The sequence below is a fragment of the Zea mays genome, chromosome 10, assembly GCF_902167145.1.
Source record: "Zea mays cultivar B73 chromosome 10, Zm-B73-REFERENCE-NAM-5.0, whole genome shotgun sequence".
Taxonomy (NCBI): domain Eukaryota; kingdom Viridiplantae; phylum Streptophyta; class Magnoliopsida; order Poales; family Poaceae; genus Zea; species Zea mays.
The window spans coordinates 145,952,520-146,024,608 of NC_050105.1; the positions used below are offsets into that span (position 1 = coordinate 145,952,520).

The 72,089-nt window shown below is 47.8% G+C and overlaps 1 protein-coding gene and 1 long non-coding RNA gene across 2 annotated transcripts; one reads left to right on the forward strand and one right to left on the reverse strand.

The window, feature by feature from the left end:
• Positions 1-6,443: 6,443 nt before the first annotated feature.
• On the reverse strand, positions 6,444-8,178 carry LOC118473615 (uncharacterized). The gene is made up of 2 exons (XR_004853429.1): positions 7,780-8,178; positions 6,444-7,451 (listed from the first exon to the last, which is right to left on the reverse strand). It is a non-coding gene; the product is annotated as an uncharacterized lncRNA (long non-coding RNA).
• A 21,593-nt stretch (positions 8,179-29,771) lies between these two features.
• Positions 29,772-30,972, forward strand: LOC100304388 (uncharacterized). Its single transcript, NM_001165824.1, has 3 exons — positions 29,772-29,922; positions 30,079-30,276; positions 30,446-30,972. The coding sequence occupies exons 2-3, from the start codon at positions 30,121-30,123 to the stop codon at positions 30,725-30,727; spliced, it is 438 nt and encodes a 145-aa protein (NP_001159296.1). The 5' UTR covers positions 29,772-29,922; positions 30,079-30,120; the 3' UTR covers positions 30,728-30,972.
• The last annotated feature ends 41,117 nt before the right edge of the window (positions 30,973-72,089 follow it).

A 72,089-nucleotide genomic window follows, 5' to 3' on the forward strand; every position in this document is an offset into this window, starting at 1 on the left:
TTTGCTGCCAGTCTCAAAACAGGATTCCCCCCCCCCCCCAAACACATGACCTATGACTAAAATACTATGATTAAACAAACATTGTGTCATTACTTTAAGATAAATAAGATATTTCAATGAAATGGTAGCGTCATAGAGCTAGTAGATGTGCACAAAGATCAAAACCTTCCTCAAGCAACTTCATCGTGAAACTGCTAACATAGTTCTCCCAATTTGGTAGAAAAAACAACACAGATAGTAATTCTCCTCATTTAGTCTTCTTGAATTTGTTGGGATATTTGTAGAGAACTACTTGAGCTGGTTTAAATCTTCTAGCCCCCACAATGCCTCAATTCCATGCAGTTTCAAATCTTCAATTGTATTGTGTTTATGTTTCTAATCAGTGCTTATATATGTCAAAGAAAGTTCAAGCAAAAAATATAAATGTCAATTGAACCAGATCTGTTGGATGCAAAAAGATTCATTCAAGAAGGTGCTTGCAAAGTGCAGAACACTCAAAATTTTATGTCGGATAATCCAATAAATATTGGAATGAAAAAGAGAGCTCAATATCAATTCTCAAACGCTCCAAGGTAACATCTTCATTTTGACGCAAGGTTCGATAAAGCTAAAAATTGTAGAGGAAAGAGAACAGGTACTCAATGAGAAAGTGAAATAACTTATCTTGGACAAATTAGATTTAGCATAACAGCGAGTTGTTGTGTTAGATAAAATTCACAGTACAATAGTACAATCAATTTTACTCTAGAAAATAATATATTATCCAAAAATAAAATGTCTACATAATAACTGCAGGGATATTAAACGCAGAAAAGAATAACAAGTTAAAACCATAGTCACCTCACTGCACATCACACACACCTATAAAACACCATTGCAAAATAAATGATGGGTACACAATTTCTTTTGAATAGATATTGCACAGCTGATTATAATACCATGTTTGGAATCAGATGGTATCTCAAAACCAGCATTCTCACAAAACTAAGCTGATAATCCAGTAATCCACACTACCAAACACCATATGTCTAGAATTATAAGGGCTTGCAGACAATTGATAATAGTTAAACTGACAACAATATAGCTTAACAAACATCCAAAAGAATATGTGAAAACATCCGAATGCATCCGGACATCAACAATTCTGCTCTTCATCATTCCTTAAACTATAAGGAATCATAGAAATATGTAGTTAAGCTTGTAAGCCTCAAAACTAAATCTACTCAAACAAGACCCTCCTTCCTGAGGTAACCTGATCCACGCCAAAAACTTATCACAAGAATGCTGGTGGTATTCCAAGACTTTGTATAGATCGACTGCTTAGATCTAAGCACATTCATGAAATCACCAACCAAAGCCCTAAAGCATCCAACTGTATTTACTGAACAAACCGCAAAAAAGTTTATCAAAACACAACCATGCATACCACAATCTTAGAGCATACCAAAGCAGTAAAATCATAGGGAAACGTCGGTGAGTACCGTGATCCAGGGTTCGATCGCCGCGCGGAGCGAAGGCAGGGAGCCAGGGATATCCGATGCTAATATAACAATGCCTCCTACTTGATCTTGGAGAACTCCTTGAGAGTTCAAATGGGCTCATTGGCAGCACGTACATTGTTGTAGGAAACCAAGTCTTCACCATGGATTACCTGATACGAATATAGATTAAGAAAAATGCATAGCAAAATAAAATGCAATTGAAGGGAAATGCTTATTACCGACAAGGGAACAAACTCTAGCCCTGAAGTTGAAGGGAAATGCTTATTACATGCATTCGTCATCATTATGTGTTTCTTCCCGCGTTGTATAGTTAAACATATTCATACACACCTAACTAAACATATTCATATAGTTAAACATAGAATAGGACAGTGAGTACCGCAATCCGAGGTTCGATCGCCGCGCGGAGCGAAGGCAGGGAGCCGGGGACATCCGATGCTAATATAACAATGCCTCCTACTTGATCTTGGAGAACTCCTTGAGAGTTCAGATGGGCTCATTGGCAGCACGTACATTGTTGTAGGAAACCCAGTCTTCACCATGGATTACCTGATACGAATATAGATTAAGAAAAATGCATAGCAAAATAAAATGCAATTGAAGGGAAATGCTTATTACCGACAAGGGAACAAACTCTAGCCCTGAAGTTGAAGGGAAATGCTTATTACATGCATTCGTCATCATTATGTGTTTCTTGCCGCATTGTATAGTTAAACATATTCATACACACCTAACTAAACATATTCATATAGTTAAACATAGAATAGTTTCTTAGCATTTTTCATACACCTAACAGCCATACTATCCTCATTCACAACAATAGTCAGCATGCACCTGATTTATGTAGAGAAAGATATTGCTGAAAATAAGGCATGGTGACAATGTCTATTGATAAATGAGCTCTGTCAATATCTAATATTAAAAAAAGGCAACCTTACAATTCACATGCAACCATAAATAAGCTATGTAAAATCACTTGAGCTATGCAACCATAAATGAGCTATGTAATCTTTAATAACCATTTAGTTTGAAGTATAGAACTCACTACGTTGAAGCGATTGAAGAGAACGGCGATCGTCACGAGCAGCGAACACGATGATGATTGTGGATGGGGTGTCGGCCTCGATTTGAATGTATTATTTAACCATGAGCTGCTCTACAATCTGAAAAACAACAAGAAAAAGTATTAAAACCAAAAAGATTAGATTGTTTTATTACAAAATCTTAGCTTAACGTTAATCTAACCATGAGCCTCCTCTACTACTCTATAAACTTGATTTCAGATAAGACGACTGCGAAAAAGTGGAGCAGAATGATAGTCTATGGGTAAGTGTAAAAGCGTCGAGACAAGGAACATCAAGTAATTCCCCTACCAGACTACCTCATATGATCAAATTAAAAGAGAAAGCAAGAAGTTTATACTTTATTCCTTATGTACACATCCAATGTATCTTTTAGTAGGCTGCCATTTTTTTCCAAACAAAAGTATGTACACATCCAATGTTTCTAGTAGAAAACAAGTTATTTAGCGAGAGGCTCTAATATACTACAATAAAAAAACATGGGTCAATCATTTGGTCCTAACAGATGGGGCAATTATTTGGTCCTAACGCACGAGCAAAAATCAGTGTAATTTCACAACAGATTGTTGTTAGGGACTCCAAACACCTTATGGGGGGAGAGTAGTAGGGATTTCTGTGTTCCAAGGTGACAAACACAGACAGAGCTGCTCTACAATCTGATACTGAAAAAGAACAATAACAATTCTGATCAGTATGACTGCAAGCTGAAAAAAATGGTACAGTAAATGAGTATGATGTTGAGCAATGCAAAGGAAAGCAAAGATCAATATGATTCTATCTGTGGTATCGTAGGTTTTCACACCCCTAATATTTCTCGACCAAAACAGCAATGCACAACCAAGGAAAACAGAAAAGAAGCTCACAATGGTTTATAATTGAAGAACATGCAAACATAGTCGGTGAAACATTTTTTCAGGATTTGTAAACTGCAATCCGAACGCAGGCTTGATATATGTACTAAATGTCAACTAAATCACAATTAGTCTAACATGTTTCGTTCACTACTTACAAGCCTACTAAACTACAAATTAGACATTACACATCAATTTCCTAACATTCTCACTCATGTATGCAGTACCCTGTAAACTTTGCCATCTGTTCTCAACTGTTCATGCAAATTCCTACAAACCGCATCCTTCATAAGTCTCAGTACAGTTTCCCTTAGAAATGCAAAAACTACTTTGTAGCCCGCAGTTGGCAACAGGTGCAAAAACTAAATCAGAAGTTCAATTAGTATAGCCTCAATACAGTATTGGGACCCTACTCCCCAAATTATTTCAGCTATGGTGGATGCTGAAATGTAGTTAGAAAGCAGAAAACCTAGCTAAAGGGTTGAAAATTGAAATAGAAAATCGAATATTAACAGCATGGATTTCACAACAGATTGTTGTTAGGTACTCCACACACCTTATGGGGAGAGAGTAACATAGATATAGCATGTGCACCATCGACCAAAAATAGGATTTTAATCTACAGTAGTTAATTTGCAATACATAACTACTACACCTAAAACTGCAAGTTGGAACCCAATGTCTTCATCAGCCAAGCAGTGAGCCAGTGACTATCACAGAACTTTTGCACGGGTTTGATCAGTCTCATCCAAGTTTACTATCTATGTTTATTGGTTAAATTGAACTAAAATTTCCACACATGTTATGTACAGATTCACGGATCAATCACATGAAGGGAAAATGCGCTAGAAAGATATGCACGTTTCCCGTTAACAAAGCCACCCCCAAACTAAACAGAGATAGTAAACTTGACTCAATGCTCAACTATTCTATAATCTAATTTTTTACTCAGTTATATCCCCACCAAAAAAGAATTCAGCTGTTGAATCATCAAAACCAATCTTCTATATATGCATCAGAGAATCAGAGATCTCAAGGTATAATTCAAAGAATCAGAGATCACACTGGATACTTAGTTTCTATCTATATAAAAGTGGTAGTTGGTGTTAGACACTTCCCTGCCGATGCGGAAGAGCTCGATGAGGTTGTAGAACTGGTCGTGGATGTCGCCACACATAGTGATGGGGCAACGCACGAGCTATACGTTCCACTCCTCGATGAGGATCGCCTTTGCCTGCTCGCATAGTGCCTTGACCTCCACCGCCGGCATGAACTTGCAATCCAACAGCTGCGATATCTAGTGGTCCAGATCCGTGTGTGAAGGCGTCACCGCTACGGTTCTGCTCTACCTCATACATCTCCTTCCCTTCCCTTCCCTCCCCTTACCTAGTTCCTGCCGCCGCCACCTCAGCAGGCACAACCGAGGAGGAGTAGGACCCAGCAAGGCCGCCGGTGTGGAGGGGTGCTAGGGGTATTTGTTTTGCGGGGAAACACGGGCAGGATGGCGGGTGGATCCGTCGAGATCCTTGGTTCCCTTGCAACGGAAGCGGATGGCGGGTGACACAATAGGCGAGAGGTAGAGTGGGCAGGGAAACACGAAGGGCGAGATGGCAGGTGGGGAAACGTGGAGCTCGACGCGAGAGGGGCGGGTTCGCAGAGCTCGGATGGCCGAGATCCTCGCATGTCGGCGAGGAGAGCGGGCTGGAGGTTGGCAAGGCTCACGGCGAGGAGATCGAGCTGGTGGTTGCCTGGTTGGTGAGGAGCTCGGCCGACCGAGATCGTTGCGATGAGGAGGGTGGAGGTTGCCGAGCGCATCGGGGACGCCGTGGATCCTGGAGCGCACGAACCGGCGGTAGAACCCCTCGAGGTCCTCCTCCTCCGACACGGAGACGCCATCGAGGGTGAAGTCGCGACACCCGTTGGCGTCGCCGCGCACGCGCACGGCCGTTCCGCCCCACGCGAACTCCAGCGCGGACAAGACACCCGAGGCGAGGTTCCGGATGCAGCCGATCACCTCGATCGGGTGCTCTGTGGCGCCGCCATCCTCGTCGGCCCTCCTCCACCGCCCCGTCTTCGCCCTAGCCAGGGCTGCGATGGGAAGAGAGAGAGACTGGGGAGGGGACGGGAGGCAGGGCGGCGGTTGCGGGTGGAAGCTAGCAAGCGGCGGCCAGGACGATGGAGGCCGTGGGTCGGGTGGTAGCTGGCAAGCGACGGGGGCGCTGGAGACCGCGGGGTGTTGAAAATTAGGGTTTCCATTTGTCGTATGTCATGGGCCGCGGTGCGCGGGATCGGATGACGGGATCGGACGACTGAGATTGTTTACACGATAGAATGGACGGCTGAGATCGCAGAACGGCAGGCTACCCTTACCGTCTTAATAAGTAGTAGAGATTTGATTGGGATGTTTTCTTATCTGGATTCTAATTTATATAAATTATTTTATACATTGTTTTCTCTTTACAATAAAAATGTAAAATATCTATATCTGGATTCTAATTTTATATGTATTATTTTAGAACATATATAATAAATTTAATATTTATTTTTGCATATTAGATTTTTTATCATATTTAACCGTAAACAAAGGAAAAGATCAGAAGGTTAATATCTTAATAAGTATCCGTTTTTATTTCAGGCTGACACGGCGTGCTTCTAGCAGAAGCAAACTTTTGGAGACCTCGCTCCCCTCGTTGACACGTGTGTATTTAATCTCAAAGGAAGGACGCACCACTTTCTTTTACGCCCCGTTTGGATGCCTAGAAATGAAACCTTTTACAAGAAATAAATTCCAAGAAATGAATTATATAGAATTCAATCGACTAGAAAGTGATTCAATTCCATTATTTTTGTTTGGTTGTACAAGCAATTGAATTCTTAGAATTAAATTCTAGATGTTGTTTGGATACTTTGCACACGGAATTTGAATTTGAATACAAACAATGATCTCTTGACTTTGCATCTGCTTAAAAATAAGCATGAACAATTTACAACTATCAGAAACTATTAAGTTCACAAATAACAATTCCACAAAGGCAAGTCACACATAACAGTTTTACAAAGTCATCAAATTCGCACATAAAAGTTCTACAAAGACATCAAATCTTCACATAGTAGTTTCATAGAGCCATCAAGTTCGCACACAACAGTTTCACATAGCCATCAAGTTCACACACAAAAGTTTCACAAAGACAAGTTCACACAATCAGTTCAACAAAGAGATCTAAGTTCACATATAAGTTGTTTCACTTCCTTAGCTGCATCATAAGCCACCTCTTCCTCCTTTCCATTGGGAGTGCTATCATCGACTCAAACTTGCGTGCATTAGAGGTGAGGATGTCCTAAAGCTCAAGTTCTGTGTCTTCATCAAGTCCCTCAACCTCTTGTAATGCGGCGAGAAATTCGGCGGAAGAGGGTAGCTTTGGACCGTCATCTTTCAATGCAGATGTAAGCATGTCGAACTTATCACACCATATAGAGTTAAATGAATCATCTGATCTTTGTCTTTTTAAACTACTCGAGGAAGATACAGAATATGGAGCATCCTTGCCTCCGGTATCATTCTCTTTTGTCATTTCCTTTGAACTTTCAGCTGCTGTTTTAGCACCCTCTCCATTTGCTTGGTCTTTATTGTACACTAGGCTGAGTAGATCCCAAAACTTTATAACCGTATGTCTATATCCTTTTGCTTCCTTATTCCTCTATAAAAAAATTGTTACAAAGATACATCAACAAATAAACTTGGAATTGAAACATAAACTAAGCTGCAAAAAATGGAATAAACTACTAGGCAACAGTAGCATGTATGACCAATTTGCAGGTCTAACTTCCTTGGCACAAGATTTTTAATTTATGATACACAACCCCCCTATAATGATACAATTTGGCAGAATTCATTCCGCAGCACGGCTTCCTTCTCGCAGTCGTTCCGTAGCACTGCCTCATTCTCCAAGTCCATCATGGACTCATCCATGGACTCATCAATTTCCGGCCAGCAATGTCTTCGGTACGATGCAAATCTGTTTCAGCAATGGGTTGCCCAGACAGACTATTTCAGTATAATATGGAGAAATTAAGTTATACAGTAATATAGTTTCATATGACTTTATATTTATGTACCCCTGATTTTTCAAAAGAACAAAGTACTGAAAATTCTAGCCTTTTTCATGCAAGTGTTCATAAATGGAATGAGCACTAACAACAAATTAGATAATTTACTTAATTTCAGGGTTCACATGATGAATTATCACCTATTCAATATTCTAGAAGAATTGAAAATCAAGACGTATGAAGTTCATAAAAACATTAAATCTCATGATAAACAAGTTTGAATTGAAAAAAAATTACCAAGTCATCATATTCTTCAGTCCTGTCCCGTTTTTTGCTTGGTTTCTAGCAAGAGCTGTTCTTTGTATACTTCAAGCCAAGCACGTCTCTGTTTTGCAAAAGGTAAATTGATTTAACATATTTTTTATCATGTAGTAGAAGTTTTGCTTTAGCAGTTACTGTCAAAGAAATAATAATTCAGTGGGGGAAGAAAATAGGATCATTGTTGGTAGATACAACAAAATAATCGATTTACTTATACGAAGCATTCATCTAAGTATCTAACGTTGTAACTTGTAACGATGGCAGACGGACCAAATTTATTTTTAAGGTAAAACAGTTCTGCTAATTCATTGTAAACAACGACATCGCTTCTCTGACATCGCTGGCAGCAGCGCTCGCTTCACGGGCGTTCCTGGTAGCAGCGTGTTGGACACCAAATGTGTCTCGCGGACGGTCCGGCCCTGGGGCCGGACGGTCCGCGGTCCGGACTGTCCGCGGTGGTGGCGCGGACGGTCCGCGCGTGCGCAGAATCAGTTAGGGTTCCTAGTTTCTCGCGGGATTGGTTACCTAAAACCACGGGATTAACTCGGAAATCAGTTGGAAGCGGATCCAGACCTCCCCCTTTATATAGATGAAGGGCTACGGCCGATTGAACCCCCCATCAATCGAACAAATCAAGTCTATTTCTCGTTTTTACCTTACGCATTAGGAATAGTTCTAGTCTAGTTCTAGTTTAGCCTCTCAATCTCCAAATTCTCCGCCTCTCTTCGACTCTACGTCGATTAGAGGAGTCTAGGTCGGCCTGCCGAGCCTAGACAACACCTAGGATCTCTCCTCCCCGACGGGGTCCCTCCCGGGAGCGAGATCCAGGCGCCGCCGGCGACCTTCGCCACCCCCTGCGCACGCGCGGACCGTCCGGCCTGTAGGCGCGGACCGTCCGGCCGTCAGGCAGGGAACCTTTGCCCCTGCTCCAGGTCGCGGACCGTCCGGTCCCTGGTCGCGGACCGTCCGCGCCTGTGCAGAGAGCACCGCCGCCGGTTCTTGTTGAGTGTTTGGCACCCGAAAAAGGTGTCAACATACTTTTGGCGACTCCGCTGGGGAAGGTGTTTAGATCTACTAAAAGTCAGGCCCTCAAATGGCCGGTTCTAAAGATCACACCGATATCTCCCCGGACAATATCCTGAAGCCGGCTGTTGAAAGTCTGACGGCCGATGAGCAACAGCAATACGAGGACTACATGCGTCAAGCGAGGGAGAAATTCTTATCACAATACACGGTGGATCGCCACCAGAAAGTTGTCAAACATGGAGAGACCGACGTCGCATCTCTTCTATCTTCGCTTCAAATCCCCAACGTAAGTAAACCCGACGACATCCAATTTATTAAACAGTATGTAGATCAGCAGCAGGATCAAATGAAACAACAGATTGTAGGGTTAGAAGAGTCAATTAGAAAATTAACGCGTACGTTGGAGAAGTCTGTTGCTCCTAGTTTTCCATCATATGAGACTAGTAACAGGATATCTATGACATCGGCAACAAATGGGGATTTGCAGCCCCAGCCATTATATGGTATGCCGATGAACTCATATACAGGACAAGTACCACCACCGCCATCCATGCTTGGTAGATCGGCACCCATGAACACGGTCGGACCGTCCGAGCTTTTGCCCGGACCGTCCGGCCCATATGCAGACCGTCCGGCTTGCTCTGCCGGACAGTCTGGGGCCGCCCTAGGACCACCGCCGTCCCTGCTTGGCAGACCGGTGACCCTGGACGCGGTCGGACCGTCCGAGCTTCTGCCCGGACCGTCCGGCCCTTACGCGGACCGTCCGGCTTTCCCTGCCGGACAGTCCGGGCCTGCACCAGGACTACCACATGGCGTCCCGATAATGGCGAACGCAACCGGTCAGTTCGGATTTACCACCGGGCAAGCTGGATATGCATACGCAGAACCTGTTGTTGCACACCATGCACCAAATTATTACACACCACAGCAGCAGTATGTTTCGCCCTCTACATATTTAAACCATAACGTACCATACAACCACAGACCGATCAACACTATCGATCGGTCACGGCAAGAAGGTCGGTGTACTAATACCCGACCAAATGAGCCCCACAGCCCAGGATCCGGTGGTCTGCCACCGGGTGCAATGGAAAAAATTAGGGAAGAGATGACTGAACTATTTCGAGATAAGTTCGGAGTTAGTGTAGCCAGAGTAGGGCAATCATACCAAAAGCCGTATAATCACCGGTTTGACACTGTCCCATATCCACAAGGGGCAAGGATACCAGAATTTTCTAAGTTTTCTGGTGAGAATGGGAGGAGCACACACGAACACATAGGCCAGTTCCTAGCACACCTAGGTGAATTGGCCGATGGAGAAGCATTTCGTGTTCGGTTATTTTCTTTATCCCTTACTGGTACCGCTTTTGCATGGTACGCTGCCCTGCCTCCTAATTCCATTAATTCCTGGAATGAGTTAGAAAGTAAATTTCATGAACATTTCTTTGCCGGGGAATATGAATTAGGACTAGCTGACTTAGCTTCAGTTCGACAAGGACGCGAAGAATCGGTTAATGATTATATCCGGAGGTTCCGGGACACTAGAAACCGATGCTTTCGGATCCATGTCGCAGACAAAGAGCTAGCAGGGTTAGCTTTTAATGGGTTGCTATCCTACTTAAGAGACAAATTAGATGGGACCCAGTTCTTTTCGATAGCCCAGCTACATCAGCGGGCTTTAGCCTGTGAAAGCCGATTTAAAGAGACATCAAAATCGGCCGCCCGTACTATACATCTAATAGAGCGTGATAGTTCAGATGATGAATCCGCAGATGTATATACCGCTGAGTTTATTTGGCCAACAAAGGCCAAATCTTCAGCATGTTCTTCCTTACAGCCGGTTCAAAAGAATCGGCAAGAAGAGATTAAATTTACCTTTAATGTTGCCAAATGCGATAAGATATTTGATGAGCTACTTAAAAATGGCAATATTAAATTAACTCATACTATCCCTCCTATAGATGAATTAAAGAGACGTGCTTATTGTAAGTGGCATAATTCTTTTTCTCATGCCACCAATGACTGTAATGTTTTTCGTCGACAGGTACAATCGGCCATAAATGAGGGCCGATTGGCTTTTCAGGAAATGCAAGTGGACACACAACCATTTCCTGTTAATACAATAGATATCACATGCAAAAAGATCTTAGTTCGGCCCGAAATGGCCGATAAAGGCAAAAGCAAAGACATCATCATTGGTAGTCCTCGCACGTCGAATATATCACAAAAGGAGATTGTTCGAAAGGCTCTGGATGATAAGGCTAAAAAGTCCGGAGGCACCGGGGGGCAGGCACAATTAATGAGTCAAGCACGACAGCCTGTCCTAAGCATCACGGACAATCTGGCACCTACGTGCGGACGGTCCGGTGTTCAGATAGACGGTTCGGCTAACTCTGCCGGACAGTCCGCCTATGCCCAAAGGTGTCAGCCTCCACACAAAACCTTAAAAGGGAAGGAGACACAACGGCGAAGCACAAATGGTCGGCTGATCAAAGCTGACTCTACTGTTGATCAGTTGCTCTCCAAGAATACTAGCGAGAAGACCGTTCTACGTGATCGGTCAACGAAGAAACCTCGGTCACCTACTAAAACGAAACGGGTAAACAAAACGGCCCGAAAGGCGACACAACAAGCATCGCCTATTCATCCTATGAGACCAGGGTACTTTCCACCCGTTTACTCATCGTCAGTATATTATCCTGTTCAAACATGGAATGGTACGATGATGAATCCATGGTACATGTATAGTCCCTTTGTCTATCCACACTGGGGGGCACCTCCATTCTATTCCTTTTGATTCAGTGATCAAACGGTCATGGCCGAGAAAGATAAAATCTGAAACGGCCGTTATACATTGATGCTTTATTAAATGATCTCAATATTGAAAAGCCGGTGACTTACATCAGGTTTAGTTCATATGCTTTTGGTTCGTCAACTTTCACCAAAAGGCAGGGGGGCATATGTTGGACACCAAATGTGTCTCGCGGACGGTCCGGCCCTGGGGCCGGACGGTCCGCGGTCCGGACTGTCCGCGGTGGTGGCGCGGACGGTCCGCGCGTGCGCAGAATCAGTTAGGGTTCCTAGTTTCTCGCGGGATTGGTTACCTAAAACCACGGGATTAACTCGGAAATCAGTTGGAAGCGGATCCAGACCTCCCCCTTTATATAGATGAAGGGCTACGGCCGATTGAACCCCCCATCAATCGAACAAATCAAGTCTATTTCTCGTTTTTACCTTACGCATTAGGAATAGTTCTAGTCTAGTTCTAGTTTAGCCTCTCAATCTCCAAATTCTCCGCCTCTCTTCGACTCTACGTCGATTAGAGGAGTCTAGGTCGGCCTGCCGAGCCTAGACAACACCTAGGATCTCTCCTCCCCGACGGGGTCCCTCCCGGGAGCGAGATCCAGGCGCCGCCGGCGACCTTCGCCACCCCCTGCGCACGCGCGGACCGTTCGGCCTGTAGGCGCGGACCGTCCGGCCGTCAGGCAGGGAACCTTTGCCCCTGCTCCAGGTCGCGGACCGTCCGGTCCCTGGTCGCGGACCGTCCGCGCCTGTGCAGAGAGCACCGCCGCCGGTTCTTGTTGAGTGTTTGGCACCCGAAAAAGGTGTCAACACAGCGCTCGCTTCACGGGCGTTCCTGGTAGCAGCACTCGCTTCTCGGGCATTGCTGGCGTCAGATTGGACAACGACGAGGAGGAGAGTGAAACCAAGGAGAGGCCACTGGTGCTTCGACTTCAACCACGCGAGGTCCAGAGCGGCGCTGGACCTTCAGGCCTCGTCCCGTCCGGCTGCAGATCCTACCGCTACTTCCCCGACGCCCGCGCGCTCCTGAGCTGCAGATCCTACGCGATCCTGGGAATCCCCTTGATAGACACACCTCTAGATCGCGACCTCCAGATCGTCGGGATGAGCAGAGGAAGAGGGTGAGGAAGACACGAGATGGATGAGAGCGAGGTAGATGACTCACCTGAGCTGCTTTTTCCGACGAGCGCGAGGTAGACGGGGGAGACGGATGAGGGCGGCGGTCCTGGGTGGAGATGGTCCTTTCTAGCCTTTTCTGATGGTGGAGAGTCTGAATTGAGAGGAGGCCATATTTGCAGGGATTAGAATTAGGTAGAAATGATCAATTCAATTCCACAGACAGCCAAACAGACCAATTTTTGGAAAGTGATTCAATTCAAACCAATTCTTGGGAGCCAAACAGCCCCTTAATCAATTTCGTTATATGGGAATTTCAGAAGGATATGAATACTGTAGACTATTTCGTACTTTTTCCTATAGAAAAGCGAGAGACAGACTATCACGAACCTTAGGCTATTTGCAACCGTTACCTCTAAATTTTCCCCTTATATCATTTCCCCCCCCCTATTTTCCCCCCTATTTTTTCCCGCAGCGTTTCCCCTAAATACTTCCCCTATACCCTACTATAACTATAAAATATTATTTTCCATACCTATTCAGTATTCATTATCACTTTTTTCTCAACTAATAAATACTGGCATGTACAGATTCTGATGGAAGGGGGCTAGCACAGTATTCATTTGATCTAGCTCCAGTATCCATTTGATCTGATGTGAGAGAGAAGAGGGACACATGGTAGGGTGCAAGGTAGGAAGCAGCGGTGCGGCCAAATTTTTTGCATTTTGGTCATTCATCGGAAAAAATTTCACGTTTGGACCCTAGAAAATTTTAATGTCATTTTTGGACCCTTTACTCGGCGCCGTAGCCTATGGCGCCGAGGTAACACAGCTCGGCGCCATAGGCTATGGCGCCGAGGTACGTGCTGCGTTGGCACAAACGGATGTCGTGGAGCCGACGTGGTACCGAGCTCGGCGCCATAGATCTTGGCGCCGAGCTCCATTGTGTACAGAAAACTTGTCTAGCTCAATTGTTAAAATACAAGGCTCTTAACCTTGTGGTCGTGGGTTCGAGCCCCACAGTGGGCTTTTTTTAATACTTTTTGTTTTTGTCACTTATTTTTTTTTGTTGTCCATATTTTTCGTTTATGTCGCTGATTTGTCCGTCCTGATTTATTTCTTATCCAGTTTTATTTTTGTGACTGATTTGTTTATTCGTTCAAATTTTTTTTATCCGACGAGCACATCAGCTGTATATGCAATAAATTCTAAAATATATCATCTATGAGACAAGTATATAATGGAGTATACTTTTATTTAGTGCAGAAGAAAAAAAGATGAATATGTGTGCTTCTTTTTACTGGGAATATGTTATTATGTATTTAAAATTTATGTTCAAAAGAAATCAATGAAAATATAATATTTTTATTTGATCACGATTGAAGTAAGAGTGTTCTCATTTGATTTTTATTTGTGGTTAGCTGAGCAAACAAGGGGAGAAGTTGACGGCTTGTGAGCACTGTGGCACACAGCTGCTGTGCTTGCCGGATAAAAAAATCTGGACGAATAAACAAATCAGTCACAAAAATAAAACTGGATGAGAAATAAATCAGGACATACAAATCAGCGACATAAACGAAAAATATAGACAAAAAAACAAATAAGTGACAAAGACAAAAAGTATTAATAAAAAACACCCATCGTGGGGCTCGAACCCACGACCACAAGGTTAAGAGCCTTGTATTTTACCAACTAAGCTAGACAAGTTTTCTGTACACAATGGAGCTCGGCGCCAAGATCTATGGCGCCGAGCTCGGTACCACGTCTGTGGGAGATAGATATCCCCCGGGTCCACTAAAAGAGTAAAGGACCTCACGAAAGGCCCAAAGGCCCAATAAATCGTAAGGTCATTCTTTCGTGGGCCTGGGGAGAAACAACCGGCGAAACAGAGCGGCATGAGGCTGGATTGGTGCAAACCCGGACGGCCCACAGCGTCGAGCGAATGGCTGCAACAGAGATCCGACTTTCCTGCGCTGGAGTCTCCATGCAACGAAGCCATGCGAGGATAAGTCGGCGGGGGTTACGTAGGGATAATCTCAAGAGGTTCACTATCTTTTAGCTACTTGTTGTTATCTTACCCACGTGTACTGCCCCAAGGTCGAGTATATAAGGCCTAGGGGGCACCCCTTCAGAACGACCGACCCTATCTTACTTAGCCACCTACGTAAACTCTCTGTGCCTTCAACCCAGAGAGTCCTCTTGTAACCACATCCGAATTCTCATCAGGACGTAGGGTGTTACGCATCTCTAAGCGGCCCGAACCTGTAAATCTTGTCCACTGTCTCTCGTGCAATCGGCACGAACCATTTTGCTACAGTCGTTGACACCGTCCTACTCCTAAAAAACACCTTGAGGGGCAACCCCGGGTGTGCGGTCGGACCCAAAACACCGACAGCTGGCGCGCCAGGTAGGGGGTGTGTCGACGATCCAAGCTAGCTCAATGGCCGTCACCTTCCACAGCAAAATCGCCATGCGTCCCGGATCTGTATTCTGCTTCGGGACAATCTCGTCCGTAGCAGATGAAGAAGGAATTCTACACCGCCTCGCAGATCTGCCGGAACAGAAGTCTCCTCCAACAAACTCCGAAAATGCTGGAAAGACGCTACTTCCGGCTCTTCGGAAAAAGATCGTCTCCGGGGAAGCTGGAGCCAGAAGCTCGCTGACCCGGAAGAGTCCGCTGTCTACTTCCCCGACGAAAGAATGGACACGGGTCGTGAAAAAGAAGGAGACCAGGGAGAGGCAAATTGTTCTTCCCGTTCCTCCGACCTCAAAGGAGAACGAAAAGAAAGTCGTCGCGGCAGCAATACCGTTCTACCCCAACGTCCTCTTCATCGGGAGAGCAGAGTCGCTCGCCGTCTCCGACGATGAACCGACCGCGCCCGGAGAAGAACCGCCTCAGCGAGAATCCCGCCGACGAAGGAACCGACGCAGGAACGTTCGACGACATCATGCGGCTGGAGAGCGGGATCCGGAGCAGCCTGTCTCGCGAGACGAGGTCTCGGAGGTAGGAGAAACTCCGGAAGAACACGTCTTCAGGGAACGAAGGAACTCCCGACGACGTGATCGCCGACGGATTCAGGAGCAAGCCGAGCAAGATGCAAGGCAACGCCGGGAGAATCCGTTCTTCGGGCGCAACTTGAACCCCGACTTCGCTCGAGCTATGAACACGCCGAGCGAAGTCGGAGGCGTTCTAGCTCGGATAGCTGACGGACTTCCTCGGACTCCCGACGCCGAGGGATACCGACGCCTGTTTACTCAGGCGGCCAACCATCTTCTACCGCTCGCTCACCCGCCGAACGATTTGCGACACACCATCAACAGTCGCCGAGACGCGCGAAGCTCCATCAATGCTTCGCGCGAACGGCGGCATGAGAACGAAATTCGCCGTCGGGAGGAGTATGACCGAGATCATGGCTTCCCGACTCAAAGCCAGGCCACCAGGACTGAGTCGGCAACAGCTTCAACTGGCGGTACCACCCGGGGACGGTCGAGGAACCGCCACCACCACTCCCCTCCCCGGGACAGACGACATCCCCGACGACAGGAGGACACGTGCGGAGTATCTGCACTTACTCCGCGCCTTAGGGCCATCCAATGGCCTCCCAATTTCAAGGTATCCAATGTCGACAAATATGAACCTAAGCAGGATCCAGGGGGTTGGTTAGCCGTCTACACCACTGCCGCTCGAGCTGCCGGAGCATCTGAAGACGTCATGACCGCATATCTGCCCATTGTCCTTGGGCAAGATGCGCTGCAGTGGCTGCGACATCTACCCCGACACTGCATCGACGACTGGGGAGACTTCAGTCGACGTTTCATCGCCAACTTCCAGTCCCTCTCCGACAAGCCGGCGCAACCATGGGACCTCAAATCCATCAAGCGCCGGGGGGATGAGACTCTCCGGTCATACCTTAAAAGGTTCCAGACCATGAGAAACCGCATCCCCGAGGTCACGGAGGCGGCCGTGATCGAGGACTTCTACAGAGGATCCAATGACTCGGTTTTCGTCCGAGCCATACTACAAAAGGCGCCGACTACCTCCGAGGAGCTGTTCCGGGAAGCCGACCTCTACATCACCGCCGACGAGCGGGCCCAGGATCTCATCGGAGGAGCAAAGCCTGCACCGGCAGCGCCACGACGTGACGCGAACCAGCCGTCCGACAAACGCTGGGAGAAGAGGCCTCGAGAAGAAGTACACGCTGCCGGACCACCCGCCTCTCGCGCCCGAGGAGGACCTCGTGGAGGCGAGCGCACGCTGGACGACATCCTCGACGCCCAGTGCCCGTACCACAAGGACATGCGCCACACCCTTCGAAACTGCCGGGACTTCAAGCACTCCGTCGGGCACGGCCGACCCTTCCAACCTCTACCGCCTCCTCCGCCGAGGGGAGGACCAGATGAACCACGACAGCCCCATCGGCAGGAGGAGGGGGGAGGAGGAGCTTTCCCGCGCGTTGACAGGGAGGTCAACGTCATCTTCGGTGGACATGGGTCGCAGGAGAACAAAAGACAACAAAAGCTCAACGACCGCCAGATACTGGTGGCGACCACCGGTCCTCCCGCCCCATACCGGTGGTCGGAGCACCCGATCACTTTCACCCGGGAGGATCAGTGGCTCAACTTCGACCATCCAGGCAAATACCCGCTCCTCGTCGATCCGGTGATCCGGGAGAGCCGGGTAAAGAAGGTGCTAGTGGACGGGGGGAGCAGCATCAACGTCACCTTCCCCCGTACACTCCAAGGCTTGGGAGTTCACCTCAAAGAGCTCCACGAGTCGGACACTCCTTTCTTCGGCATCGTGCCGACGGAAGGGGAATACCCGTTGGGCCACATCTACATGCCGGTCACCTTCGGAACTCCGGAGAACTACAGAACCGAGTTCCTGAGGTTCGAGGTGGCGAACTTCGACTGCGGGTACAACGCCATCATCGGGAGGCCGGGACTGGCCAAATTCATGGCCATTCCGCACTATACATACATGATACTGAAGATGCCGGGACCACGAGGAATCATAACTGTGCGTGCCGACTTCCAAGGTGCTGCAGAGTGTTTCCGAGTGGCCATTCAGGCAGCCCTCACCACCAAGCCGTCGGCGGTTCCTTCTACATCGGCGAACTCTAAGCCTGAGGAAGGCCTAACGGTACCGGCGAATGAAACTCAGGCCGCGACCTCTATGCGGCCGACTGAAGAAACCAAAAGAATCAACCTGGGGTTCGCTGACGAGCGCAAGACGGCTGTCATCAGCTCCAGTTTGAACAACAAATAGGAAAGCGCGCTCGTCCAGTTTCTGCAAGATAACCGGGACGTATTTGCATGGCAACCTGCGGATATGCCGGGAGTCCCAAGAGAACTGGCCGAGCACAAATTGAAGGTCTATCCTCAAGCGAGGCCGATTCGGCAAAAGTTACGTCGTTTCACGCCCGACAAGAGAGAGGCCATTCGTGCCGAGTTAGCTCGTTTGGTCGCGGCTGGATTTATTAGAGAAGTGTTACATCCCGAGTGGTTAGCCAACCCTGTTCTTGTACTCAAAAAGAATAAAGTGGATTGGCGCATGTGCGTCGACTACACTGATCTCAACAAACACTGTCCGAAGGATCCCTTCGGGCTCCCAAGGATAGATCAAGTAGTGGATTCCACCGCTGGATGTTCTGTGCTGTCTTTCTTAGATTGCTATTCCGGGTATCATCAGATCATTTTGGCAAAAGAAGACGAGGAAAAAACGGCGTTCATCACCCCGTTTGGTGCTTTCTGTTATACCTCCATGCCGTTCGGCCTCAAAAACGCTGGAGCGACTTATCAGAGAGCCATTCAAACATGCCTAGCCGATCACTGGGGCAAGCGTGTGGAGGCTTACGTTGATGACGTGGTGATCAAAACAGAGAATTCGGAAAACTTCATCGAAGATTTACAGCTGGTTTTCAACAGCCTGAGGAGATATAGATGGAAGCTCAATCCTGAAAAATGTGTTTTCGGGGTACCAGCAGGAAAGCTGCTCGGATTTATTGTCAGCCACCGAGGAATTGAGGCTAATCCAGAAAAAATTGAAGCTATCATGAAGATGGAAGCTCCTCGGTCACAAAAGAAGGTTCAGCGACTCACTGGATGTATGGCAGCTCTGAGCAGGTTTATATCCAGACTGGGAGAGAAAGGTTTACCATTTTACAAACTACTCAAGAAGGTGGACAAGTTTCAGTGGACTTCAGAGGCACAAGAAGCTTTAGATGCACTGAAGAAATTCTTGACAACACCACCAGTATTGAAACCGCCCCGGCGAGCTACGCCGACTCAACCGGCTGAAGATTTGTTGTTGTATATCTCTTGCACGACTCACGTGGTAAGCACTGCGTTGGTAGTCGAGGGAGTGGAAGAAGGGCATGCCTACCCGGTACAACATCCTGTTTACTTCATCAGTGAAGTTCTAGGTCCCTCGAAGAAAAAATATCCTCAGGTTCAGAAGCTATTATATGCAGTACTTCTAACTGCCCGCAAGCTGCGTCACTACTTTGACGACCACAAAGTCATAGTAGTTACTGGTTTTCCAATAGGAGATATTCTTCACAACAAGGAAGCCATTGGCCGAATAGCCAAGTGGGCTTGCGAGTTGGGATCCCACGATATCGAGTTCCGACCTCACACTGCCATCAAAACTCAGGCATTGGTTGATTTCGTATCAGAGTGGACAGAACAGCAAGTTCCAGACAATCCAGAGACAACAGAAGTATGGCGAATGTATTTTGATGGCTCGCTGAAGCTACAGGGAGCAGGAGCAGGGATTCTCTTCACTGCACCGGGAGGCGAACACCTCAAGTATGCTCTCCAGTTGCTATTCCCAGCCTCAAACAATGCAGCCGAGTATGAAGCCTTGATACACGGATTAAACATCGCCATATCACTGGGCGTCAAGAGATTAATGGTATATGGAGATTCTCTGGTAGTCATCAGCCAGATAAACAAAGAATGGGATTGTTCAAGTGATTCAATGGGAAAATATTGCACTGCCGTCCGAAAGCTGGAAGATAAATTCGAGGGTCTGGAATTTCACCATGTAGAAAGAGATCGGAACACAGCAGCCGATATACTATCCAAACTCGGATCCGGTCGAACTCAGGTCCCACCCGGAGTCTTCGTGCAAGAAATCCTGCAGCCGAGTATCTCGATGAATCAAGCAGAAGAGTGCAACGTCATGGATCAACCCGAGTCAGACTCTGATGACTGGAGGCAGCCGATTATTAAGTATATAAAGAATGAGGAAGAACCAGATGACAAGAACTCGGCAGAGCGTATTGCCAGACAATCGGCTCACTATACTCTCATTGGGGAGGTATTATACAGGAGGGGCGCGTCAGGCGTCCTCATGAAATGCATTCTCCCGTCCACCGGGAAGCAACTTCTGGAGGAAATCCATGCAGGGCAGTGTGGAGTACACGCAGCATCCAGAACACTAGTCGGGAAGGTTTTCAGGTCAGGATTCTATTGGCCGACGGCGAAGAACGATGCAGCCGAGTTAGTTCAGAGATGCGAAGCTTGCCAATACCTGTCAAAGCAACAACACATGCCAGCGCAGCAGCTGCAGACCATACCAGTAACTTGGCCTTTCGCATGCTGGGGACTGGATATGATTGGACCTTTCAAGAAAGCTCAAGGAGGATATACCCATGTGTTAGTGGCAATTGATAAATTCACTAAATGGATAGAGTTTCAGCCTATTGCTTCTTTAACCTCTGCTAAAGCCGTGGAATTCATACAAAGCATAATATTTAGATTCGGGATACCAAACAGTATCATCACTGACTTGGGATCCAACTTCACCAGTTCAGAATTCTTTGACTTCTGCGAGCAAAAGAGCATTCAGATCAAGTATGCATCTGTAGCACATCCAAGAGCCAACGGGCAGGTTGAGCGAGCCAATGGAATGATATTAGAGGCACTCAGGAAAAGGGTCTTCGATAAGAATGAAAAATTCGCTGGAAAATGGATAAGAGAGCTGTCTTATGTTGTTTGGAGCCTGAGAACCCAACCCAGCCGAGCCCTACATGGAAATACTCCTTTTTTCATGGTCTATGGGTCGGAGGCAGTGCTACCTGCTGATCTCAAGTTTGGGGCGCCAAGATTGATCTTCGAAAGCATAGCAGAAGCCGAGGCCACCAGGCTGGAGGATATTGATATACTTGAGGAAGAACGACTAAATGCAGTGATCCAATCAGCACGGTACCAGCAAACTCTAAGGCGTTATCATGACAAGGCTGTACGACAACGCTTCTTTTCGATGGGAGACCTCGTCCTCCGCCGAATTCTAACAGGGGAGGGACGGCACAAGTTATCACCCTTATGGGAAGGGCCTTTCATAGTAGCAGAGGTTACTCGGCCCGGATCGTATCGCCTCACCCAGATGGATGGCACAGAAGTTGGGAACTCTTGGAACATAGAGCACCTCAGAAAGTTTTACCCCTAGCTGTATTTCAAAACAGCTCGGGCGACCATGTACTCTGTAAAGTGGAAATATGTCATCAATAAAGATAGATTTCAAAGATACTCGGTTCGTTTATGATCGACTTGCATTCTTACTTAACTCGGGGTGACCACTATGCCCTACAAACGGAGCAATCGACTTAAGTCGGCAATGACTTAAGGCGGTGCAACATGCTCACGCTTACTTAACTCAGGGTGACCACTATGCCCTACAAACGGAGCAATCGACTTAAGTCGGCAATGACTTAAGGCGGTGCAACATGCTCACGCTTACTTAACTCGGGGTGACCACTATGCCCTACAAACGGAGCAATCGACTTAAGTCGGCAACGACTTAAGGCGGTGCAACATGCTCACGCTTACTTAACTCAGGGTGACCACTATGCCCTACAAACGGAGCAATCGACTTAAGTCGGCAACGACTTAAGGCGGTGCAACATGCTCACGCTTACTTAACTTAGGGTGACCACTAAGCCCTAAAAACGGAGCAATCGACTTAAGTCAGGAACGACTTAAGCCGGTGCAACCTGCTCACGCCTACTCAAACCCAGGGCGACCACTATGCCCTACCAACGGAGTTATTGGCTAAAGTCATTAATGGTTTAAGCCAGAATAGCATACTCGCGCTTATGCAATTCAGGGGATGACTTCCATATCCCACAAACAAACTTCATAATTATCGTGTAGCATTACCACAAATTTGCAAACTAATAAATTCTGATACAATAAGGGAGTAATCGTATCATTCGAATGATAAGCTGATGTCTTCTAACGAATACTTGATCATGCTAACCGCGCGCTCAGAGCACGCAAAATGTTTCCCTATTTTCCAATGTTTTTCTCAGGAACGACCGACGAAGAAGGGCGATTCGAGGAATCGGGGGTAGCATTCACATCAGCTTTTATATCTTCAGGAACTACCACTCCGGGTCTCCTCATCAAGATTCGCCCCGCTCGAATAGCCTTGTCCATGGCTTTATCGCGCTGGGCTTTGAGAGTAGCAGCAGTATCTTCGGCGGTTTTAGCGGCCAGTTGAGCAGTTTCTAACTCCTGGGCAATGGTTTTCTTGGAAGCTCGGAGTTCCTTGATGGTGGCATCTTTCGCTGATATCAATTGCTTAAGGCGGGTCACTTCGTCCACAGATTCTTGCAGCCTACAACGCTGATGGTCCAGTTCCTCCATTGTGAAGCGGTGGCTCCTCTCCAAGATGGTTAGCGAGTTGCTAGAATCTCGATACAATCTGTCCAGATTGTCGCGAGAAGCGGCAAGGATGCGTTTTTCTTCCTACAAGAAAAAAACAACTCATTCGGAATCCAAGCATGTAATAAGGCGAAGCATGGTTTCGTAAGTTACCTTTTCGGAGTCAAGCCGAGCATGAAGAGAAGAACTCAGAGCGTTGGCATCATCCAAAGCAGCAGAAACCTGATTCAGTTCAGTCTGGCTCTGAAGATACTTATCCTCGAAGTCAGCACACCGTTGAGCCATTTCAGCTTGATCTCGAGAATGTTTTTCCTCAAGGACTGCGATCTGCCGAGTCATTCCTATCAAGAAATAATCAAATGAAGTGAGGTCAGAAGGTAAAACAATCCACGAGCAAAGGTAAGGAAGAAGAAGAAAGGGCACTAACCAGCATTAGTTGCCTCCAACTCGGATACACGACGATGAAGCAACACTGGATTCCAACGCTCGAGAGATGAAGCCACTTCCAGGGTGGAAGCACCCTGTGATTTCAGTTGACTGGCCAATCCATTCACCAAAGCCTGATGAGAAGAACAGATGAGCATAATGACAGCAATTCATGCAACATAAAGATCAAACTAAAGCACAGCACAGCACCTGGAGGTTGGAAAAGAACGAAGGGATCCCCAAGTCAGGAGAAATCAGCTGATAATCAAGTGCCAGACCACCACCCGAAGCAGCTTGCAGCAGACCAGCAGGAACGAGCTCAGTACATTCAGCGGAGCCTAACGCCGGACCAGTGGGGATGCTGCCCTCTAAAGCGACCCCCTGATCTGGAGTTTGAGCCACCACCATGCCGCCAGAGTGTGGAGGTGAACCCGCGTGAACGTCCATAGAAGTGCAGGAAGGAGACCCTGCTTGGGCACCCTCGGGGGCTGGGTCACAGTCGGCGCTGCCCACCTGAGCCGGATCATCCCCGGCAACACCCTCGGGGGCTGGGCAGTGGCCTACACTCTTCGCCCGAGCTAAGTCACTCCCGATGACATCCTCGGGGGCTGGGCATATATCAGCGCCATTCTTGGGACCCAGGCTCTCTGCCGTGACCACCTCCAAGGTTGACGGGCCTTCAGCTACTTCCATGGGATCAGAACGATCCAGGTCAGCATCCCGACCCTCGAGATCATGCTCTAAGGTCGACGAGGCACGGGATGACCTCAACCCAGCATCTGGCACGGCTGCACAAGTTTCTGTCGCATCAGCATCTGCAGGCTCCGATAGCAAGTCTTCTGGGACCATATCCTCTAGAGTTTTATCAAAGTCGGCCATAGACAGTTCTTGCAAGCCAATAAGGGCAGACAAAGCAGGAGAAGGAACTCCACTACTTCCACCGCTAGCAATGAATTGCTGACTGTTTTTCCGAGTTAAAGGAATTTCATCTTCTTCCTCTTCATCCTCTACAGCGGCAACACAAGCAGCACTCCCACTGGGATCACCAACAGTTTGGGCACACCCACTGGGATCACCAACAGTTTGGGCACACCCATTGGGATCAACAACAGTTTGGGCACACCCATTGGGATCAACAACAGTTTGGGCACACCCATTGGGATCAGTATCAGTAAGACCGATTACAGGCACTTCTTCAGCAGCAGGAGCTAAAATGCCGGCGTCCTCATCAAAACTGGATACTCGCCGGAGGCGTCTTCTCTTCTTTTTCTGCTCATCAGCAGAAGGCTCGGGCCGACTGGTTCGGCTAGGGCGCCTCGGACGAGTACTGATAGGCTTTGGGACATCCAATGTCGCATCAACCTCTGGAAGGGGTACCACTGCCAATGTACCATCAGGAGCAACATCAGATGAATCCTCAGCTAGCAGATCGAGCATATCATTTATGTCAGCATCACTGGGGTTCAGAGGCACTTCGAAATAAACCTGCCGTTCATCATCAGGAATTGCCCCGAGCGAAGCAACCAAGGCATTGACTTCCTCGGCAGAAGGTCGCACTCTAAGACCCAAATTGCTATCAGTCACGGGTGGATTGGACACAAAAAGGGTGAAATCTTTGGGAGGAGGCAGGTTCCAAGCCGAGTATGCCACTGGAGCACCAACATTCGAAACTTTACCTCTGAGGATCATTTCAAGTCGGCTTACCAAATCAACAGAAGGAATTCTCCTATTGGTAACTCGGGTTGAGTCGGCCAGCCCTCGGTAAAGATATGCCGGATAGGCCCTGTCTTTCAGCGGCTGAATGTTTTTGAAAACGAAATATGTGACCACAGCTTCGGCAGTCAGACCTCTCTCTTTCAGTAATCCGACTTCAGTAAGCAACACGCCTGCCTCGGCCACTTCTTGATCCGTGGGAGACTCAGTCCAACTCGGAGTACGAACGTCTGGCTGTCTTCCTGAGCGGGGAGGGAGAGAATTTCCATAATTGTCAACTATAAACCACTCCAGACGCCACCCTTTAATGCTATCTTTGAGGGGAATCTCAAGATACTCAGTTTTCCGTCCACGGCGCATTTCCAAACTAGCACCTCCAACCAGCTGATGTTGCCCCCCGGCCATCCCAGGGCGACAATGGTACAGATACTTCCACAAACCAAAATGCGGCAGCACACCGAGGTAGGCTTCGCATAGGTGGACGAAGATGGAGATTTGGAGAATAGAATTAGGGTTCAAATGGGTCAAGTTGATATGATAAAAGTCAAGAAGGCCACGGAAAAAAGGAGAGATTGGGAGGCCGAGGCCGCGGAGAAGGAAAGGAGCGTAAACTACTGATTCGTGAGTATCCTCGGTTGGGACAGTAGTCCCGTGGCAAACTCGCCAAGAACAGAGTTCCCGCGGAGGGAGAACCCCGATGGAGACAAGACGGAGAAGCTCATCTTCGGAAATTACAGACATGTGGTTACCTGCGAAAGGTAACTGACTGTTGGGGTCGATTGGGGGGATCACCGCAGCAGACGAGCTCGCAGTTTTCCTCTTGGGCGCCATCTTGCTTCTCACTGGCGAAACAGAGTAGGAGGCAAGTGGCAGAGAAGATTCAGATGCGAAAATGCAAGAACTAGGGCACGGAAAGCAAAGGCGGCTAAAAGCGCGACTCTTAAGGGATATTCTTGAGCCAGATACCCTTTTAAAAAGTGCCCAGTCATCACCCGGCGGTCATCTCCGAAATTTCAGCATGCCACGTGGATATCTGACAGTTATTTCCAAGAGAGCCGACGTGCCACCTCATCACTCGGTTATTTTCCTCAAAATAACTTGTAAAGCTGGCTATCATTCGGCATTACCTCTAAAACGTCGACAACGTGTTCAATCGCTCGGCATTACTTCTAAAATGCCGATGCCGACCTTCAATCACTCGGCGTTACCTCTAAAATGCCGACCACGTGATCAATCGCTCGGCATTACTTCTAAAATGCCGATGCCGACTTTCAATCGCTCGGCATTACTTCTAAAATGCCGATGCCGACCTTCAATCACTCGGCGTTACCTCTAAAATGCCGACCACGTGTTCAATCGCTCGGCATTACTTCTAAAATGCCGATGCCGACCTTCAATCGCTCGGCATTACTTCTAAAATGCCGATGCCGACCTTCAATCACTCGGCGTTACCTCTAAAACGCCGACCACGTGTTCAATCGCTCGGCATTACTTCTAAAATGCCGATGCTGACCTTCACTCACTCGGCGTTGCCTCTAAAACGCCGACCACGTGTTCCATCGCTCGGCATTACTTCTAAAATACCGACGCCGACCTTCAATCACTCGGCATTGTTTCTAAAACGCCGACCCTGTATTCTGTCGCTCGGCATTACTTCTAAAATGCCGATGCCGACTTTCTATCATTCGGCATTGCCTCTGAAACGCGGATCTTGTGTTCGATTGCTTGGTGTTACTTCTAAAACGCTGATGACAACCTACACATCGCTCGGCGTTGTTTCTACTACATTAAAAGAATCGGTTCAACATTCAGAAAAAGCAACGACAAGTCATCGAAAAGGGGGGAACAACGATAGTTCTTCATTAAAGGGAAGTTAACGAGTTTACAAACCAACTCTTCACGAGTTGGTACTTCCCTACTTCTACTCTACATTAATACTACTACTACTAAACTACACTAATTACTACTACATTATTCTAACTATACTAAACTATACTAACATCTAAGAAGACCAGTGGCGTCTAGCCACTGGCCCTGCCCCTGCCGCCGCCGCCGCCCTTGGTGCTGCCCTTGCTGCCGCCACCCTTGGTGCTGTCCCTGCTGCCGTCGTCGCCGCCCCTGCCACTGCCGCTGCCGTCACCGTCGCCGTCGTCGTCGTCGTCGTCATCGTCGTCGTCGCCTTCACCCTCGTCGCCACCGTCCGAGTCCTCCTCATCCGAGGAGTACTCCGACTCATCCGAGCCTTCGAGCCCGGAGCGCTCGACGGCCCGGATATACGTCCAGACCTCCGCGGCTATCCCCTGGGAGTCGTCCGAGTCATCGGACGACGCCGGGGGAGAGACGGGGGCCGGGGATCCCTCGGACTCAGAGGATAACTCCTCCTCTGAGTATTCCGAGTCACCGAACTCGTCCGACGGAGGAGTCGGCTCGCGCTTGCGCTTGGTGCCCTTGCCCATGGTGGAAGCAGACAGAAGGGAGGAGAAGAAGGCAGTAAGTAACAGCGAAGAGATGTGAAAAAACCAGAGAAGCAAAGGCGTTATTTATAGAGGGGAAAGCAACTGCTCACTTCCAACCGCGGTCACTGAACAGTCGCAAAGCATTCAATAAGCACTCCCACCCATCTGAAGACACGTCAGACGGCAGACGCCGTTTCATGCAACACTACACCCATTGGGACTCCAGTCAACAGCGCAAAGGATATGATTACACTAGTCGTCCCATCACATTACTACTCAGAGGCAACCGGCTAAAACACTCAGCGTACCAAGCCGTCCCTTGCCCACACCCATTGGGGGGGACGCCCAGGAATTATCAGTATATTTTTCAAAACGGTCACATCCGCGCAGGGCACACAGTGAATACCTCAAGACAAAAATGAGATATCAACAAGAGTTAGAGGGAAGCCAAATATAGCCAGTAGAGTGCAACATATGGTCGACAGAAATGACTTGAAGACTGGACAGAGAACGTCCATCAAATGTCCAATCAGTCACAGAGCAAATAAATTACACTACCTAGCGAGATATGGATGGATTGCGAACTCGGCTGCAAAAGACAAAATACATGCTGACCTCTGAAGCATAATATTGATGACATAGCGCGGATGACGTCATGCCAATTTTTTACAAGCAGAAAGGATAATTTTCAGCAAAAGGACACAGAAGGAAGACCTTCGAGTGGACTATCCTAAAAAATCCACTTGAAGGTCGGGGGCTACACCCATTGGGTGCACCTTCGGTGCACCCCATGGATTATCATTTTAAATCAATATAGTGCCGACCTCTAAGGCGTGGAACAAGATTGGAAAGATCAATCCTCAACTGAGATGCAGGAGCGCGAATGGAGAAAATCTTTGGAGAAGACCTTTGAGTAGATTATCTTCTAAAATCTACTCAAAGGTCGGGGGCTACACCCATTGGGTGCACCTCCGGTGCACCCAATGAAGTCCAGAATCTTACAATCCAAAATGCTGATTTCTAAGGCACAGGCACAAAACTAAACTTTGGTCGAACAAGTGATCAGAGCAAGAGAAAACAGCAGGGAGTCATTTTTGGACCTTGGATCTTTGAGTTGATTACCTCCAAATCAACCCAAAGATCGGGGGCTTGTGGGAGATAGATATCCCCCGGGTCCACTAAAAGAGTAAAGGACCTCACGAAAGGCCCAAAGGCCCAATAAATCATAAGGTCATTCTTTCGTGGGCCTGGGGAGAAACAACCGGCGAAACAGAGCGGCATGAGGCTGGATTGGTGCAAACCCGGACGGCCCACAGCGTCGAGCGAATGGCTGCAACAGAGATCCGACTTTCCTGCGCTGGAGTCTCCATGCAACGAAGCCATGCGAGGATAAGTCGGCGGGGGTTACGTAGGGATAATCTCAAGAGGTTCACTATCTTTTAGCTACTTGTTGTTATCTTACCCACGTGTACTGCCCCAAGGTCGAGTATATAAGGCCTAGGGGGCACCCCTTCAGAACGACCGACCCTATCTTACTTAGCCACCTACGTAAACTCTCTGTGCCTTCAACCCAGAGAGTCCTCTTGTAACCACATCCGAATTCTCATCAGGACGTAGGGTGTTACGCATCTCTAAGCGGCCCGAACCTGTAAATCTTGTCCACTGTCTCTCGTGCAATCGGCACGAACCATTTTGCTACAGTCGTTGACACCGTTCTACTCCTAAAAAACACCTTGAGGGGCAACCCCGGGTGTGCGGTCGGACCCAAAACACCGACAACGTCGGCTCCACGACATCCGTTTGTGCCAACGCAACACGTACCTCGGCGCCATAGCCTCTGGCGCCGAGCTGTGTTACCTCGGCGACACAGGCTACGGCGCCGAGTAAAAGGTCCAAAAACGACATTAAAATTTTCTAAGGTCCAAACGTGAATTTTTTTCTGATGAAGGACCAAAATATAAAAAATCCGGGCAGTGCGGGTGGAAGCGTAGTTACTGCAGCCGCTACGACGTAAGGAGTGGGGAGAGGATGGAAGGCTGGTGGGCTGCACATAGCAAGCACCGCGAGTAAAGACCTGGAAGAACGCTTGCACTGCGAGTCAGACCTGGCGCGGTCGCACGACGCGCCGCCGTGTGAACCGGCTGGATGGAAGCCTGGTGGGCTGCACATAGCAAGCACCGCGAGTAAGACCTGGAAGAACGCTTGCACTGCGAGTCAAACATGCGCGGTCGCACGACGCGCCGCCAGGTGAACCGGCTGTTTACTCAGTCACGCAAATCGAGACGTTGATTTTATTGAGGTTTTTTTGTTATATCTTGTAATTAAAAGATTTAAATATCGAACCGATTTTATATCTGTGTTTCTGTTATTTTTATGAAAGAAAGTAAACCACACATGCTATGTATATTTTAAATAAAAAAATACGTGATTAAGATTAGTATATAATTAGTGTTATTAACATATAGTAAGCGTCTATTAAATAATTTTAACATATAATTATTGTCTACTAATACAATTTTCATTTATTTAATAACATTTTTAACTCATACAACAAATTTTATACGGCGTGCTTCTAGACTATTTTTATCTACTGTAGAGTATTTCGTAATTTTTTTCCTGTATATAAAAGCTGCCTGCCAAAGGGTCGCTTTTGTAGACGGCAATGGATCGGAAGACGAGGACAGAGCGTTCTGCACGCCTTCCTCCTACGTAAGTATATATACACTCCTCCGACTTGCCGTTCCATTCATCCAGTGCCAGTCTTCCATCGCAAGACGGGGAAAAGTGAGCACATTCTTGCACGAAGCTTGCCGCCGCCGAGCTGGGGAGGAGATCTTGCCTAGGTCTAGCGAGGAGGAGGTCGATCGATCGATTGGCTAGGACTCTAGGAGGAGGAGCTGGTTCATAAGCAGGTCAGTGCGCCCCTTTCTACTATCGCTCTATCTATTACTCGATCTCCCTCGACTGCACATTCCTGACAAGATCCTAGAAGGTGGGAAGGTTTCTCCGAGGATGTTTTTTAGGGAACCCGCCGTTTCAATTCGATTCGTGCGTGTGTCTTCTTGTAGACCTACCGACCCACCCATCGACTGTACTTGTTCGAGGAAGGGATGGCCGATCTGCTGAGCTTCCTGAAGACGATCTTGGAGGCCGGGTTCAGTATAATGAGCGCGCTGGAGAAGGCTGGCCACAACGCGGACGACTGCCGCAGGATCGGTCAGCTCCTGCAAACACTGAGTGCCATCGCTAACGCCAAGTACCTGGAGGTAGGGTGGTAATGGACTTCAAATTTTACACTACAAATTTTACAAGGATGGGATGGTATCTGGATCCTGCTTTATTTCTATTTATTTTTAAACTAAAATTAATTAAGAGCTCAATCAAATTACGAAGAAATATTTGGATCGTGATCCATTAGCACCTCTGCCTCTGCAGGACAACACGACCAAAGGTCTGAAGGAGACCCTCCAGCGCGCGTCCGAGATCGTCAAGACGTGCAACCGCAAGACCTTGGTGAGCCGTGCCTTCAAGGCCAATCAAATCGCCGACGAGCTGCGCGGGGTTTGCATTGACATATTGCTGAACCTGAATACGGTGCTCCTTGCCAACGTGGCCGACATTAAGAAAACTGTTACCCACACTAACTCAATGTTGGCCCAAATTTTGGAAATATGTGCTGCTAATCCCGATGTTCGTCTGCTACGGCAAAAGGTATAGTTGTTTTTGTTGTCTGTAATCCTGATGATTGAATAACCGGCCAATTAGTTGTGGCTGAACGAGTCTAGTGCCTGACGCATGCCAGTTCATGCGGGGCGAGTTCGAGTCTCAGGGGAGTGCGCGAGTGCTTGCAGATCGTGGGATGGCACGGCCAGTAAACGCGGCATGGAGTGCATGTAAACGAGTCGAGTCTGTTTATTAATTCAGAGCAATACAACAGAAAAGGCTGTGAGTAATACAGCACCAAAAATCACCCTGTCTCTAATTCTTCAGTCGCTTGAACTCGCCGGAATTCCTGGCAGCTGAACTCGCCGGATTTTCCAACAATTGGTATCAGAGGGGGTTAAAGTAGAAATCACCTCCACGACGATCGCCGCCGCGCCGACCGCGAACACGCGATGCACGCCGCTCGCCGTCGCGCGGTCCACGCCATCAGTGGGAGGTCGTAGTCGAGCGCGTCATCAGAGAGACGGGCGGCTCTGGCAACTGGCCACAGCTTACGAAGACGAACTACGACACCTGGTCGCTGCTGATGTAACTGAAGCTGCAGGCGCGTCACCTCTGGGACATCGTCGAGTTCGGCTCCTCGGGAGTTCCCCAAGAGATGGTGCCCACCCTCGCGACCAAACCGACGGCCAAGGATGCTTGGGAGGCGATCAAGGTCATGCGCGTTGGCGATGAGCGCGTGCGGAAATCGACGGCGCAGAGTGTTCGAGCCGAATATGAGCAGATCGTACTTCGGGAGAACGAGCAGATCGAAGATTTCGCCCTTCGACTGACAAACCTCGTGCAACGTCTCGCCATCCTGGGCGACCCGGAGCCTCAAGACAGGGTGGTGGCCAAGTACCTGCAAGTCGCGCGTTCGAGGTACAAGCAGCTCGTCATCTCTATTGAAACTCTGCTCGACATCAGCACACTGTCCATCGAAGAGGTGACGGGGCGACTCAAGGCTGCGACGGACGATGAGCCGGCGGTGCCATCTCAGTCCTTGACTGGGAAACTACTGCTCACGGAGGAGCAGTGGTTGGAGAGGTACAAGAAGACAGAGACTGCCCGCGGTGGCTCCAATTCAGGCGCGCGCGGCAGACATCGAGGCAAGCCACGAGGTCGTGGTGGAGCAAGCGGTTCTGTAGGCAGAGGGAATGCAAACCCCAAGAAAGCAGGCGTCAACGACATCTGTAATCGATGTGGGAAGAAGGGACACTGCGCCAGAGATTACCCGTATAAGTCCAACAAGGGTAAGGCCTAGACTAAGGCCCATGTCGCGCAGGCCGAAGAGGAGGAGGAGGGGACTCTGCTCCTCGCACGGGTCTCCTCCGTCCAGCTCCGCCCGCTCGACGGGTATCATTTTAGCAAAAGGTAGTAAGAGAAAATGGAACCACTGGATAGTAGTCCATACGCGTATCACGATTCCTCGGTATGCTACTTCGGTCTAAGCGCTTGGAACGATATATACGCGACACAATTTTCAAACAAACAAGAGGATTGACGCAATATACGGGGACGTGACCGTGAAAAAGGATAACAGTAGGGGTGGTCACTTTTCTATGTACCGATATATCGTTTTCTTAGTTCAGTTTAATTTTCAAACAAACAAGAGGATTGACACAATTTTGGTCACTTTTCTATGTACCGATATATCGTTTTCTATGTACCGATATAAATTATTTTATACATGGTTTTCTCTCTACAATAAAAATGTAAATATATCTATATCTGTATCCAAATTTTATATTTATCATTTTAGAAGATATATGATAAATTTGATGTTTATTGTTTTATAAATCTCTATAACTTCAATACTAAATTTGCATAGTAGTTTTTTCATCATCTTTATCCGTAATCAAAGGAAAAGATAGAAAAATTAATAACTAAATAAAATAAGTATCCGTTTTTTAGTCTAAGAGGGCATGCTTCTAGCGGAAGCAAACTTTTGGAGACCTCGCTCCCCTCGTTGACACGTGTGTATTTAATCTCAAAGGAAGGACGCACCACTTTCTTTTAATCAATTTTGTTATAGGAATTTCATAACAAATCAACCAAGAATCAAGCAAGTGGACACGATGATTTATTTTACCGAGGTTCGGTTGCAAAGAACCTAGTCCCCATTGAGGAGGTCACAAAGACCGGATCTATTTCGGCCATTTCTCTCTCACAAACGGTCACTTAGACTGAGTGAGCCTTTTCCTTAATCTCTCTAGTCACTTAGACCCCGCAAGGACCACCACACACTTAGGTGTCTCTTGCTTTGATTACAAATCACTTGAGAAGAGAAAGGAGAAAGGAAAAAGGCAATCCAAGCAACAAGAGCGCAAATGAACACAAAATCTCTCTCACAAGTCACTGAGTGTTTGAGATGAATTTGGGACTTGGAGAGGATTTGATCTATTGAATTGTGTCTTAGAGTGAATGCTAGAGCTCTTGTATTGAATGTGATATTTAGAAAACTTGGATAACAAAGGTTGTGGTGGTTGGGGGGTATTTATAGTCCCCAACTACCAAGTAGTCATTGGTCAAGGCTGCTGGCGATGGGCGCACCAGACAGTCCGGTGCGCCATCGGACACGCAGTGTTCAGTGTCTGGTGCTCCGCCACATCACCCAACCGTTAGGGTCTAGAGCTGGTCGACTGTTGGAGGCTTTGTCCTCATGCGGCACCGAACAGTCCGGTGCCACACCGGACAGTCTGGTGCCCCTCTGACTTCGCTGCTCTAACTTCTGCGCGACACTATTCACCACTGCAGCTCTTTGCAGAGTCGACCGTTGGCGCAGATAGTCATTGCTTCGCTGGCTCACCGGACAGTTCGGTGGCACACCAGACAGTCTGGTGAATTATAGCGGAACGCGCGCTTGAATTTCCGAGAGTGGCTGGTTGATCTCTGTACGGTCCTGGTGCACCGGACACTATCCGGTGCGCCATCCTTCAGCACACTCAAGTCATTTGCTCCTTGTTTTACAAATGAATTTTTGGGTAGTACCTGCTATTGCTTTATGTGGTTTTGGGTATAGAGATATATATTATTCATGATCACATTTTTATTATCAGTTTATTATTTACTGTTCATGACAAGATCATTATGTTAATTAGAACATGGAGAACCACCCGAGAAAACAGTGCTACCACAAGGGTGGTATGGGGTGCCCTTAGCTGACTAACTAGGAAAGCTAGTGGAGGACTACCTTACCCGATAGAGGCAAGGACAGTAGGGGAGTGGTCAGTGTGGGGAGGCCTTTGGTTTGATTTTGCTGCGATGGCGGTCAGACGAGGGGTCCCTGCATTGGAGCTTCCTAGAAACTGTAGCGGTTTTCTGAAGCTAGTACAACTTTGTAAAGGTCTCGTAGTGGTGCCCTGCCTCGCTTCCTTGGTAGAGGTGTTGAAAGGGAAATGTGCCCTTGGACCATTTCTAAGTATTTTGGTGATTAAGTGCCAACACAAGTGCTTTTGTGCTAATCTATGTAAAGTGGTGGACAAAGTGCAAATCATGTCTGTTGGGGTCGTGCTTCGGTGCGCCGAAGGTCTCACACGAAGAAGCAGCTTCGGCTGAAGTCGTCTCCAAGAGATGGCCGAAGGTCCCTTTTCATGGAGCTTCGGCGCTTTAAACCGACATAGAGATAGAATGACCTTTTTATACATATAGGTCTGAGTCAATGCTGTAAACTTTCGCAAGGGGCATAATTGTAATTTGTCACAGGCTGCGACCTGTGCCTATAAATAGATGAACAGTACCTCTGTACTGTTCACGTGAACCTGTCATTTGCTTTCACATCACGCTTGTACTTTTGCCTTCCGCAGGACCGAAGGTACATTTGTAAATCAAAGTCATTTATATTCATTAATACAAGTAGAGATAATTCTATGGCAATATTTAAATGTTTATTTCATATTCTATGATTTATGTGAATGCTTCATTCTTCGTTGTTATGCTTACGAAGGTATGTCCTTCGTAACCTTCGTCCTAGTTGACACAGGCAGTGCAGCTGACATTATATTTGCCAAAGCCTTCAGACAGATGCAAGAGCCTGAAGACAAGATTCATGATGCTACGCACCCTCTTTGTGGCTTCGGAGGGCGGCAGATTGTGGCACTCGGGAAGATTACCATGCCGGTAACCTTCGGATTTGTTAATAACACAAGGACTGAGCAAATTGTGTTTGATATTGTTGACATGGAATACCCCTACAACGCCATCATTGGTCGTGGTACCCTAAATGCTTTTGAAGCAATTCTTCACCCAGCTTATCTCTGCATGAAGATACCTTCGGACCAAGGGCCTATTGCTATTCATGGGAGTCAGGAAGCTGCCAGAAGGGCCGAAGGAAGCTGGACTGATTCCAAGGCAATCCATAATATAGATGGAGTTGAAGCTTGTGAACAGTACAAGTTCAGGAGGGAAAAAGCAGCTTCGGCTGATCAGCCGAAGCCCATGCTGCTGTGTGAGGATATAGCAGAGCAGAAGGTGCTATTGGGCTCGCAATTATCTGAAGATCAAGAGAAAACCTTGATAAGGTTTTTATTCAACAATAAAGATGTTTTTGCATGGTCAGCCAATGATCTTTGTGGAGTGAATCGGGATGTTATTGAACATTCGCTCAATATTGACCCATCCTTCAGACCCCGCAAGCAGAGGCTTCGGAAAATGTCTGATGACAAGGCCGAAGGGGCTCGCAACGAAGTAAAAAGACTCCTAAGTGCAGGAGTTATCAGAGAAGTGAAGTATCCAGAATGGCTAGCTAACACTGTTATGGTGAAGAAGGCCAATGGAAAGTGGAGAATGTGTATTGATTTCACAGATCTCAACAAGGCTTGTCCGAAGGATGAGTTCCCGCTGCCAAGGATAGACTCTTTAGTTGATGCAGCAGCTTCTTCGGAACTCATGAGTCTCCTGGATTGTTACTCAGGCTATCATCAAATCTGGATGAAAAAGGAGGATGAGCCGAAGACTAGTTTCATAACCCCAAGTGGTACATATTGCTATCTTCGGATGCCTGAGGGGCTTAAGAATGCTGGAGGGAGTTTCAGCAGGATGACTGCGAAGGTTCTCCAATCTCAGATAGGCAGAAATGTGTTGACCTATGTTGATGACATTATTGTAAAAAGCACGAAGCAAGAAGACCATATTGCTGATCTGCAGGAGACCTTCGCCAGCTTCAGACAAGCTGGTCTGAAGCTGAATCCAGAAAAATGCGTCTTCGGAGTAAAGAAGGGTAAGTTCCTTGGATGCTTGGTTTCAACAAAGGGAATTGAAGCTAATCCAAACAAAATCGAAGCTATACTTCGAATGGAGCCACCAACCACAAGAAAGGGGGCCCAAAGATTGACAGGAAGACTGGCATCTCTTAACAGATTTATATCCAGATCAGCGGAAAGAAATCTACCCTTCTTCGAGGTGCTAAAATCAGCTGAAGTCTTTCAATGGGGCCCAGCTCAACAAAAAGCTTTCGAAGAACTCAAGCAATACCTGATAGATCTAACAACATTAACTCCACCAATGCCAGGGGCTCCTCTGTTGTTGTATGTGGCAGCTTCGCACTCAGCAGTAAGTGCGGCACTTGTGCAGGAGAAGTTTGATGGACAAATCAAGAAGCAGGTCCCAGTATATTTTGTATCTGAGGTCCTTAGTGTCTCAAAGAAAAATTATACAGAACTGGAGAAGGTGTTGTATGCCGTTCTAATGGCATCCAGGAAGCTTCGGCATTATTTTCAGGCATATAATATTATTGTTCCTTCTTCGCAGCCGTTGAAAGATATCATGAGAAATAAAGAAGCTACTGGCCGAATTGGAAAATGGGCTGCGGAGCTTAATGAATTTTACATTGATTATGTGCACAGATCCTCGATCCAGTCTCAAGCATTGGCAGATTTTATTGCCGACTGGACGCCAGGGGCTCAGGGCGAAGAAGCGAATAAAGATGCCGAAGCATGGACAGTGTTTTGTGATGGCTCCTGGGGAACCTTCGGAGCAGGAGCAGCTGCTGTTTTGGTTTCACCGTCCAAGGTTAAAACTTGCTATGCAGCAAAACTGGACTTCAGCTGCACAAATAATATTGCTGAGTACGAAGCCTTGCTCCTGGGTCTTCGGAAACTAAAGGCGATGGGGATCAGGAGGGTGATCCTTAAAACTGATTCTCAGATTGTTTCGGGTCATATTGACAAAAGTTGCAAGGCTAAAGACCCGAAGCTTGAAAAATACCTAGACACAGTCCGAAGGATCGAAGCTTCTTTCGAAGGATTTTCTGTTAAGAACATCCCTCGAGGGCAAAATGAACATGCTGATTTGTTAGCCAGGTCTGCAGCACAGGGGCTGCCGCTACCTTCGGATGTATTCTTCGAAACAATAAAGGCACCTTCAGTGGAGTTACTTGAAAGAGCAGTTCTTACTATTTCTCCTGTGTACAGTGAAGATTGGAGAACTGAGATAATTTCTTACCTTCAGGGCAACTTCCTATCAGATGACGAAGCTTATAATAAAAGAATAGAGGCAAGAGCTCGTCCGTATATCATTATAGAAGGGGAGTTATACAAGCATGGAGTTTGTGCCCCGCTGCTCAAGTGCTTGTCTAGAGCCGAAGGTATAGAGTTGATGAAGGAGATACATGCAGGCCTTTGTGGATCCCACATCGGATCCAGGCCGTTACTTGGAAAAGTGTTCCGTCAAGGATTTTATTGGCCGAAGGCAGCTTCGGATGCAGCTGAGTTAGTTCAAAAGTGCGAAGGTTGTCAGAAATGTGCAAGAGATCAAAAACAACCTTCGTCTTTGACACAGCTAATACAACCCATCTGGCCATTGCAAAGGTGGGGCCTCGATTTGCTGGGCCCATTACCACCGGCTCAAGGCAATCTGAAATATGTTGTAGTTGCTGTGGAATATTTTTCCAAGTGGATTGAGGCGAAGCCATTAGCTACAATAACTTCGGCCACTGTCCAAAAATTTTTCTGGCAGAATATTGTCTGTCGCTTCGGAGTGCCGAAGGCTATAACTGTAGATAATGGAACACAATTTGTCTCCGAAGAATTCAGAAATTTTTGTGATCAAATTGGCACGAAGATCCACTTTGCGTCAGTCAGGCACCCGGAGTCGAATGGGCTTGTTGAAAGGGCCAACGGCATCATAATGACAGGAATAATGAAGTTAATCTTTAATCAACCAAGGGGAAAGTGGCCAGATCAGCTTACCAAAGTGGTATGGAGCCATAACACAACAACATCAAGATCTACAGGCTTTACCCCATTTAAGTTGTTATTTGGTGACGAAGCAATAACCCCGGAAGAAGCCAAAGCTGGATCAATAAGAGTGGTAGCTTCGGCAGAATCAGGTCCCGAAGATACTTGTCTCGTGGAAAAAGATGCCTTAGAAGGGATCAGGCTTCAGGCCGTGGAGAATATCAATAAGTACCAGGCTGAAACAGTTAAATGGCGAGATAGAAAGGTCCGGCTAAAAAATATTGAGCCAGGACACTTGGTGCTTCGGAGAGTGGCCAATCCGGATACAGTGGGCAAATTGCAACTGAAATGGGAAGGGCCTTTCTTAGTAGCATCTTCGTCAAGGCCTGGTTCGTACAGACTGAAGGACATGGATGGCAATGAAATTCCAAGATCTTGGAATGCGGATGAGCTTCGGCGGTTTTATGTATAATTCGATGTAATTTTGACTTTTCTTTTCTTTTTCATGGCACCCTTTTCCTTTCTAAAGGGGGAGAAAGGTTTTTAATGGGGCCATCTTATGTAATTTCCTTTTTAGTTTTATAAGAGCAAAATCCCCCAAAGAATGTAAATGTAAAAGCTGAGAGCGCACCATCGAGTGCCGAAACTAAAAAAGAGAAGAAGCTCCAAAGACGTCCTTAAGGGGATGCAGAGCTTACAGCGAAAAGTCAACGCTGATTCCGCCGAAAGTAAAAGGCGAAGAAGCTCCAAAGTCGTTCCTAAGGGAATGCAGAGCTTATACCGTCTAAGTAAAAGACGAAGAAGCTCCAAAGACGTCCCTAGGGGGATGCAGAGCTTACAGCGAAAAGTCAACGCTGATACTGCCTAAGTAAAAGGCAAAGATGCTCCAAAGTCGTTCCTAAGGGAATGCAGAGCTGACGTGTGTTTGCTCCTAAGAAAATGATGGATGAGTGTGGCTTCGGACATACGCTTCGGACATTCATTTGCACATTACATCATGGCATTTGCATGCATAAGCATTCATTCATAGCATTTGTGTTCCTGAATGGTTGCTTCGGCACAGAGAAAAGTTTCGGATAAATGGTTTGTTATGATTCGTTATGTAAAAGAAAGGCTTCGAAGAAGTGGTTTTTTATGAATCGTTGTGTATAAGAGTAGCAGTCTTTTATGTTTTGTCATGTAAATAAAAGCTTCGGCAGTTAAGAGTAGCAGTCTTTTATGTTTTGTCATGTAAATAAAAGCTTCGGCAGATAAGAGTAGCAGTCTTTTATGTTTTGTCATGTAAATAAAAGCTTCGGCAGATAAGAGTAGCAGTCTTTTATGTTTTGTTATGTAAGGAAAGGCTTCGGCAAAAAGAGGAAGCGGCCTTTTATGCTTCGTTGTGTACGAAAAGAAGGGAAGGTGTTTTTTCGCCTTCGGCTCAAAAAACTGATTTCGTCCACATCAAAGCACCTCAACCGAAGGGTAAGAATATATTACAAGGTATGTACAAAGTTCCTTGAAGAACAGTTTAATTCTATTTACAAGAGTTGTTACAAAATTATCCTGAGTTTTTCTAAAGCACACTTCTGCTAGTCTTCATTAAGCTTCAGCTTCGACGACAACTTCGGCGACATATCCTAGGCATCATCTTCACCTTCGTCATCCTACATGAGTCAAGGAATCATAAGAATCAAGCCCAAAGGAAAAGGTAAGCACGAAATGTCATTTCTTACTGGTTTAAGATGACTTCGGGCTTCGTCTCCAGCTTTCTCTCGCCCGCCCTTCGTCCATACCATTTTTATAAATCTATTGGAGATACTTCGGGCGAGGTCGGGCATATCATCCAGGATTGATGAAGATAAGGTGAAGTTGGGCCTGTTGACAACCTTTCCATGTTCGCAGCCGGCCTTCAGAAATGCAGCAGCTGTACCCCGAGAAGCTACCCAGGCACAGAAGTCGCCGTGCCCAGCTATAACTTCGTCAAGCTCTTCGATTTCAGCTTCAATATGATCGAAGGCCTGGGGTAAATTTTCCGCCGAAGGGATAAATTTCCCACTGCTGGCTCCAACAGAGTAAAATATCTTCTTTAATCGTCCAATACAATTATTGCCAAAGTTCAAGCATTTGTCTTGAAGGCTTGTTAATGCTTTCTTCAATTCTGAGCTGGTCTGGACTTCGGCTTTAAGCTTCGAATTCAGTTCTAGCTTCTCCTGATCAAATTGTTTTGATTGATTGATAAGCTTCGAATTTAACTCTAATATTTTAGCCTCAGTTTCAGCCAGCAAGCCTTCGGTCGATTGGAGCTCGAAGTCTTTCTTTTCAATGATGGCAGTTTGCTCTTTTATTTTGCTTTCCAAGTTTTCAATTATAGCTTCGTGTTTTTTGTCCTCCAAGTCTTGTTGCATCTTCAGAGCTTTGCTCAGTAGCATGCTCTGAACAGAAACAACTTATGTTAAGCAATATTTTCATTGTTAACGGCAATAAAAAACCAGAGAAAAAGGTTGTTTACCTTGAAGTTAGAATAAAACAAGCTGCCGACGATATGTTGTCGTCGGTAGCGGCTGATGTCTGTCTCTAGCTTCGGAAAACCGATACTCTTCGATAGAGTACCGATTACCTTAGCTCCAGTCTGGTCTCGAATACAGCCTAGTTTTTCATCATCTACACCCCCAAATAGGAGGGCACCTGACTTGTAGCCGCAAGACTTGGCGTAGTCTTTAAGTTCTTCTATTTCGTCCTTCGTCAGTTTTTGCCCAACTAAGTGCTGGAAAGAGTAGGCTTCGTCGTCCGAAGGGTCTTCGGCTATTTCTTTTCCTTTCTCAGGCACTGTGGCCATGGTTTTTTCAGTAGTAGCACCAGCTTCTTCCGCAGTCATGTCTTCCAAAATCTTGTTGATATTCTCAATCGTGGATTTTAAGTTTGTATCTTCGGCTGTAGCGGCTTCGGTAGCCGCGACCCCCGAAGCTACGCCTTCGACGATTGCTGTACCTTCGGCAGCTGCCGTTTTTTGGATTGACGCCCTTGGCGGCGTCTTATCGATAACTTCAGTTACCGCAATGATTCTTTGCCGCTTGGGTTTGCTTGTCTTCGTCTGATCCGGCTCGTCCACCTTTCGAAAAAGCTTCGTCAGTTGGAGCCCTAGTGGACTTAGCTTCGTGGGCATGGGTTCAGTCATTACCTTTAAAATTTCATCCACGTCGCTGGTAGAAGGCGGTGTGGGGGACCCCTCTTCTTCGGCTGATTTGCGCTTCGGAGCAGATATTTTTCCTTTTTTGAGAATTTTCTTCTCCTTTGCTGGTCTTTCTTCATCCGTGATCGGAGTTTCGGCTATTCTTTTTCTTTTAAGGCCCTCGGCACCCTTGTTCAATTGTTCATAGTCTGGGTATTCGAAGCCTAGGGCGTCAAGCACTCGGTTCAACCTTCGTTTCGGTCGGGCACCGAAGGCTGCCGTCATTAGTTGATCCTCTTTTTTGGAGTAGTTCCCCAGGATTTCGTTGCACATCACTTCAACAGTCTCTAACCATTCTTTGCAGGGTTTTTTGAAGAATTTCTTGAACTTGAAATAATAGGGAAGCCGGACAAGCTCCCCCTCCTTCTTCTCTCCCTCCAGCTTCGGCATTTCCCACTCTTTTAGAGTAGGGAAAACTCTGAATGCCAAGAATTCCTGAACCAGATCCCTGGTGCCAATATGTTTTGAGATAATTTCAAATTCACCCAGAGCAGCCCAGGTGGGACCTTTTAGGTCGCCAATGTGGCATCGTGGCCTTGTCTCTCCGAAGATTAACTCTAAAGGGCTTTGTACCAGTTTTTCTTTGTCTTCGTCAACTTTTACATAAAACCACTCTGATTTCCAACCTGCTGGCCATTTGCTCCGGTAGCTGATGACAGGACATTTTGTTGTCTTCCGGTAGGCAAAATTATAACAGCCGAAATTATCATGTAGCCCATCTTGTCTGGCCTTCGTTTGGTAATGTAATTCGTGAACTCGGCAGAAGCTGTCGGCAAATGGTTCCATAGCCTGGCTTCGGAGAGCCCAGATATAAACATTGAGCCTAACGATGGCGTTAGGAGTCAATTGATGAAAATAGATGCCAAACTTCTTCAGTATCTCTGCAATAATACCGTGGAGAGGGAATCTAAGCCCAGCTTTTAAAAAACTCTTGAAAATAACAATCTCATCCTTCCTTGGCTTCGGGGTGGTTTCTTCTTCCCCGAAGCGGAGTAGCTTCTTCTGGTCCTTATTGAAATAACCTGCTTTCACCATCTTCGAAAGGTCAGCTTTGGAAACAGTTGATTTCCCAAAATCCAGGTGACTGGGCTTGCTGGGCATAGCAAAGTGATAGTCATCTTCGGAGTCAGTCTCTTCAATGTTTTCTTTTCCTTCGGCAGTTGTTGGGCCTGCTTCAGCAGCAGGCATTTCTTCTGTAGTCAGCAGACCGGAACGCTGCATTGCTTCGGAGATGGGCACAGTGTCTGAACCTTCGGCTTCGTCTCCCTCACGTACAACTTTGGCAGTAGATCGTATTCTCGCCATTTGATTCTAAGTTTGGGAAGTCAAAAACTTTTTCCTTTTTTCTTTTCTCCGAAGCTCTTCTTTCTGACGAAGCAGACGTTGAGAAGCACCTTCGTTCGATTTTGGGACTTAAGCTTCGGCTATGATGGAAAATTTCGGCAGCAAAACAGTGCAAATAGCAATGAATGCTGTGGTAACTTCACAACTACTTGTCAGTTTATATAGTGCTGCAGGTAAGAAGGCGAAGCGGCGGAATTGTTACACCAGGCGCGCAGTAACTTGTACCCGCTGCGCAGTGGACCGCAAGGATCAAACAGTAACTCTGCAAGGTGGGACCGACACGCGCTCGGAAGTCGGATCGTTTCTTCGCAACGAGCTCAGGGAAGGTGTTTTTTTGGACCTTCGGCTTCCCGAAGCTGAAGAGGCTTTTTTCACGGGTCAAGCTCGTTACGAAGAACGATCTAGCACCGCGAAAGGGGCTACTGTTGGGGTCGTGCTTCGGTGCGCCGAAGGTCTCACACGAAGAAGCAGCTTCGGCTGAAGTCGTCTCCAAGAGATGGCCGAAGGTCCCTTTTCATGGAGCTTCAGCGCTTTAAACCGACATAGAGATAGAATGACCTTTTTATACATATAGGTCTGAGTCAATGCTGTAAACTTTCGCAAGGGGCATAATTGTAATTTGTCACAGGCTGCGACCTGTGCCTATAAATAGATGAACAGTACCTCTGTACTGTTCACGTGAACCTGTCATTTGCTTTCACATCACGCTTGTACTTTTGCCTTCCGCAGGACCGAAGGTACATTTGTAAATCAAAGTCATTTATATTCATTAATACAAGTAGAGATAATTCTATGGCAATATTTAAATGTTTATTTCATATTCTATGATTTATGTGAATGCTTCATTCTTCGTTGTTATGCTTACGAAGGTATGTCCTTCGTAACCTTCGTCCGAGATGCTTTATATCCCGAAGGGATATACCGTTATGGAGGACGAAGGACCTTAACACTTAACATTTTTTGTGTTGCCTTGTTCTTAATTCTTAGCATTTGAGAACAAGTCCCCAACAATGTCAAAAGGTATGTTTCTAGACTTAGTACATTGTTTTATGGACTAATGTATTGTGTCTAAGTGCTGGAAACATGAAAAATTGAATTGGAAATGAGATGGCTTTGTTCAGCCAAAGTCTGCTCAGTCTAGGTTCACCGGACTGTCCGGTGGTGCACCGGACAGTGTCCGGTGCGCCAGGCTGGCTCTGGCGAACAGGCTGCTCTCGGGACTTCGACGGCGGTGTACGACTATAATTCACCGGACTGTCTGGTGAGGCGTTCACAGGCGAACTCGTCGCTCTCGGGAGATGATCAACGGTGTACGGCTAAAATTCACCGGACTGTCCGGTGGTGCACCGGACTGTCCGGTGGTGCACCGGACTGTCCGGTGAGTCAACAGTCAGCCGGGGCAACGGTCGGCCGAGGATTCCGCGCGTGACTCATGGCCGTGCCAACGGTCACATTGGTGCACCGGACTGTCCGGTGCACCAACGGCTCTCAGACTCCAACGGTCGGCTTCGCCAAATAAGGAAGGATATCGGCACCGAACAGTGTCCGGTGGTGCACTGGACTGTCCGGTGCGCCAGTCGACAGAAGGCAAGATCTGCCTTCCAGGATTGCTCTCAACGGCTCCTAGCTGCCTTGGGGCTATAAAAGGGACCCCTAGGCGCATGGAGGAGTACACCAAGCATTCCTTGAGCACTCTTGATCACTCACACTCCATTCTTGCGCACTTGTTCGACATTCTAGTGATTTAAGCTCCGTTCTAGTGTGCTAGTCTTTTGAGCTTAAGTCTGGGTATTGTGTGTGCGTATTTGCTGTGATCTTTGTGTCTTGTGTGAGTTGCTAATCCCTCCCTTGCTCCGTGCTTCTTTGTGAACTTCAAGTGTAAGGGCGAGAGGCTCCAAGTTGTGGAGATTCCTCGCAAACGGGATTAAGAAAAGCAAGCAAAACACCGTGGTATTCAAGTGGGTCTTTGGACCGCTTGAGAGGGGTTGATTGCAACCCTCGTCCGTTGGGACGCCACAACGTGGAGTAGGCAAGCGTTGGTCTTGGCCGAACCACGGGATAACCACCGTGCCATCTCTGTGATTGATCTCTTGTTGGTTATTGTGTTTTGTTGAAGACTCCTCTCTAGCCACTTGGCAATTATTGTGCTAACACTTAACCAAGTTTTTGTGGCTTATGTTTCAAGTGTTACAGGATCACCTATTCACCCCCCCTCTAGGTGCTCTCAGTTGGTATCAGAGTCGTTCTCTTCACAAAGGGACTAATCGCCCGAAGAGATGGATCCTAAGGGGAAGGGAATCGTGATCAACGATAAAGAGAAGTAGTCCTTCGTCAACGAGCCTAAGGATGACAAGCCTACCGACTCGGGCTCGGGTCATAGACGCAAAGATGGAAAGAAGAAGAAGACGAGACGCATCATGGAGATCGTCTACTACGACGACAGTGATGAGTCCACTTCTTCCCATAAGGACGATGACAATGACTACGACAAACGAAAGACGGTTAACTCAAACCTTTCTTTCGATTATTCGCGTATTCCTCAAAGTTCAAATTCACATTTGCTCTCCATTTCTCTCGGCAAGCCTCCACACTTTGATGGGGAGGACTACGGATTTTGGAGCCACAAAATGCGTAGTCACCTGTTCTCTCTCCATCCAAGCATATGGGAGATTGTTGAGAATGGAATGAAATTTGATAGCTCGGATAGTCCTATTTTTATTAATGAACAGATTCATAGAAATGCACAAGCTACTACTGTGTTGTTAGCCTCCTTGTGCAGGGACGAGTACCATAAGGTGAGCGGCTTGGACAATGCCAAGCAAATCTGGGACACCCTCAAGATCTCTCATGAGGGGAATGACGTTGTCGGTGTTTTGGGTCCGACCGCACACCCGGGGTTGCCCCTCAAGGTGTTTTAGGAGCAGGACGGTGTCGACAACTGTAGCAAAATGGTTCGTGCCGATCGCACGAGGGACAGTGGACAAGGTTTACAGGTTCGGGCCGCTTAGAGATGCGTAACACCCTACGTACTGGTGAGTATGCGAGTGTGGTTACAAGAGGGCTCTCTGGGTTGAAGGCGCAGAGAGTTTACGTGGGTGGCTAAGTAAGATAGGGTCGATCGTTCTGAAGGGGTGCCCCCTAGGCCTTATATACTCGACCGTGGGGCAATACACGTGGATATGATAACAACAAGTAACTAAAAGATAGTGAACCTCTCGAGTTTATCCTGCGTGATCCTCGCCGACTTATCCTCGCACGGCTCCGCTGCATGGGGGCTCCCGCGCGGGAAAATCGGGTCTCTGTTGCGATCATTCGCTCGACGATGTGGGCCGTTCGGGTTTGCACCAATCCGGCCTCATGTCTTCTCTGCTTTGTTGGTCGTTTCTCCTCAGGCCCACGAAGGAATGACCTTGCGATTTATTGGGCCCTTGGGCCTTTCGTGAGGTCTTTTACTCCTTTAGTGGACCTAGGGGATATCTATCCCCCACAAGCCCCCGATCTTTGGGTTAATTTGGAGGTAATCAACCCAAAGATCCAAGGTCCAAAAAATGACTTCCTGCCGTCTTCTCTTGCCCCGATCACTCGTTTGACCAAAGCTTAATTTCATGTTTGTGCCTTAGAGGTCGGCATTTCGACTTGTAGGATTCTGAACTTCATTGGGTGCACCGGAGGTGCACCCAATGGGTGTAGCCCCCGACCTTTGAGTAGATTTTAGAAAACAATCTACTCGAAGGTCTTTCCCGGAAATTATCTCCATTTGTGCTCCTGCATCCTGGTTGAGGGTTGGTCCTTTAATCTTGTCCTTCGCTTTAGAGGTCGGCACTATCTCGACTTGGAATGATAATCCATGGGGTGCACCGGAGGTGCACCCAATGGGTGTAGCCCCTGACCTTCAAATGGATTTTTTAAGGATAATCCATTCGAAGGTCTTCCTTTCGCTCGTAAAAATTGGTATGAGGCTATTTGCATTATGCTTTGGAGGTCAGCATTATGTCATCAATATTTTGCTGCAGAGGTCAGCATATATTTTGTCTTTAGTAGCCGAGTTTGCGATCCATCCATATCTTGCTAGGTGATGCAATTTACTTGCTTCTGCGACTTGATTGGACGTTTGATGGACGTTCTCTGTCTAGTCATTGCGTCGCTTCTGTCAGCCACATCTTGTACTTTGCTGGCTATATTTGGCTTTCCTCTGATCCTTACTGGTATCTCATTTTTGTCTTGAGGTATTCACTGCGTGCCCTGCACGGATGTGACCGTTTTGAAAAATATACTGATAATTCCTGGGCGTCCCCCCCAATGGGTGTGGGCAAGGGACGGCTTGGTGCACTGAGTGTTTTAGCCGGCTGCTTCTGAGTAGTAATGTGATGGGACGGCTAGTGTAATCATATCCTTTGCGCTGTTGACTGGAGTCCCAATGGGTGTAATGTTGCATGAAACGGCGTCAGCCGTCTGACGTGTCTTCAGATGGGTGGGAGTGCTTATTGAATGCTTTGCGACTGTTCAGTGACCGCGGTTGGAAGTGAGCGGTTGCCTTTCCCTTCTATAAATAACGCCCTTGCTCCTCTGGTTTTTTCACATCTCTTCGCTGTTCTTTACTGCATCCTTCTCCTCCTTTCTATCTGTTTTCGCCATGGGCAAGGGTCACAAACGCAAGCGTGAGCCGACTCCTCCGTCGGAGGATTTCGGCGACTCGGAATACTCGGAGGAGGAGTTCTCCTCCGAGTCTGAGGGATCTCTGGCTCCCGTCTCTCCCCCGGCGTCGTCTGATGATTCAGACGACTCCCAGGGGATTGCCGCGGAGGTCTGGACGTACATCCGGGCCGTCGAGCGCTCCGGGCTCGAGGGCTCGGATGAGTCTGAGTTCTCCTCGGACGAGGAGGACTCGGACGGCGGCGGGGACGAAGATGACGACGACGACGACGACGGCGACGACGACGACGGTGGCGACGGCGACGGTGACGGCAACAACGACGGCGGGGGCAGCGGCGGCAAGGGCAGCACCAGAGGCGGCAGCAGCACGGGCAGCACCAGAGGCGGCGGCGGCAAGGGCAGCAGCAGCAAGGCCAGTGGCTAAACGCCACTGGTCTTTAGATATTAGTATAGTGTAGTTTAGTAGTAGTAGTAATGTAGAGTAGTAGTAGGGAAGCACCAACTCGTGAAGAGTTGGTTTGTAAGCTTATTATCTTCCCCTTAATGAAAAACCGACGTTGGCCCCTTCTCGATGATTCGCTTTCCCTGATTGTTGAACTGATTCTTTTGATACAGTAAATGAATAAATTGCGCATCACACTTACGCTTCCAGAAGTAGCTGCCGAGTAATATTGTAGTCGGTATCGGCGTTTTAGAAGCAACGCCGAGCGATTGAAGGTCGACATCAGCATTTTAGAAGTAACACCGAGCAATCGAACACGAGATCAGCGTTTTAGAGGCAACGCCGAGTAAGTGGAGGTCGGCGTCGGTATTTTAGAAGTAATGCCGAGCGATTGAATACGAGGTCAGCGTTTTAGAGGCAACGCCGAGCGATTGAAGGTCGGCGTCGGCATTTTAGAAGTAATGCCGAGCGATTGAGTACGAGGTTAGCGTTTTAGAGGCAACGCCGAATGATTGAAGGTCGACGTCGGCATTTTAGAAGTAATGCCGAGCGATTGAGCATGAGGTCAGCGTTTTAGAGGCAACGCCGAGTGATTGAAAGTCAGCGTCGGCATTTTGGAAGTAATGCCGGGCGATTGAACACGAGGTCAGCGTTTTAGAGGCAACGCCGAGTGATTGAAGGTCGGCGTCGGCATTTTAGAAGTAATGCCGGGCGATTGAATTCGAGGTCAGCGTTTTAGAAGCAACGCCGAGTGATTGAAGGTCGGCATCGGCATTTTAGAAGTAATGCCGAGCGATTGAATATGAGGTTAGCGTTTTAGAGGCAACACCGAATGGTTGAAGGTCGACATCGGCATTTTAGAAGTAATGCCGAGCGATTGAACACGAGGTCGGTGTGTTAGAGGCAACGCCGAGTAATAGCCGGCCGCACGAGTTATTTGAGGATAATAACCGAGTGATGAAGTGACACGTCGGCTTTTTCGGAAATAACTGCCAGATGTCCACTTGGCATGTTGGGATTTCGGAAATAACCGTCGGGTGATGGCTGGGCACTTTTTGAAACGGTATCTGGCTCAAGAATATCCCATAGGAGTTGCGCTTTTAGCCGCCTTTGCTTTCCGCGCCCTAGTTCTTGCATTCCCGCATCTGAATCTTCTCTGCCACTCACCTCCTACTCTGTCCGCCGGTGAAAAGCAAGATGGCGCCCAAGAGGAAAACTGCGAACTCGTCTGCCGCGGTGATTCCTGCAATCGACCCCAACAGTCAGTTACCCTTCGCAGGTAACCATATGTCCGTTATTTCCGAAGCTGAGCTTCTCCGCCTCGTTTCCGTCGGGGTTCTTCTTCCGCGGGAACTCTGTTCTTGGCGGATTTGCCACGGGACCACTGTTCCGACAGAGGATACCCATGAATCTGTAGTTTACGCCCCTTTTCTTCTCCGCGGCCTTGGCCTTCCCATGTCTCCCTTTTTCCGAGGCCTTCTTGATTTCTACCACATAAACCTGACCCATCTGAACCCTAACTCAATTTTGCAAATCTCCATCTTCGTTCACTTGTGCGAAGCCTTCCTTGGCGTGCTGCCGCATTTCGGTTTGTGGAAATATCTGTATCATTGCCGCCCTTGGATGGCTGGAGGACATCATCAGTTGGTTGGAGGTGCCAGTTTGGAGATGCGCCGCGGGTGGAAGACTGAGTACCTTGAGATTCCTCTTAAGGACAGTATCAAGGGATGGCGTCTAGAGTGGTTCATAGTTGACAATTATGGAAATTCTCTCCCTTCCCAGTCGGGAAGACAGCCAGATGTTCACACTCCAAGTTGGACCGAGTCTCCCACGGACGAGGAGGTAGCTGAGGCAAGTGTATTGTTAGCTGAAGTTGGACTGCTAAAAGAAAGAGGTCTAACTGCTGAAGCTGTGGTCACTGACTTTGTTTTCAAGAACATTCAGCCACTGAAAGACAGGGCCTACCCAGCTTATTTGTATCGGGGGCTAGTCGACTCAACTCGGGTTACCAACAGGAGAATCCCTTCAGCAGACTTGGTGAGCCGTCTAGAAATGATCCTTAGGGGCAAGGTGTCCAATGTTGGTGCTCCAGTGGCATACTCGGCCTGGAACCTGCCTCCTCCCAAAGCCTTCACCCTATTTGTATCAAATCCACCTGTTACTGATGGCAGTCTGGGCCTTAGAGTGCGACCCTCTGCTGAAGAAGTTAGTGTTTTGGTTACTTCGCTTGGGGAGATTCCTGCTGACGAACGAGAGGTCCATTTCGAGGTGCCCTTGAACCCTAGTGATGCAGATATAAATGCCATGCTTGATCTGCTAGATGAGGATTCTTCCGACGCTGCTCCTGCTGGCACGTTGGCAGTGGTGCCTCTCCCAGAAGTTGATACAATTTTGGACGTTCAGAAACCTGTCAGCACTCGCCCGAGGCGCCCTAACCGAACCAACCAGCCTGAGCCTTCTGCTGATGAGCAGAAGAAGAAGAGAAGACGCCTCCGGCGAGTATCCAGTTTTGATGAAGACGCTGGTACCTCAGTTCCTGCCGCTGAAGAAGTGTCTGCGACTGGACCTATTGACGCTGATCCCAATGGGTGTACCCAGACTGCTACTGATCCCAATGGGGGTGCTGCTTGCGTTGTCAATGTGGAGGATGAGGGGGAAGAGGATGAAGATCCTTTGTCTCGGAAAAACAGTCGGCAGCTCATCGCCGGCGGTGAGAGTAGTGGAGTTCCTTCTCCTGCTCTGTCTGCCCTCATTGGTCTGCAAGAACTGTCTCTGGCCAATTTCGATCAAACTCTTGAGGATATGGTCCCAGAAGACTTGCTATCAGAGCCAGTGGGTGATGATGCAAAAGAGGCTTGTGCTGCCGTGCCTGATGCTGGGTTGAGGTCATCCCGTGCCTCGTCGACCTTAGAGCGCGATCTCGAGGGTCGGGAGACTGACTTGGATCGTCCTGGTCCCATGGAAGTAGTTGAGGGCCCATCAACCTTAGAAGTGGTTACTGCAGAGAGCCTGGACCTCAAGAATGGTGCTAACGCATGCCCAGCCCCTGAGGATGTCGCCGGGGATGACTTAGCTCGGGTGAAGAGTATAAGCCACTGCCCAGCCCCCGAGGGGGCTGCCGGGGATGATCCGGCTCAAGTGGGCGGCGCTAACTATGACTCAGCCCCCGAGGGTGCCCGAGCAGGGTCTCCTTCCTGTACTTCCATGGACGTTCACGCAGGATCTCCTCCACACTCTGGCTGCATGGTGGTAGCCCAAACTTTGGGTCAGGAGGTCGCTTTAGAGGGCAGCGTCCCTGCCGACCGAGTGCTGGGCTCTGTTGAAGGCGCTGAGCTGATTTCTGCTGGTTCGTTGCAAGCTGCTCCAGGTGGCGATCTTACATCTGCCTGTCAACTGATTTCTCCTGACTTGGGAATACCTTCGTTCTTTTCCCACCTCCAGGTACTGTGATGTGTTTTAGCTTGATTTTTACGTTGTATGAACTTCTGTCATTATACTCACTTGTTCTCCTTATCAGGCTTTGGTGGATGGGATGGCTAGCCAACTAAGATTGCAGGGTGCTTCCATCCCAGAAGTGGCCTCGTCTCTTGCATGCTGGAGCCCAGTGTCACTCCAGCGCCGTGTATCCGAATTGGAGACAACCAACGCTGGTTAGTGCCCTTTCTTCTTTCTCTTTGCCTTGGTTGTGGACTATTTTACCTTTTGACCTCGTTTTGTTTGATTACCTCTTGCTAGGAATGACTCAGCAAATTGCAACTCTTGAGGAAAAACATTCCCGAGATCAGGCTGAAATGGCTCGACAATGTGCTGACTTCGAGGAGAAGTACTTTCAGAGCCAAACTGAGTTGAATCAGATTTCTGCTGCCTTGGATGACGCCAATGCCCTGAGTTCTTCTCTCCATGCTCGGCTCGACTCTGAAAAGGTGACTTACAAAACTGCGCCTTGCCTTGCTGTGTTCCTATCACTTGTTTAGTTTCTGAAGGGGTTGATTTTTGTTTGCAGGAAGAAAAGTGTATCCTTGCTGCTTCTCGTGACAATCTTGACAGGTTGTATCGTGATTCCAGTAACTCGCTAACCATCTTGGAGAGGAGTCATCGCTTCACAATGGAGGAGTTGGACAATCAGCGTTGTAGGCTGTAGGAATCTTCAGATGAGGTGACTCGCCTCAAGCAGTTGATATCAACAAAGGATGCTACTATCAAAGAACTCCGAGCTTCCAAGAAGTCCATCGCCCAGGAGTTAGAGACCGCTCGACTGGCTGCTAAAGTTGCCGAGGAGACTGCTGTTACTCTCAAAGCCCAGCGCGACAAAGCCATGGACAAGGCTATTCGGGCGGGACGAATCTTGATGAGGAGACCCGGCGTGGTTGTTCCTGAGGACATAAGGGCTGACGTGATCGCTGCCCCTGATTCCTCGAGTCGCCCTTCTTCGTCGTTCGCTCCTGAGAAAGACATTGCCAAATAGAAAACATTTTGCGTGCCTTGAGCGCGCAGTTAGTATGATCGAGTTAGAGGACCTCAGTTTAGTATTCGGATGATATAACTGCTCTCTTATTGTATCAGAATTCATTAGTTCGTAATTTTGCAGTACTGAAAACGACGCACGATGATTATGAGATTTGTTTGCGGGATATAGAAGTCATCCCCTTAATTGCATGGGCATGAGCATGTTGCACCGGCTTTTAGTCGCCACTGACTTTAGCCGATTGATCCGTTAGCAGGGCATAGTGGTCACCCCGAGTTAAGTAAGCGTGAGCATGTTGCACCGCCTTAAGTCATCGCCGACTTAAGTTGATTGCTCCGTTAGCAGGGCATAGTGGTCACCCCGAGTTAAGTAAGCGTGAGCATGTTGCACCGCCTTAAGTCGTCGCCGACTTAAGTCGATTGCTCCGTTAGCAGGGCATAGTGGTCACCCCGAGTTAAGTAAGCGTGAGCATGTTGCACCGCCTTAAGTCGTCACCGACTTAAGTCGATTGCTCCGTTAGCAGGGCATAGTGGTCACCCCGAGTTAAGTAAGCGTGAGCATGTTGCACCGCCTTAAGTCGTCGCCGACTTAAGTCGATTGCTCCGTTAGCAGGGCATAGTGGTCACCCCGAGTTAAGTAAGCGTGAGCATGTTGCACCGCCTTAAGTCGTCACCGACTTAAGTCGATTGCTCCGTTTGTAGGGCATAGTGGTCACCCCGAATTAAGTAAGAATGCAAGTCAATCGTAGATGAACTGAGTATCTTTGAAAACTTCTTTTTTATTGATGACATATTTCCACTTTACAGATTACATCGTTGTCCCAGCAGTTTTGAGATACAGCTAGGGATAAAACTTTCTGAGGTGTTCTATATTCCAGGAGTTCCCAACTTCTGTGCCATCCATCTGAGTGAGACGATACGATCCGGGCCGAGTGACTTCTGCTACCACAAAGGGTCCTTCCCATAAGGGTGATAACTTGTGCCGTCCCTCCCCCGTTAGAATTCGGCGGAGGACGAGATCTCCTGCTGAGAAGAATCGTTGCCGCACGGCCTTGTCGTGGTAGCGTCTTAGAGTCTGCTGGTACCGTGCTGATTGGATTACTGCATTCAGTCGTTCTTCCTCAAGTACATCAACATCCTCCAGCCTGGTGGCCTCGGCTTCTGCTATGCTTTCGAAGATCAATCTTGGCGCCCCAAACTTGAGATCAGCAGGTAGCACTGCCTCCGATCCATAGACCATGAAGAAAGAAGTGTTTCCATGCAGGGCTCGGCTAGGTTGGGTTCTCAGGCTCCAAACAACATAAGGCAATTCCCTTATCCATTTTCCTGCGAATTTTTCATTCTTATCGAAGACCCTTTTCCTGAGTGCCTCCAATATCATTCCGTTGGCTCGCTCAACCTGCCCGTTGGCTCTTGGATGTGCTACAGACGCGTACTTGATCTGAATGCTCTTTTGCTCGCAGAAATCAAAGAATTCTGAACTGGTGAAGTTGGATCCTAAGTCAGTGATGATGCTGTTTGGTATCCCGAATCTGTATATTATGTCTTGTATGAATTCCACGGCCTGAGCAGAGGTTAAAGAAGCAATGGGCTTGAACTCTATCCATTTAGTGAATTTGTCAATCGCCACCAATACATGAGTATATCCCCCTTGAGCTCTCTTGAAAGGTCCAATCATATCCAGTCCCCAGCATGCGAAAGGCCAGGTTACTGGTATGGTCTGTAGTTGTTGTGCTGGCATGTGCTGTTGCTTTGACAAGTATTGGCAAGCTTCGCACCTCTGAACTAACTCGGCTGCATCGTTCTTCGCTGTCGGCCAATAGAATCCTGACCTGAAAACCTTCCCGACTAGTGTTCTGGATGCTGCATGAATTCCACATTGCCCTGCATGGACCTCCTCCAGAAGTTGCTTCCCAGTGGACGGGAGAACGCACTTCATGAGGATGCCTGATGCGCCCCTTCTGTACAATATCTCCCCAATGAGTGTATAGTGAGCCGACTGCCTGGCAATGCGCTCTGCCAAGTTCTTGTCGTCTGGTTCTTCTTCATTCTTTATAAACTTAATAATCGGTCTTCTCCAGTCATCAGAGTCTGACTCGGGTTGATCTATGATGTTGCACTCTTCGGTTCGATCCATTGAGATACTCGGCTGCAGAATTTCTTGCATGAAGATTCTAGGTGGGACCTGAATTCGACTGGATCCGAGCTTGGATAGTACATCAGCTGCTGTGTTACGATCCCTTTCCACATGATGAAATTCCAGACCCTCGAACTTGTCTTCCAGCTTTCGGACGGCAGCGCAATAATTTCCCATTGAATCACTTGAGCAATCCCACTCCTTGTTTATCTGGCTGATAACCACCAGAGAATCTCCGTATACCATCAATCTCTTGACGCCTAGTGATATGGCAATGTTTAATCCATGGATCAGAGCTTCATACTCGGCTGCATTGTTGGAGGCCGGGAATAGTAACTGGAGGGCGTACTTGAGGTGTTCGCCTCCAGGTGCAGTGAAGAGAATCCCTGCTCCTGCTCCCTGCAGCTTCAGCGAGCCATCAAAATACATTCGCCATACTTCTGCAGTCTCTGGATTATCCGGTACTTGCTGTTCGGTCCATTCTGATACGAAATCAACCAGTGCTTGGGTTTTGATGGCGGTGCGAGGTCGGAACTCGATGTTGTGGGATCCCAACTCGCAAGCCCACTTGGCTATTCGGCCAATAGCTTCCTTGTTGTGAAGAATGTCCCCTATTGGAAAACCAGTGACTACTATGACTTTGTGGTCGTCAAAGTAGTGACGCAGCTTGCGGGCAGTTAGAAGTACTGCGTATAATAGCTTCTGAACTTGAGGATACTTTTTCTTTGAGGGGCCCAGAACTTCACTGATGAAGTAAACAGGATGTTGTACCGGGTAGGCATGTCCTTCCTCTACTCGCTCGACTACCAACGCGGTGCTTACCACGTGAGTCGTGCAAGAGATGTACAATAGCAAATCTTCAGCCGGTTGAGTTGATGTAGCTCGCCGGGGTGGTTTCAGTACTGGTGGTGTTGTCAAGAATTTTTTCAATGCATCTAGAGCTTCTTGTGCTTCTGAAGTCCATTGAAACTTATCCACCTTCTTGAGCAGCTTGTAAAACGGCAAGCCTTTCTCCCCCAGCCTGGATATAAATCTGCTTAGAGCCGCCATACATCTAGTGAGTCGCTGAACCTTCTTTTGTGATCGAGGAGCTTCCATTTTCATGATAGCTTCAATCTTATCTGGATTAGCCTCAATTCCCCGGTGGCTGACGATAAACCCGAGCAACTTTCCTGCTGGTACCCCGAAAACACATTTTTCGGGGTTGAGCTTCCATCTATATCGTCTCAGGCTGTTGAAAACCAGCTGCAAGTCTTCGATGAAGTTTTCCGAATTCTCTGTTTTGATTACCACATCATCTACGTAGGCCTCCACACGCTTGCCCCAGTGATCGGCTAAGCATGTTTGAATGGCTCTCTGATAAGTCGCTCCAGCGTTTTTGAGGCCGAACGGCATGGAGGTATAACAGAAAGCACCAAACGGAGTAATGAACGCTGTTTTTTCCTCATCTTCTTTTGCCAGACTAATCTGGTGATACCCGGAATAGCAATCTAAGAAAGACAACACAGAACATCCAGCGGTGGAATCCACCACCTGATCTATCCTCGGGAGCCCGAAGGGATCCTTCGGACAGTGTTTGTTGAGATCGGTATAGTCGACGCACATGCGCCAATCCACTTTATTCTTTTTAGTACAAGAACAGGATTGGCTAACCACTCAGGGTGTAATACTTCTCTAATAAATCCAGCCGCGACCAGGCGAGCTAATTCGGCACGAATGGCCTCTCTCTTGTCGGGCGTGAAGCGACGTAGCTTTTGTCGAATCGGCCTCGCCTGGGGGTAGACTTTCAGTTTGTGCTCGGCCAGTTCTCTTGGGACTCCCGGCATATCCGCAGATTGCCATGCGAATACGTCTCGGTTATCTTGCAGAAACTGGACGAGCGCACTTTCCTATTTGTCATCCAAGCTGGAGCTGATGATAGCCGTCTTGCGCTCGTCAGCGAACCCCAGGTTGATTCTTTTGGTTTCTTCAGTCGGCCGCATAGAGGTCGCGGCCTGAGCTTCATTCGCCGGTACTGTGAGGTCCTCCTCAGGCTTAGAGTTCGCCGGTGTAGAAGGAACCGTCGACGGCTTGGTGGTGAGGGCTGCTTGAATGGCCACTCGGAAACACTCTGCGGCGCCTTGGAAGTCGGCGCGCACAGTTATGATTCCTCGCGGTCCTGGCATCTTCAGTATCATATATGTGTAATGTGGAATGGCCATGAACTTTGCCAATCCCGGCCTTCCGATGATGGCGTTGTACCCGCAGTCGAAGTTCGCCACTTCAAACCTCAGGAACTCGGTTCTGTAGTTCTCCGGAGTTCCAAAGGTGACCGGCATGTAAATGTGGCCCAGCGGGTACTCCCCTTCCGTCGGCACGATGTCGAAGAAGGGAGTGTCCGACTTGTGGAGCTCTTTGAGGTGAGCTCCCAAGCCTTGGAGTGTCCGGGGGAAGGTGACGTTGATGCTGCTCCCCCCGTCCACTAGCACCTTCTTCACCCGGCTCTCTCGGATCACCGGATCGACGAGGAGCGGGTATTTGCCGGGGTGGTCGAAGTTGAGCCATTGATCTTCCCGAGTGAAAGTGATCGGATGTTCTGACCACCGGTATGGGGCGGGAGGACCGGTGGTCGCCACCAGTATCTGGCGGTCGTTGAGCTTTTGTTGTCTTTTGTTCTCCTGCGACCCGTGTCCGCCGAAGATGACGTTGACCTCCCTGTCAACGCGCGGAAAAGCTCCTCCTTCTCCCTCCTCCTGCTGATGAGGTTGTCGTGGTTCGTCTGGTCCTCCCCTCGGCGGAGGAGGAGGTAGAGGTTGGAAGGGTCGGCCATGCCCGACGGAGTGCTTGAAGTCCCGACAGTTGCGAAGAGTGTGGCGCATGTCCTTGTGGTATGGGCACTGGGCGTCGAGGATGTCGTCCAGCGTGCGTTTGCCTCCGCGAGGCCCTCCTCGGGCGCGAGAGGCAGGTGGTCCGGCAGCGTGTACTTCTTCGCGAGGCCTTTTCTCCCAGCGTTTGTCGGTCGGATGGTTCGTGTCGCGTCGCGGTGCTGCCGGTGCGGGCTTTGCTCCTCCGATGAGGTCCTGAGCTCGCTCGTCGGCAGTGATGTAGAGGTCGGCTTCCCGGAACAGCTCCTCGGAGGTATTCGGCGCCTTCTGTAGTATGGCTCGGACAAAAGCCGAGTCGTTTGATCCTCTGTAGAAGTCCTTGATCACGGCCGCCTCCGTGACCTCGGGGATGCGATTTCTCATGGTCTGGAACCTTTTGAGGTACGACCGGAGAGCCTCATCCCCTCGGCGCTTGATGGATTTGAGGTCCCATGGTTGCGCCGGTTTGTCGGAGAGGGACTGGAAGTTGGCGGTGAAGCGTCGGCTGAAGTCTCCCCAGTCGTCGATGCAGTGTCGGGGTAAGTGTCGTAGCCACTACAGCGCATCTTGCCCAAGGACGATGGGCAAATACGCGGTCATAACGTCCTCAGATGCCCCGGCAGCTCGAGCAGCGGTGGTGTAGACGGCCAGCCAACCCCCTGGATCCTGCTTAGGTTCATATTTGTCAACGTTGGATACCTTGAAGTTGGGAGGCCACTGAATGGCCCTAAGGCGCGGAGTAAGGGTGGACACTCCGCACGTGTCCTCCTGTCATCGGGGACGATGTCTGTCCCGGGGAGGGGAGTTGTGATCGTAGTTCCTCGACCGTCCCCGGGTGGTCCCGCCAGTTGAAGCTGTTGCCGACTCAGTCCTGGTGGCCTGGCTCTGAGTCGGGATGCCATGATCCCTGTCATACTCCTCCCGATGGCGAATCTCATTCTCATGCCGCCGTTCGCGCGAAGCATTGATGGAGCTTCGCGCGTCTCGACGACTGTTGATCGCGTGTCGTAGATCGTTCGGCGGGTGAGCGAGTGGTAGAAGATGGTTGGCCGCCTGAGTGAACAGGCGTCGGTATCCCTCGGCGTCGGGAGTCCGAGGAAGTCCGTCAGCTATCCGAGCTAGTACGCCTCCGACTTCGCTTGGCGTGTTCATAGCTCGGGCGAAGTCGGGATTCAGGTTGCGTCCGAAGAGTGGATTTTCCCGGCGTTGCCTTGCATCTAGCTCGGCTTGCTCCTGAGTTCGTCGGCGATCACGTCGTCGGGAGTTTCTTCTTTCCCTGAAGACGCGTTCTTCCGGAGTTTCTCCTATCTCCGAGACCTCGTCTCGCGAGACAGGCTGCTCCGGATCCCGTTCTCCGGCTGCGTGATGTCGTCGAACGTTCCTGCGTCGGTTCCTCCGTCGGCGGGATTCTCGTTGAGGTGGTTCTTCTCCAGGCGCGGTCGGTTCGTCATCAGAGATGGCGGGCGACTCCGCTCTCCCGATGAAGAGGACGTCGGGGTAGAATGGTGCTGCTGTCGTGGCGACTTTCTTTCCGTTCTCCTTTGAGGTCGGAGGAACAGGAAGAACGGCTTGCTTCTCCCCAGTCTTCTTCTTCCTCGCAATCCGTGTCCATTCTGTTGTCGGAGAGGTAGACAGTGGAGTCTCCCGGGTCAGCGAGCTTCCAGCTCCAGCCTTTCCAGAGACGATCTTTTTCCGAAGAGCCGAAGGTTGCGTCTTTCCAGCATTTTCGGAGTTCGTTGGAGTGGACTTCTTTTCCGGCGGATCCGCGATACGGTGTAGAATTCCCTCTTCATCCGCTACAGATGAGATTGTCCCGAAGCAGAATACAGATCCGGGACGCATGGTGATCTTACTGCGGAAGGTGACGACCATTGAGCTAGCTTGGATCGTCGACACACCCCCTACCTGGCGCGCCAGCTGTCGGTGTTTTGGGTCCGACCGTACACCCGAGGTTGCCCCTCAAGGTGTTTTAGGAGCAGGACGGTGTCGACAACTGTAGCAAAATGGTTCGTGCCGATCGCACGAGGGACAGTGGACAAGGTTTACAGGTTCGGGCCGCTTAGAGATGCGTAACACCCTACGTCCTGGTGAGTATGCGAGTGTGGTTACAAGAGGGCTCTCTGGGTTGAAGGCGCAGAGAGTTTACGTGGGTGGCTAAGTAAGATAGGGTCGATCGTTCTGAAGGGGTGCCCCCTAGGCCTTATATACTCGACCGTGGGGCAATACACGTGGATATGATAACAACAAGTAACTAAAAGATAGTGAACCTCTCGAGTTTATCCTGCGTGATCCTCGCCGACTTATCCTCGCACGGCTCCGCTGCATGGGGGCTCCCGCGCGGGAAAATCAGGTCTCTGTTGCGATCATTCGCTCGACGATGTGGGTCGTTCGGGTTTGCACCAATCCGGCCTCATGTCTTCTCTGCTTTGTTGGTCGTTTCTCCTCAGGCCCACGAAGGAATGACCTTGCGATTTATTGGGCCCTTGGGCCTTTCGTGAGGTCTTTTACTCCTTTAGTGGACCTAGGGGATATCTATCCCCCACAGACGTCACCTTGCTCACCAAGATGGAGTTGGTAGAAGGCGAGCTCGAAAGATTTGCGATGATAAGGAGCGAGGAGCCAACCCAAACATACAACCGGCTCAAGACCCTTATCAACAAAATAAGGAGCTACGGAAGCACGCGATGGACGGACCACGACGTCGTCCGACTAATGCTAAGGTCCTTTACCGTTCTTGATCCTCATTTGGTGAATAATATTCGTGAGAATCCCAGGTACACCAAAATGTCGCCCGAAGAAGTCCTTGGAAAATTCGTAAGCGGGCGAATGATGATCAAGGAGGCGAGGTACGTGGACGACGCACTGAATGGTCCAATCAATGAGCCTCAACCCGTTGCTCTCAAGGCAACGAGAAGCAAGGAGGCGTTACCTAGCAAGGTGGCGCAAGTTGAGGCGGCAGGGCTATATGATGAAGAGATGGCCCTCATCATCAAGCGCTTCAAGACGGCGCTTAAGGGTCGCAAGGGACAGCCAAGCAAGACCAAGTCAAAGGGGAAGCGATCATGCTTCAAATGTGGTAAGCTTGGTCATTTTATTGCTAACTGTCCCGATAATGATAGTGACTAGGAAAAAGGAAACAAGAGGGAGAAGAAGAAAAATTACAAGAAGGCCAAGGGCGAAGCACATATCGGAAAGGAGTGGGATTCGTATTGCTCCTCCTCCGACTCCGACAATGAGGACTCGCCGCCACTGCCTTCAACAAGTCATCCCTCTTCCCCAACGAGCATCACACATGCCTCATGGCAAAGGAGAAGAAGGTATGTACTCGGGATACCACTTATGCTTCTTCAAGTGATGATGATTCTAGTGATGACGATGAGATAGACTATTCTAGTTTATTTAAAGGTTTGGATAGAATTAAAATTGGCAAAATTAATGAGTTAATTGATGCCTTGAATGAAAAGGATAGGCTTTTAGAAAAGCAAGAGGATTTGTTGTATGAAGAACATGATAAATTTGTAGAGGCACAAAAAGCTCATGCTTTAGAAGTTAAAAGAAATGAAATGCTTTCTTATGAACTATCTACTTGTCATGAAACCATTGCTACTTTAAAAGGTGTTAATGATGATTTAAATGCTAAACTAGAAGTAGCTAGTAAATCTAACTCTTGTGTAGAACATGTTACAATCTGTAAGAGGTGTAAAGATTTCGATGTTGATGCTTGTAGTGATCACTTAGTTTCAATTTCCAAATTGAATGATGAATTGGCTAGTCTTAATGCCCAACTTAAGACTAGCAAGAATGAATTTGACAAGCTAAAATTTGCAAGGGATGCCTATACGATTGGTAGACACCCCTCAATTAAGGATGGTCTTGGCTTCAAGAGGGAAGTCAAGAACTTAACAAGCCATAAGGCTCCCATCTCCGCCAAGGAGAAAGGGTTCGCCCCTATGGCTAATAGTGTGCAAAAGAACCATGCTTTTATGTACCATGACATGAGACAATCTAGAAATGCTTATAGGAGTTATAATGCATATGATGCTTTTGATTCTCATGCCATGTTTGCTTCTAGTTCCCGTGTTATGCATGATAGGAATGTTGCTAGAAGAAATGTTGTTCATAATATGCCTAGAAGAAATGTTGTAAATGTTCCTAGGAAAATTAATGAACCTTCTACAATATATCATGCTTGCAATGCCTCATTTGTTATTTGTAGAAAAAATAAGAAGGTGATTGCTAGGAAGTTAGGGGCCAAATGTAAGGGAGATAAGACTTGCATTTGAGTCCCTAAGTGAGAGCACCTAGAGGGGGGGGTGAATAGGTGATCCTGTAAAACTTAAGCTTATAGCCACAAAAACTTGTTAAGTGTTAGCACAATAAATGCCAAGTGGCTAGAAAGGAGTCTCAACAAAACACAATACCACAAGAGATCAATCAAAGAGATGACACAGTGGTTTATCCCGTGGTTCGGCCAAGACCAACGCTTGCCTACTCCACGTTGTGGCGTCCCAACGGACGAGGGTTGCAATCAACCCCTCTCAAGCGGTCCAAAGACCCACTTGAATACCACGGTGTTTTGCTTGCTTTTTCTCAATCCCGTTTGCGAGGAATCTCCACAACTTGGAGCCTCTCGCCCTTACAATTGAAGTTCACAAAGAACACAGAGCAAAGGGGGAATGAGCAACGCACACAAGACTTCAAAAGATCAGAGCAACAACACGCACACAAGTCGCAACAAGAGCTCGCAACACAACTCAAAGAGTTCGCAACTCAACAAGAGCTCTAGATGCTATCACAATGAAACGAATGCGTGAGATCGATGTTTTGGTGCTTAGGACTGTTGTAGGAATGCTTGGTATACTCCTCCATGCGCCTAGGGGTCCCTTTTATAGCCCCAAGGCAGCTAGGAGCCGTTGAGAACAAATCTGGAAGGCCAGCCTTGCCTTCTGTCATCGGGCGCACCGGACAGTCCGGTGCACACCGGACAGTGTCCGGTGCCCGATTCCTTTCCTTAAATGGCGAAGCCGACCGTTGCAGATCTGGGAGCCGTTGGCGCACCGGACATGTCCGGTGCACACCGGACAGTCCGGTGCCCCCTTCCGACCGTTGGCTTGGCCACGTGTCGCGCGCAGAATCCGCGACCGACCGTTGGCCCGGCCGACCGTTGGCTCACCGGACAGTCCGGTGCACACCGGACAGTCCGGTGAATTTTAGCCGAACGCCGTCAGCAAATTCCCGAGAGCAGCCTCTTCGGCCGAGGTAGCCTGGCGCACCGGACACTGTCCGGTGCACCACCGGACAGTCCGGTGCTCCAGACCGAAGCAGCCTTCCGGCTGTACACAGCCAACTTTTTCTTTTCTTTTTCTTCCTGTTTCCAATACTTAGACAAGTATATTAGTACACAAAACCAATGTACTAAGACTTAGAAACATACCTTTGCTCTTGATTTGCACTTTATTCATCCATGGCATAAATTCACATTTAAGCACTTGAGTTGGCACTCAATCACCAAAATACTTAGAAATGGCCCAGGGGCACATTTCCCTTTCAATCTCCCCCTTTTTGGTGATTTATGCCAACACAACATAAAGCAACTAGAACAAGTGCAAAATTACTTCAAATAAAACTTAAATTGATTTTGATTCAATTTTGGCATATATGGATCATCCTTTGCCACCACTTGGTTTGTTTTTGCAAATCAAACTCAAATCTCTATCTCTAAGTCAAACACACATGTTGAAGCATAAAGAGAGTCATTCCAAAAGAGATTGATCAAAGATTTCAAAAACTTCCCCTTTTTCCCATAATCAACACTTCTCCCCACAAGAGGCCAACTTTTGACAAAAGAGACAATGCAAGAGTTTTGTCAACACAAAAGCTCTAATCTACTATTTTCAAAATCTCTCAAGTGGTAGCTGATCCATTTATCGCTTTGGCCTTTATTTTCTCCCCCTTTGGCATCAAGCACCAAAATGGGATCAATCTTGGCCCTCTAACCCCATTGCCTCACCAAAATCTTCAATTAAGAGTACAAAGGCAATAAGATCATAGAGATGAACTTGGAATAAGTTACCCTCTCATCGGAGTGCAGTGGAAGTCTTGCATGGTCCAAGTTCACCTTTCCCTTTCAATCCACCTTCGAGACTAAATCAAGCAAACTCAAGCAAATGGTTAGTCTCAAAGGGTCAAGTTGTAGAACATCTCCCCCTAAATGTGTGCATCACTTGCAAAAAGGACTTATGAGGTCCAGGGAGTGTTTGTACAACTTGAGCACCACAATTAGCAACAAAATGCAGAATGAACATGATCAAAGGCATAAACACATGTATGCTACAATTCAATCCAAGTTCCGCGAATCTAAGACATTTAGCTCACTACGCAGCCTGCAAAAGGTCTTCTCATCTAGAGGCTTGGTAAAGATATCGGCTAGCTGGTTCTCGGTGCTAACATGAAACACTTCGATATCTCCCTTTTGCTGGTGGTCTCTCAAAAAGTGATGCCGGATGTCTATGTGCTTTGTGCGGCTGTGCTCAACAGGATTTTCCGCCATGCGGATAGCACTCTCATTATCACATAGGAGTGGGACTTTGCTCAGATTGTAGCCAAAGTCCCTGAGGGTTTGCCTCATCCAAAGCAGTTGCGCGCAACACTGTCCTGCGGCAACGTACTCGGCCTCAGCGGTGGATAGGGCAACAGAAGTTTGTTTCTTAGAGTTCCATGACACCAGGGACCTTCCTAAGAATTGGCACGTCCCCGATGTGCTCTTCCTATCGACCTTACATCCAGCATAGTCGGAGTCTGAGTATCCAACCAAGTCAAAGGTAGACCCCTTTGGATACCAGAGCCCGAAGCAAGGCGTAGCAACCAAATATCTAAGAATTCGCTTCACCGCCACTAAGTGACACTCCTTAGGATCGGATTGAAATCTAGCACACATGCATACGCTAAGCATAATATCCGGTCTACTAGCACATAAATAAAGTAAAGACCCTATCATTGACCGGTATGCTTTTTGATCAACGGACTTACCTCCTTTGTTGAGGTCGGTGTGTCCGTCGGTCCCCATCGGGGTCTTTGCGGGCTTGGCGTCCTTCATCCCAAACCGCTTTAGCAGATCTTGCGTGTACTTCGTTTGGGAGATGAAGGTGCCGTCCTTGAGTTGCTTCACTTGGAACCCAAGGAAATAGTTCAACTCGCCCATCATCGACATCTCGAATTTCTGCGTCATTACCCTGCTAAACTCTTCACAAGACTTTTGGTTAGTAGAACCAAATATTATGTCATCGACATAAATTTGGCACACAAACAAATCACCATCACATGTCTTAGTGAACAGAGTTGGATCGGCTTTCCCAACCTTGAAAGCATTAGCAAGTAGAAAGTCTCTAAGGCATTCATACCATGCTCTTGGGGCTTGCTTAAGTCCATAGAGCGCCTTAGAAAGCTTACACACATGGTCGGGGTACCGTTCATCCTCGAAGCCAGGGGGTTGCTCCACGTACACCTCCTGCTTGATTGGCCCGTTGAGGAAAGCGCTCTTCACATCCATTTGGAACAACCTGAAAGAATGGTGAGCGGCATATGCTAGCAGGATACGAATTGATTCTAGCCTAGCCACAGGAGCAAATGTCTCCTCAAAGTCCAAACCTGCGACTTGGGCATAACCTTTTGCCACAAGTCGAGCCTTGTTCCTCGTCACCACCCCGTGCTCGTCCTGTTTGTTGCGGAACACCCACTTGGTTCCCACAACATTTTGCTTGGGACGAGGCACCAGTGTCCAAACTTCATTTCGCTTGAAGTTGTTGAGTTCCTCCTGCATGGCCAATACCCAATCCGGATCTAGCAAGGCCTCCTCTACCCTGAAAGGCTCAATAGAAGAGACAAAGGAGTAATGCTCACAAAAATTAACTAATCGAGATCGAGTAGTTACTCCCTTGCTAATGTCACCCAAAATTTGGTCGACGGGATGATCCCTTTGAATCACCGCTCGAACTTGGGTTGGAGGTGCCGGTTGCGTTTCTTCCTCCACTACTTGATCATCTTGTGCTCCCCCTTGATCACACGCCTCCTTTTGATGAACTTGTTCATCGTCTTGAGTTGGGGGATACACCGTTGTTGAGGAAGAAGGTTGATCTTGTTCATCTTGTTCCTGTGGCCGCACTTCTCCAATCGCCATGGTTTGTATAGCGGCCGTCGGAACATCTTCTTCATCTACATCATCACAATCAACAACTTGCTCTCTTGGAGAGCCATTAGTCTCATCAAATACAACGTCGCTAGAGACTTCAACCAAACCCGATGATTTGTTGAAAACTCTATACGCCTTTGTATTTGAGTCATAACCTAACAAAAACCCTTCTACAGCTTTGGGAGCAAATTTAGAATTTCTACCCTTTTTCACTAGAATGTAGCATTTGCTCCCAAAAACACGAAAGTAAGATACATTGGGTTTGTTACCGGTTAGTAGCTCATACGATGTCTTCTTGAGGAGGCGGTGAGGGTAGACCCTGTTGATGGCGTGGCAAGCCGTGTTCACGGCTTCCGACCAGAAACACTCGGGGGTCTTGAATTCTCCAAGCATCGTCCTCGCCATATCGATTAGCGTCCTGTTCTTCCTCTCTACCACACCATTTTGCTGTGGTGTGTAGGGAGCGGAGAACTCGTGCTTGATCCCCTCCTCCTCAAGGAACTCCTCCACTTGAAGGTTCTTGAACTCGGACCCGTTGTCGCTCCTTATCTTCTTCACCTTGAGCTCAAACTCATTTTGAGCTCTCCTTAGGAAGCGCTTGAGGGTCCCTTGGGTTTCAGACTTATCCTGCAAAAAGAACACCCAAGTGAAGCGGAAAAAGTCATCAACAATAACTAGACCATACTTACTTCCCCCTATGCTCAGATAGGCGACGGGTCCGAAGAGGTCCATATGCAGCAGCTCCAGGGGTCTTGAAGTGGTCATCACATTCTTGCTGTGATGCGCTCCTCCCACCTGTTTCCCTGCTTGACAAGCTGCACAAGGTCTATCTTTTTCGAAATGAACATTGGTTAGACCTATCACATGTTCTCCCTTTAGAAGCTTGTGGAGGTTCTTCATCCCCACATGTGCTAAGCGGCGATGCCACAGCCAACCCATGCAAGTCTTAGCCATTAAGCATGCATCTAGACCGGCCTCTTCTTTTGCAAAATCAACTAGGTAAAGCTTGCCGTCTAATACACCCTTAAAAGCTAGTGAACCATCACATCTTCTAAAGACAGACACATCTATATTTGTAAATAGACAGTTATATCCCATATGACATAATTGACTAACAGATAGCAAGTTATATCCAAGACTCTCTACTAGAAACACATTAGAGATAGAATGCTCATTGGAGATTGCAATTTTACCTAGCCCTTTTACCTTGCCTTGATTCTCGTCACCGAATATAATTGAATCTTGGGAATCCTTATTCTTGAAGTAGGAGGTGAACATCTTCTTCTCCCCCGTCATATGGTTTGTGCATCCGCTGTCGATAATCCAGCTTGAACCCCCGGATGCATAAACCTGCAAGGCAAATTTAGGCTTGGGACTTAGGTACCCAACTCTTGTTGGGTCCTACAAGGTTAGTGCAAATATCCTTAGGGACCCAAATGCAAGTTTTGTCTCCCTTGCATTTTGCCCCTAACTTCCTAGCAACTATCTTCCTATCCTTTCTACAAATAGCAAAGGAAGCATTTAGGGCATGATAAATTGTAGAAGGTCCATGAACTTTCCTATGAGCATTAACAACATTTCTCCTAGGCATATTGTGAATAACATTTCTTCTACCAACCTTTCTATCATGCACAACATGAGAACTAGAAGCAGTCATAGCATAAGAATCATAAGCATGTGAAAAAGCATCATAACTTCTAAAAGCATTTCTAGAATTTTTCCTATCATGATACAAAAAGGCATGGTTCTTTTTAGCACTAGTAGCCATAGGGGCCTTCCCTTTCTCCTTAGCGGGAATGGGAGCCTTATGGCTTGTTAAGTTCTTGGCTTCCCTTTTGAAGCCAAGTCCATCCTTAATTGAGGGGTGTCTACCAATCGTGTAGGCATCCCTTGCAAATTTTAGCTTATCAAATTCGCTTTTGCTAGCCTTAAGTTGAGCATTAAGACTAGCCACTTCATCATTCAATTTAGAAATTGAAACTAGATGTTTACTACAAGCATCAACATTAAGATCTTTACACCTAGTGCACGTTTCAACAATTTCTACACAAGATGTTGATTTACTAGCTACTTCTAGTTTAGCATTTAAGTCATCATTAACACTCTTTAAAGTAGCAATGTTTTCATGACAAGAAGATAATTCACTAGAAAGCACTTCATTTCTTTTAACTTCTAAAGCATAGGATTTTTGTGCCTCTACAAACTTATCATGTTCATCATACAACAAATCCTCTTGCTTTTCTAAAAGCCTATCCTTTTCATTCAAGGCATCAATCAATTCATTGATTTTATCAATTTTATTTCCATCCAATCCCTTGAACAAACTAGAATAATCTATTTCATCATCACTAGACTCATCGTCACTAGAAGAATCATAAGTGACATCATTACGAGTGATTACCTTCTTCTCTCTTGCCATGAGGCAAGTGTGACACTCGTTGGGGAAGAGGGATGACTTGTTGAATGCAGTGGCGGCGAGTCCCTCATTGTCGGAGTCAGACGAGGAGCAGTCCGAATCCCACTCCTTGCCAAGATGAGCCTCGCCCTTTGCCTTCTTATAATTCTTCTTCTTCTCCCTCTTGTTCCCTTGGTCCTGATCACTATCATTGTCGGGACAGTTAGCAATAAAATGACCAAGCTTACCGCATTTGAAGCACGAACGCTTCCCCTTGGCTTTGGTCTTGCTTGGCTGTCCCTTGCGACCTTTAAGCGCCGTCTTGAATCTTTTGATGATGAGGGCCATCTCTTCATCATTAAGTCCGACCGCCTCAATTTGTGCCACCCTGCTAGGTAGCGCCTCCTTGCTTCTTGTTGCCTTGAGAGCAAGGGGTTGAGGCTCGTTGATCGGTCCATTCAAGGCGTCGTCCACGTATCTTGCCTCCTTGATCATCATCCGCCCGCTTACGAATTTTTCGAGTACCTCCTCGGGCGTCATCTTCGTGTACCTGGGATTCTCACAAATATTGTTCACGAGATGAGGATCAAGAACGGTAAATGACCTTAGCATTAGGCGGACGATGTCGTGATCCGTCCATCGCGTGCTTCCGTAGCTCCTTATTTTGTTGATAAGGATCTTGAGCCGGTTGTATGTTTGCGTCGGCTCCTCGCCCCTTATCATCGCGAATCGTCCGAGCTCGCCCTCCACCAACTCCATCTTGGTGAGTAAGGTGACATCATTCCCCTCATGAGAGATCTTGAGGGTGTCCCAAATCTGCTTGGCATTGTCCAAGCCGCTCACCTTGTGATACTCGTCCCTGCACAAAGAGGCTAGCAACACAGTAGTAGCTTGTGCATTTTTATGGATCTGTTCATTAATAAACGAAGGACTATCCGAGCTATCAAATTTCATTCCATTTTCCACAATCTCCCAAATGCTTGGATGGAGAGAAAATAGGTGTGTACGCATTTTGTGACTCCAAAATCCGTAGTCCTCTCCATCAAAGTGAGGAGGCTTGCCAAGTGGAATGGGGAGCAAATGAGCATTTGAGCTGTGCGGAATGCGCGAATAATCAAAAGAAAAGTTTGAGTTAACCGTCTTTTGTTTGTCGTAGTCGTCGTCCTTGTGGGAAGAAGTAGACTCGTCGCTGTCGTAGTAGACGATCTCCTTGATACGTCTTGTCTTCTTCTTCTTCCCATCTTTACGTTTGTGGCCCGAGCCAGAGTCGTTGGATTTGTCATATTTTGGCTCGTTGACGAAGGACTCCTTTTCCTTGTCGTTGATCACGATTCCCTTCCCCTTAGGATCCATCTCTTCGGGCGGTTAGTCCCTTTCTTGAAGAGAACGACTCCGATACCAATTGAGAGCACCTAGAGGGGGGGGTGAATAGGTGATCCTGTAAAACTTAAGCTTATAGCCACAAAAACTTGTTAAGTGTTAGCACAATAAATGCCAAGTGGCTAGAAAGGAGTCTCAACAAAACACAATACCACAAGAGATCAATCAAAGAGATGACACAGTGGTTTATCCCGTGGTTCGGCCAAGACCAACGCTTGCCTACTCCACGTTGTGGCGTCCCAACGGACGAGGGTTGCAATCAACCCCTCTCAAGCGGTCCAAAGACCCACTTGAATACCACGGTGTTTTGCTTGCTTTTTCTCAATCCCGTTTGCGAGGAATCTCCACAACTTGGAGCCTCTCGCCCTTACAATTGAAGTTCACAAAGAACACAGAGCAAAGGGGGAATGAGCAACGCACACAAGACTTCAAAAGATCAGAGCAACAACACGCACACAAGTCGCAACAAGAGCTCGCAACACAACTCAAAGAGTTCGCAACTCAACAAGAGCTCTAGATGCTATCACAATGAAACGAATGCGTGAGATCGATGTTTTGGTGCTTAGGACTGTTGTAGGAATGCTTGGTATACTCCTCCATGCGCCTAGGGGTCCCTTTTATAGCCCCAAGGCAGCTAGGAGCCGTTGAGAACAAATCTGGAAGGCCAGCCTTGCCTTCTGTCATCGGGCGCACCGGACAGTCCGGTGCACACCGGACAGTGTCCGGTGCCCGATTCCTTTCCTTAAATGGCGAAGCCGACCGTTGCAGATCTGGGAGCCGTTGGCGCACCGGACAGTCCGGTGCCCCCTTCCGACCGTTGGCTTGGCCACGTGTCGCGCACAGAATCCGCGGCCGACCGTTGGCCCGGCCGACCGTTGGCTCACCGGACAGTCCGGTGCACACCGGACAGTCCGGTGAATTTTAGCCGAACGCCGTCAGCAAATTCCCGAGAGCAGCCTCTTCGGCCGAGGCAGCCTGGCGCACCGGACACTGTCCGGTGCACCACCGGACAGTCCGGTGCTCCAGACCGAAGCAGCCTTCCGGCTGTACACAGCCAACTTTTTCTTTTCTTTTTCTTCCTGTTTCCAATACTTAGACAAGTATATTAGTACACAAAACCAATGTACTAAGACTTAGAAACATACCTTTGCTCTTGATTTGCACTTTATTCATCCATGGCATAAATTCACATTTAAGCACTTGAGTTGGCACTCAATCACCAAAATACTTAGAAATGGCCCAGGGGCACATTTCCCTTTCACTAAGACAATTGTGACTAACCTTGTAGGACCCAACAAGAGTTGGGTACCTAAGACCCAAGCCTAAATTTGCCTTGCAGGTTTATGCATCCGGGGTTCAAGCTGGATTATCGACAGCGGATGCACAAACCACATGACGGGGGAAAAGAGGATGTTCTCTTCCTACGTCAAGAACAAGGATCCCCAAGATTCAATAATATTCGGTGATGGGAACCAAGGCAAGGTAAAAGGGTTAGGTAAAATTGCTATTTCATCTGAGCACTCTATTTCTAATGTGTTTTTAGTTGAGTCGCTTGGATATAATTTGTTATCTGTTAGTCAATTATGCAAAATGGGATATAATTGTCTATTTACAAATGTAGATGTGTCTGTCTTTAGAAGATGTGATGGTTCACTAGCTTTTAAGGGTGTACTAGACGACAAACTTTATTTGGTTGATTTTGCAAAAGAAGAGACCGGTCTAGATGCATGCTTAATTGCTAAGACTTGCATGGGCTGGCTGTGGCATCGCCGCTTAACACATGTGGGGATGAAGAACCTCCACAAGCTTCTAAAGGGAGAACACGTGATAGGTCTAACTAATGTACATTTCGAAAAAGATAGACCTTGTGCAGCTTGTCAAGCAGGGAAATAGGTGGGAGGCTCTCATCACACCAAAAATGTGATGACCACATCAAGACCCTTAGAGATGCTTCATATGGACCTCTTCGGACCCGTCGCCTATCTAAGTATAGGAGGAAGTAAGTATGGTCTTGTTATAGTTGATGATTTTTCCCGCTTCACTTGGGTATTCTTTTTGCAGGATAAAACTGAAACCCAAGGGACCCTCAAGCGCTTCCTCAGGAGAGCTCAAAATGAGTTTGAGCTCAAAGTGAAGAAGATAAGGAGCAACAACGGGTCCGAATTCAAGAATCTTCAAGTGGAGGAGTTTCTTGAGGAGGAGGGGATCAAGCACGAGTTCTCTGCTCCCTACACACCTCAGCAAAATGGTGTGGTAGAGAGGAAGAACAGGACGCTCATCGATATGGCGAGGACTATGCTTGGAGAGTTCAAGACCCCCGAGCGTTTTTGGTCGGAAGCCGTGAACACGGCTTGCCACGCCATCAACAGGGTCTATCTTCATCGCCTCCTCAAGAAGACTTCATATGAGCTGCTAACTGGTAACAAACCCAATGTGTCTTATTTTCGTGTATTTGGGAGCAAGTGTTATATTCTTGTGAAGAAAGGTAGAACTTCTAAATTTGCTCCCAAAGCTGTAGAAGGGTTTTTATTAGGTTATGATTCAAATACAAAGGCGTATAGGGTCTTCAACAAATCATCGAGTTTGGTTGAAGTCTCTAGCGACGTTGTATTTGATGAGACTAATGGCTCTCCGAGAGAGCAAGTTGTTGATCTTGATGATGTAGATGAAGAAGACGTTCCAACGGTCACAATGCGCACCATGGCGATTGGAGATGTGAGGCCACTGGAACAAAAGGAGCAAGATCAACCTTCTTCCTTAACTATGGTGCATCCTCCAACCCAAGATGACGAACAGGTACCTCAAGTGGAGGCGCATGATCAAGGGGGAGCACAGGATGTTCAAGTTGAAGAGGAAGAAGCACCTCAGGCACCTCCAACCCAAGTTCGAGCGACGATTCAAAGGGATCATCCCATCGACCAAATATTGGGTGATATTAGCAAGGGAGTAACTACTCGTTCAAGATTAGTTAATTTTTGTGAGCATTACTCCTTTGTCTCTTCTATTGAGCCTTTTAGGGTAGAAGAGGCCTTGCTAGATCCGGACTGGGTGTTGGCCATGCAGGAGGAACTCAACAACTTCAAGCACAATGAAGTTTGGACACTGGTGCCTCGTCCCAAGCAAAATGTTGTGGGAACCAAGTGGG

What these genes read in the sequence shown, in the direction of transcription:
- LOC100304388 (NM_001165824.1), top strand. Translation starts at nt 30,121, where the DNA reads ATGGCCGATCTGCTGAGCTTCCTGAAGACGATCTTGGAGGCCGGGTTC. An exon ending in CTAACGCCAAGTACCTGGAG is followed by an intron (nt 30,277 to 30,445) that starts GTAGGGTGGTAA and finishes CTGCCTCTGCAG; the next exon opens with GACAACACGACCAAAGGTCT.